The sequence below is a fragment of the Taurulus bubalis genome (assembly GCF_910589615.1).
Source record: "Taurulus bubalis genome assembly, chromosome: 2".
Lineage (NCBI taxonomy): Eukaryota > Metazoa > Chordata > Actinopteri > Perciformes > Cottidae > Taurulus > Taurulus bubalis.
In genome coordinates, this window is record NC_136590.1 from 36,212,788 (window position 1) to 36,284,649 (window position 71,862).

General features: G+C 41.8%; 5 protein-coding genes across 5 annotated transcripts; 2 read left to right on the forward strand and 3 right to left on the reverse strand.

The window, feature by feature from the left end:
• Window positions 1–6,474: 6,474 nt before the first annotated feature.
• On the reverse strand, window positions 6,475–30,462 carry phldb1a (pleckstrin homology-like domain, family B, member 1a). The gene is made up of 25 exons (XM_079233282.1): window positions 30,343–30,462; window positions 28,282–28,380; window positions 27,782–27,905; window positions 26,729–26,899; window positions 24,893–25,018; window positions 22,655–23,721; window positions 19,413–19,649; window positions 19,198–19,329; window positions 18,869–19,006; window positions 18,085–18,213; window positions 17,134–17,289; window positions 16,924–17,034; window positions 16,716–16,805; window positions 16,454–16,588; window positions 15,925–16,044; window positions 15,497–15,655; window positions 15,159–15,299; window positions 14,487–14,579; window positions 14,321–14,399; window positions 13,612–13,756; window positions 13,200–13,290; window positions 11,936–12,082; window positions 11,066–11,285; window positions 7,973–8,058; window positions 6,475–7,432 (listed from the first exon to the last, which is right to left on the reverse strand). The coding sequence occupies exons 1-25, from the start codon at window positions 30,343–30,345 to the stop codon at window positions 7,292–7,294; spliced, it is 4,140 nt and encodes a 1,379-aa protein (XP_079089408.1). The 5' UTR covers window positions 30,346–30,462; the 3' UTR covers window positions 6,475–7,291.
• Window positions 30,463–35,802: 5,340 nt separating this feature from the next.
• h2ax (H2A.X variant histone) lies at window positions 35,803–36,453 on the reverse strand. Its single transcript, XM_079214182.1, has one exon. It carries the CDS (start codon window positions 36,445–36,447, stop codon window positions 36,019–36,021), a length of 429 nt encoding a protein of 142 aa, XP_079070308.1. The 5' UTR covers window positions 36,448–36,453; the 3' UTR covers window positions 35,803–36,018.
• Window positions 36,454–38,809: 2,356 nt separating this feature from the next.
• Window positions 38,810–55,623, reverse strand: c2cd2l (c2cd2 like; the record flags this gene model as incomplete). Its single annotated transcript, XM_079214314.1, has 14 exons — window positions 38,810–39,054; window positions 39,604–39,817; window positions 41,809–41,942; window positions 42,367–42,465; window positions 42,578–42,749; window positions 43,231–43,352; window positions 43,553–43,617; window positions 44,115–44,247; window positions 44,335–44,434; window positions 44,578–44,691; window positions 45,217–45,327; window positions 46,391–46,510; window positions 46,690–46,785; window positions 55,258–55,623. 14 exons carry the CDS (start codon window positions 55,621–55,623, stop codon window positions 38,810–38,812), a joined length of 2,091 nt encoding a protein of 696 aa, XP_079070440.1.
• A 2,881-nt stretch (window positions 55,624–58,504) lies between these two features.
• Window positions 58,505–62,584, forward strand: dpagt1 (dolichyl-phosphate (UDP-N-acetylglucosamine) N-acetylglucosaminephosphotransferase 1 (GlcNAc-1-P transferase)). The gene is made up of 9 exons (XM_079238083.1): window positions 58,505–58,735; window positions 58,878–58,998; window positions 59,104–59,317; window positions 59,523–59,669; window positions 59,958–60,042; window positions 60,229–60,417; window positions 60,530–60,617; window positions 61,314–61,469; window positions 61,554–62,584. The coding sequence occupies exons 1-9, from the start codon at window positions 58,569–58,571 to the stop codon at window positions 61,617–61,619; spliced, it is 1,233 nt and encodes a 410-aa protein (XP_079094209.1). The 5' UTR covers window positions 58,505–58,568; the 3' UTR covers window positions 61,620–62,584.
• A 1,015-nt stretch (window positions 62,585–63,599) lies between these two features.
• Window positions 63,600–67,617, forward strand: hinfp (histone H4 transcription factor; the record flags this gene model as incomplete). Its single annotated transcript, XM_079237095.1, has 9 exons — window positions 63,600–63,759; window positions 63,875–64,101; window positions 64,505–64,616; window positions 64,699–64,851; window positions 64,996–65,073; window positions 66,225–66,345; window positions 66,453–66,591; window positions 66,680–66,804; window positions 66,903–67,617. The coding sequence occupies 9 exons, from the start codon at window positions 63,600–63,602 to the stop codon at window positions 67,246–67,248; spliced, it is 1,461 nt and encodes a 486-aa protein (XP_079093221.1). The 3' UTR covers window positions 67,249–67,617.
• Window positions 67,618–71,862: the final 4,245 nt, after the last annotated feature.

Genomic DNA, 71,862 nt, shown 5'->3' on the forward strand with positions numbered 1-71,862 from the left:
GACATCCGTGTCCTCTGAGCTTTGAACTCACTCAAAGCAAAATGCACTTGACGTCCTCAAAACACGTGGGACTCAGTAACGCTGTCAACGGCCCAACTGTTGTCATGGAGGCAGCACCGGATGAGAGTAACTCTCCAAAGTGAGAGACACCCTGAACATCTAATCGGATTGATGCAGATCAGCTGCTTCTAATTGCATGTTCTTTTTTAAATTAATCACTTCTGTTTGACGATTTAAGCAGTTTAGCGGGATAGGTGGTAATGTGGTACCTCAATGGAAACCTGGCAAGACATGCAACTGAAAGTGATGCTCACCTGTGTATGAGAACAGAGAAGCTGGAGGCTGTACATGTATAATACAACTGCCAGCAAAGCCACCCAAAACCCACTGAACGCCATGAAAGAAGCATCAAATATTTAGGCAAATAGTCTACAAGAAGATATTCAAATAGAAGAAACTGCTTAAAGCAGAGAAACCAGCCAAGGCAACTGTACTTGTGACACACGAGCAGACACAATAAACACAACCACGCAGAAACGAGCTGGACCCAAGTGTGTGCACAGCGAGGAGAGAGAGCTTGACTTACTCCATTCTTGCAGAGAAAAAGGTAGAGCACTGAGGGTGCGTTGCAAAAGCAAAGCACGGTTTCTTATCGGGTCCGACAACTTCACGAGTTTAGAGAGCCATATTTGAGCTCGGAATATCCGGGACGAGTTGTTGCTTTGTTGTGGTCGACCTGTAAACTGAGGGGCTGCTTAATTGTGAGGATGCATGAGTTCATTCACACCTAGCAACCGACTGCGTCACCGGGGCAAGCAGTGCCGCTGAGTGTAGATCCCTCCGCCCCCTCCGCCTCCCCTACGCGTCTCACAGACAGAAGGACGTCCCACTAACTCACCGCTGGGCTCTGCGATACAAAGTACACTACTCGGTGAAGTACTCGTTCCTTCATGCTTGTTTCAAAAGTAGCACCATTAAATATAGTATGAGCAGTTGTACTTTCTTACAATAAGCTTGCGGTTGTAATACAGCCACACAATGGCTTTAAAAAGAAGCATAACCGAGAAAAAAAAAAGTAAATAGAACGGTAACAAAAGAATAGCACGTGGGCTACATGGAACATCCAGCGGCTACAAAGTGTCAATTTAGTCAGCGGACAAACACTAAATCAGGCTCAATGATTCAATGGAAGGGGGATATCAAGTAGTTCCTATCTGGTTCAGACTTGTTGTATTGATGTCTCGGTAGTAATCGTAAAAGTACTCGCATTATGTAACGCGTTCCAACTTATCATTGTTTTTTATTTTACTATAACCCGTTGTTGCTCTATAGGCATGTAAAAGTTAGAAGGGAAGCACTGTAACTGATCCAGAACCATCTGGTAGACTTGATCTACGTGGACCCGGCTCTCAGATACACACCCGTACAGTTCACAGTCTGTACTTTACTATGCGGCATGGTCTTGTTTTGATGAGGGACTATTTGATTCACAGCGCACTTTGTTGTTCAGAAGTCTGTTGCATGGCCGTTGCATCAGTGGTCCACGTTCAGAGCGATTGGCTGCGCGTGCACAGGCTGCCGCTCTGCCATTGGTTGGATTTGGCTACATGTGAAATGTGATTGGTCGGTGGTAGGCAAGGCGAAGCGTCACCGTGTTGTTATCTTTTTTTTCTGCAGTGCAGACTGTGCACATGTTTCAGGTAAACAAACCGGGTGTGGATATCGGTGCTGCAGATGTTAAAGCTGAGAAAAGCTTTTTGTGTCACAGTTTTACACAAACAGCTTGTAGTAATCAAGTCAGACTGATTATGCAGCTGAGCAAACTAATTGAGAGTTTAAGGCATCCATTACCAGACTTAAAGATGCTTTATAATAGGAAGTCATGTTGTCATCATAGGCATGCAGTCTCTTTGTGTTACTATTGAACAGTTACTCTATTGTAAATATATCAAATCACGACTTAATTATCTCTCTTCTCTTTTGTTAATTTATGTAATAGCTGTCATCTTATATGGGTATCAACTACAACAGGACATTTATAAAACAACACTGGGTTAGTGAATAGTGGAAGATGTCTTATTCACGTATTGAAGGATATAGTAAGTGTCATTCTGCAGCACAGAATGAGTGTTATCATAATGTACTTTGAGGATCCGTATGTATTTCCCTGCCTAATTTATTAGAAGCAGCTGGCGGAACCAATTTAATTTACTTGTAATGACTGTCAATTATTATGTGAGAAATAAAGCTTTGTTTTTCTCATTTCAGCAAATCCTGAAGCTGAGTGAATGTGCTGCTCTCCTGTTGCTATAGTAATAGCGGACACTGCCCCCTATTTTAGACTTGTTTTCTGGTAGCTGTTGCCATGGGATTTGCATCTCTCTCTCTCTCTCTCTCTCTCTCTCTCTCTCTCTCTCTCTCTCTCTCTCTCTTTCTCCCCCTCCATACCTGCTGTTTTCCTTCCACCTCACCTCTGTTTCTGCACCCCTCCTTGTTCCACTGTTCCTCCATCTCATTTGCTGAGTTGCATCTCTATGCCATTAGGATTTTGTCAGAAACCAATAGGCAAATTTCCAGTTGTGCTGAATTAGCATATTGATGGGACACTGGCGTCTAGTCTCAGATATATTTGTCCACTGAGCATGTCTGTGTTTAGAGTGAACGTTGGGAAACATCTAACTCAAATTGATTGTACCCAGTCACATCCACACAAAGGGAAACGTGTCCTTTGAAGAGACTTACAGGAACTCTGTATCTGTCGATTATATTGAATTTGTGTCGGACTCTGATATACACTAGTCCATCTGTGTTAATCTGAGTCATTTAAAAGGACAGCCCTGTTACAGAGGAGCTATTCAGCAAAATGGTATCTATCATAGGAGTGGAGCTTGGGAGATTTGTAGAAGGGCAACCTGATGCAATCTCTATAAATGCGGTTGTAATGGAGACCAGATTGAGATAGCAGGAGCTGCTGAAGTCGGAGGGTCTCCCAGGAAATCGCTGACTGCTCTCTCTGTCTGTATTAATTGGTCCACCGAGGACCTTCTGTTTGTTCATCATGGGAGAAAAATACAAAGGGCAGCTCACGACAGCGCTGCTGCATTTACCTGTTCTACCGTTGTCATTGTTTAGGAAAAGACGCAAAATATATGAAATATGCAGTAAAATTACATTTTCACTCTTGCTTTTGATAATCCAATGTGCTCAGAGTCTCGGACTAAAATCTGGATTAATAAAATGATCCAAGTTAAACAACATGAATGAACATAACAATAAATGAGTCAAGGGAAAGCTGTTAAACTTTGGACCAAACTTGACTTCAGATATATTTGATATATATTAACATTTTCTACAGCGATACAAAGGTGTCCAATCAACTGATGCCCAAATTCATTGTCTGGATATTGTGTATGAGGCGAGAAGTCAGAAAAAAGTTGATTCCGCATGCCAAGTGCACGTATGGCACGTTCGTAAGGGTTACACCATCATTTCATCATCATCTCTCTCAGAATTTATTGTCCTCAACTTTTGCCCCTCTTTGAACATACGATGAAAACATGGAATTCACTTACGACTTGTGAATGGGAGCCTCTCAGGTGGGGATTTGTGGATGTTTTCATGTGTGTTCAGCCTACAAATCACTCCTATTTGTTTGGCACAAAAACAGTTAATCAAGTCTCAAAAAGGTGACAAGCGTGATATAATTTCCATTCATGTACGGTATCTAGACTGACTTGATTTGCATTCAGCTTTGACAGATGCAAACCAGTCCTTCACACGGTTATGTTTATTTACCATTCCTCAAGGACTTGATGGTAAATTAGAGGTGTTTGATACAGCGTCTGTTTTGTCCCCCTCTGGGATGTCACAGCTTTTAGACATTCCTAACTAGCTGTAACTCTTAAAGGCGCACAAAGCTCTGCCCATACTTGTAAAAGTTGACTTCAACATGAGCAGGTTGATAGATTGTGGCTGGAAATATTAAGTGTTGGGGAATAACCAAGACAAGCTGATTTTTTTTGTACTTAAACTTTGTGTTCGTGCGTCACTTGTGCTCTTCAACATTTCAGCTCTTTAAAGCAAACAAGTCCCAAATGGATCCTCAGTGTCATTCGCAGCACTCAGGCTGTCACGCTGCGCTGCAGAGCCTTTTCAACCCCCGAGGCTCAGCGTCTATCGCCTTTGAGCTTTACACAGCCGATACTCATCCTGGCCATATGCTCATTGCTCATAACACAACTTATACCATTCACTCCTCAGTCACTTAACTTTATTTTACAGTGAACTTTAAATATGTTTAAGTCTATTTAAAAACAAACGGCGATACTGTACAAAGTTCATCAGTTCATTTTTCAGTCATGTGGGTGATGCTTTTACATGAATTAAACTATAAAGCTCATTCCTACATCCACAAACTTACTTAGGGTATCGGTCAAGAACATGGCATCCCAACAATGTCCCCCAAACTGATGACGTTACAGACAGGAACATTTGAAACAGAACTAAGTTTAAGATATAACAATAACTAATCCTGCTTTGCTTTCTTTAATAATATTTCTTTGTATTTTTCGGTTTTGAAAACCTATTTATTATCTTAAAGTTGGTTGAATAGAAGTAGTATTCACAAAGCAATGATATTGGAAAGTGCTTCACTTTCATGGCTGCAAGTGAATGACGTAAAAAAAAGAATAATATCCCACTCTGGGGTGCAGTTGTGATATTCACGATCTATGTTTTTGTTGGCCTCATTAGGTCAGCGCTGGTGCTTCTGCATATTCTAGCCTCTGGATATTTTTCAGATATCATTGTTGTGCTCGCCATGAAATCCGAAAACATGTTTCTTTTATTGTAGTTTAATGATTTGTACATCGTGTACCCTATTTGGAATTCATGACTGTCATTTTACATTTCCTTCAAAGATAGTGAAGGTGATTTGTTCAAAGCGGTAAACATTAAGAGTGGAACTTTCATGCGTGTATCAGATGCGTTTAGTGAAAGCTTCTTTCATCTGCTGTGTGTGTGTGTGTGTGTGTGTGTGTGTGTGTGTGTGTGTGTGTGTGTGTGTGTGTGTGTGTGTGTGTGTGTGTGTGTGTGTGTGTGTGTGTGTGTGTGTGTCATGTTCAGGGTTGGGCAGGAGATTTTTCTCTTTAATCTCTTAAATTAGTCTGAACTCACATGTGGATATGAAAACTTCTAAATAACAAATGTCTCCGCTAAGATGTTGTGATGGATGTGTCGGTCTTTGACAGGTGATGCTATAAACTCACCCTCTTAGCCGAGAGACGTCTCCGTTTCATCAGAATCTTTGAGGCAGTTTTCAGACCAGGTTAATATCTACCATTAACATTGACAAAATCATGTGAGACCCGTTCTAATTCACAGCCTGACTCTCTTATTTGTGCGGCTAGTCTGCGCGTGTGAAAGTGAGGGGAGATCACCCATGGCTCATTAATATTTCACCGACAATAAGGCTGGGTGTCACTCAATCTCATCACCACGGTAATGAGCTCACACTGCCCTCTTAAGGATCTGTTCATTATTCAGCCGGGCGCGCCAGAGACTCAAAGACACTGAATGGCACGATGTGCGAATAATCTCTCCCAAGGTCAGAGAAGCGCACTTGGTGTGAACGCTGTCAATGAAGCTGAGGATGGATGCAGTCCTCTAGTTTCTGAGTTTTTGGAAAATGTACCTGTAGTGAAATGTTCATTTTAATGAATATCACTAAACATGATTTTCACTTAAAACCGGGGAGTTGGAAATCAACCTTTAAAGTGTTGAATCTAATTGGTACCTGTGAGGGGCAAGGTGTGTTTCTGTGATTACCGGCTTTTCTTTAAATATTCCAGAAATACATTCATCACACAGCCGCAGTCTTATATTATCATCTATATGCACATGCACATCTGTGTTACTGATTTGAACTGAGAGCACGACAAGATATACACAGTGTGTGGATCTATTTTCACAGAGGAACTTAGGGTGGACTTTTTTCTTCTCCATGAGATTCTTCTTTTTTTTTTTTTACATGATTTCAAATTTCTCGATGTTGAATCATGCATGTTAAGTTGCATGTAATTTCACTTCTTGTTTTTTTTATTTATATGTGGCCGACCTAGTGTAGGGCGGGCCAGATGATTAATTGCACTGTGCCAGAAATACATGAGTTATATTCATCATCTCTGGAGTTAACGAGCCACTTAACTAATTAAACCACCTGACTGTTCTTGTGTAAATAGACAAGCGGCAGTGTTTTAAATGGGACACCTATTGTGTGCTCCCATTTAGATGTGAACGCTAGCAGCTCATTAGGGCGTATGAGATTATTTAAAGAAAGCTGGTAATTAACGACTTGTTTGCGAGAAACACAAATTAAGGAAGCAAGAAGTGGTTTGTAGCGGATTGTCCTCAGTTTAACTAATGTGTCAGCAACAAACTAGTTCATTAGACACACAAACAGACAGATACATCATATATTTTTATTTATTACATGTACATGGTAGTTTTACAATATCATTACAGGACTATAATTTATGAAATTTGTTAAAATATTTATAGAAGGTTTTCTTTGACCTGAAATACAGACACATTAATGTTGTGTTACTTGCCTGAATAAACCAATATATAACACAATATATAGTGATATTATCATTTGCGTTGTAAAAATCTGACAAAAAATTACATAAAGGTTTTGGCTCCAAGTAAGGTTTAATTGAATAAGATATATGACTTTTAAAATATTTTTTGAATATTTGTGACTAAAATCTGTTAACCTTTTAGTGTTTTGAAATGTCAAGAGTTTATTTTTTCCTTTGAGAAAAGTTAAACTCAGTACAAATTTATCAAAAAGGGGTCGTGGGGGGAAGGCAACGATTAGAGTGAAAACACTGCATGCATAGATCGGCTTCAAGGTGGACACCGTTTGAGTTTATATGAAGTAAGAAGTGTTCCTCCTGAAACCTCCAAAATGATAGTAACAATACGTTTTGGTAACTTTGAGAGCTCCCTTCATAGATCCATTGGCACGTTTCCTTTCTTTTCCTTCTCTTAGTGCCTGAAAGATAAATACAACTCATTAATTCAGTAAAATGGTCATTACTAAACCCTCATTTGCTCGTCGGCATCAGGCCCCGGATTATTAATCTCTTCAAGCGTCCATCCGTGTGCACCTCAACGGGCCATGTATCTTGTATTTCAGCTTCGGCTCCGGCAGATAGCAGCACTGGTTGGCTCGCAGGTGTCCGTGTTGCTCGCTTAGTCCCCGTCACCCTCCAGATCCCCCAGTGGTCCTTCAGTTCATGAACTGTGTGTAGCCCTCGGCGCCCGTTACTATGACATCCATCCAGATCCTCATGGCCTCCGGGGATGGGGCCACCATGTAGTAGAGGCGGTCGTGGGTTTTCACACAGAAGGTCAAAGATGGGTTTGGGCTCTGGAGGATAACGGGGAGAAGGGGGAGACTTTTCAGACTACAAGCTGCACCTGTTGCATTTTTTTCCTCTGAGAACAAAACAAAATATATAACAGCATACATGAACAATGTAAAATGAATTTTGTTTGGATAGTCTGTTTTCAACCGTTTTCATTGCCTGTAACATAATGCACTTATGCAAATTAAGATGACGAACTAGTTCAATTTAAGAAGACAAAACCACATAATCCAGTCTAATAATACAATTTTAATAATGTTTTTAGTTACTGCTCAAAAACTTCTGACAATATTTTCTGAGTGAGTGACTGTAAACATGCAGCTTTATTCTAAAATGAGCATATCTGCCATCATAGTACAAAATAAAAGTTTATTATGGGGAAATGTTAGAGAATCTGTAGCATTTTGGAATCAAACCCTTCAGATTTTAATCCACTATATTTATTGTTACATTTAAAAAATAATAAACATCTATTGAAACATGATAAAATCGCGGATGAAGTTCTGAATAATAACAAATGTAAAAAAAAGAGTATTGATTACCTTGTTGGCACTGCGTAGGTGATCGTAATAAACCTCTTCAATCGCCTGAAAGTAAATGAGTCCTTTCAGCTTGGTCTCATGCTTGTCTGAGAGGAGAAAATGGGGAATAAAACATATTAAGTTACATTACATTACATTACGCCTTTTACTGATGCAAGACCTCTGTCAGCCCAAGCAGACAGAGCAATCAGCCGTGACGGGGATACATTTCATGTTTGTCTTTGGTCAAAAAATAAACGGCAGTCTTTTTTTTCTTTTTTGGGATCAAATATTTTTTACATCAATGGATGGTAAATAATATTTTATTTTACAATATTGTATCTCAAAACATGTGGCCTTTTCAATGACATGAAAGCCATTTTACTCTAAAACAAACAAAACATTTTGGGGGGGAAACAAGCAAATAAACTACATTTCCTTGTGCGCCTAAAATATCAATTTAGAAATTATTGTTTCAGAAAAAGAATTAAAAACCAAGCACAAAATTATTATTCTTTTTTCAAACAAGGCAGACAGAAAATGCAAACCCCTCCGAATGGATCAAGTGTAATGCCAATAATGGTGAGTAAAAGTTGTACATTTGGGTAATTTATCCAAGATCAGATTGTGATTAGCTATTTCTTTTTTTAATTTCCTACTTGAGCAAAACATCTTTATTTTTGGACAGAGTTCCTTCTGCCTCTTCAATCAGCGATGACTTGAATGAAAACAACTCAATAGTGAATTGCATTGATTGTTAAGTGTGACTTAACCATATTACTTTAAAGAGAACATTTGTATAATTTCATAAATATAATTTGTTTAAACTTCCACAAAAGATAAAATCATGCCATGAAATACGTTTGTAAGTAAGTAAGTAAAACAGAGGAACTCTGGAGGAACCAGACGCAATAACATTTAAAGCTGAAAGGTGTTAACTCGTTTTCCCAGCATCACATAACCCATGAATAGGTATGAGCCGCACTGTATCACAGTAAAAGTTAATTAAAAGTGTAAGTCTATTTCAAGCTATGCCTGAAGTCTTTACCATCCCATTAATTTGACTTGTTTTCTTCAGTCGTACTTTCTGGATTGTCTTTGTGGTTTTTTTCAGCCTTTTCCCTGCTGGCGAGGTTCACGACTTGAGATCTTTTGTAAATCTTAAAAAGAAATGCCTCTCTTTTGTATATCAGATCAGATCAACACTTTCTCTTCCTGCAGGTCAGACCTTGTGTCCAGTCCTACAGATTGCTGTTCTCTCTTCTCCCAGAATACCTTTGAGCAAGTTAAAGTCACTCCTCACAGAGGAGTTTGGGAAACTATGCGGATGAAGCTCAACAGACGCACTGATGGGTTTCTCTAGTTCGGGGCTAAACTGTAGGCATTTAAGTTTCCTCACATTAAAGATCAATTTTCATCAAATATAATTGGTTCAAAGAGTTTCTGGATTCCACTCTTCTTCAAATAAACAGCGGCCTTTTTGTCTCTTCCGTGCACACTGTAGCGCCCGGCTAAGAAACAAACATCCCGCAACAATTAAAAGCAATCTTTTGAAATACGTCTGACACTTTCTCCTGCTTTCCCGTTTCCATAAGTCAAATCTGCTTAGTAATGAGATAAATGTTTTTGAAATGTGAGCTTCGTTTTATTAGTCACGAACAAGCCAGGAGCTAGCCTCCTCCCCAAGAAAAACACATCTAGAGAAAGTATTGCATCTTATTTCATCACCATCATCACCATCATCTTCGTCAGGAGTAAGGGGGTGAAAAGGCTAGGCAAGTGAGTGGAGAGAGAGAGCGGAGCAAAGAGAACAGGGGCCACAGTAATGAAAATATACATGGGTTCTATTTTCAACTTGATTGTAAAATAATGCCTCAAAAACACGCTCAGGAATTATTCAGAAAACTAACTGTTCTCTTTTCAAATTCAGGAGACAGACTGATAGACGCAAACTACAAACTGACTTTTAACACACAAGAACGAGGCGGGAAATTCCACTTAGTGCAGCTTTAATTAGTGTTTGGTTCCAGATGAATAAACGCCGGTCGGGACAGAAGTCGGGTTTTATTGAAAAACACAGCAAAGGGAGCGAAGTGTACGTTTCTCAGAAGAGCCCCGGCACTGCTGCCGGGTGAACTGAATAAATCAGGTCCCGGCTTGATGCACAGCAACTCTTCAACATGAAGTTCTGAGTTCATGAATACGACATACGAGTGGACTCTTATGTGAGCAAACCGGTTTCACCGCTTTCATCTTCTGTCAACGAGGCCGGAGACTTGAATGGAACAAGTTAGCAGAAGCTGAACATATACGAGGATCCTGTTGGTGCAGAGGGCACGGTAGTATTTAACACAGGGTATAACCTTTAGGCCTCAAAGTTGCTCTTGAAGTGTTTTTTTCAATTTGCTGATTTTGAAATAGACTTTGAGAGACAGTGTCATTATGTTTTTTTAAATATATAATATATCTTTATTTCTGGTGCATTGTCTATCGAGAGTACCTACCTGGTGTAATTAGTCCGTTTTTACTATTTCCATTCTGATGAAGACCCTGTGCGCCTGAAACTGGTCAGAATTTTTGCCAATATGCCAAATATAATACAACTTTTCTCTCTTTAAGAGCTCCTTAATAGTTCCCTGCTGCCTTTGAAACTTTTGTGAGCTCTTGGCTTCTTCGTCTTTCTTAGTATTAGCAAATGTTGAACTTCACTATATGCTCGGTAATATTACCAGTGTGTACTTTTATAGTGACAGGTTCACTTTAAAAGTTCCCCGTACCAACTATAAACTAGAGAAGACTGGTTTCCAGAACTCCTCATAACTAGAATGAACTGCAACACACCTCATAGTTATAGACACTCATTCCTCTGTGGATACTTTTCATAACTGAATCAAGACTGTTTCAATTGTGTGACTGAATCACGTCAAATACATAGGATCTATCTTCAGGTTGTAACAGCCGTAGTTATGGTGTTACTGTCGTGCCTCCTTTTGTTGGGATGTGTTGAGAGTTGAGCACACAGGGCTGCCGCTAAAGTGAGCTCCTGCTGATGAGCCCAGGTGATATAATAATTCAACAAATAAGCCCCATGATGAAACATCATTGCATCCTCACCCCCGTAATAACAGAAGTTCCTCTTGATGCGGTCGAAAACGAACCAGCGCTTCTTCCACGATTTGATTTTGCCGCCCATCTTCACCAGGTGGCCCTTGCACATCTTCTCTGTGAGGATGACGAAGGGGCAGGTGTCTATGCTGTGGCCGGACGACTCCACGTGGGCTCGCAAGTCAAACTCCTCCTTACGGTTCGGCAGATAGCGCGTCATTGGACGGGCCTGTGAAGAAAAGGCTTCGTGAGGCTTTTAATGCTGATGACCAAGTGAGGAAGAGGAGACAACTCATGCATTCATCCGGAGTCCTGGTTCTGTCTATTGATGAATATGGGTCCAATATTCACTTTTTTTGGCCTCTACCAACTTCCAACTCTCTTTAGCTGCTAAATGCGGCCCGTGTTCACCAGCTAGTCACTAATTGAGTTTGTATGCTTTTGTGGCTGAGCAGGTGGTGTACAGTGGATTTTTAGAGCTTTATATGAGAAAACAGCTGTCTGCCTGAGCACTGAGAGTGAACCATAACAAAGAGCTTAACGACACTAAAATGCTCTCTTGAGCTGCAGAACTGGTTCGTACTTGATGATTTAAGGATATTTGTTTACATACTTATACCACAGACAACTGGTAGTTAAACACACTCTGGCAAGATTAAAGCTTTAATCATGTGTATATTATATTTTGTGCCCCCATCTATTTTTCTCTCTGTTCTTCCTCTCTCCCTCCCCTCCATTCTCTCCCTTCCTTGACAATCTTTGATCTTCCCATATTCCCAGCCTCTCTTTATTGTCTCGCATCTCATCCTCTTCCCCAAGTCTCCAGTTCCCTCCTCTCTTTTCTTCCCGCCGCCCATCTCCTCCCGCTGCTCCACTGACCTGGGAGAAGTGCTTCTCTCTCATCTTCACCTCCTCCTCCACCAGCCTCAGCCTGTGGGTCGTCTCGTCCTGAAGCCTCCGCTCGGCCTCCTCTCGCCTCCTGCGCTCCTCCTCCAGCATCTGCCGCCGAGCCTGCACCTCCCTCTCCTGGGAGCGTCAGGAGAGGAGAAAGAGTAACAGATGGGGAGAAGAGAGGAGAAAATAACAGGGGCAAAAGGGAGTCAGGGAGAATATGTAAATGGTAGGCAAATATTGCAATACAAAGTGAGTGACTGTCAGAGGAGGCACATGAGGATTCAAGTCCCAATCCAGGGTTTTGTCAAATAAATCCCTAAAGTCTGGGTAAGCTTTGCTGATGTAAAATGATCCTTTGCAGCTTTCAGATACTTACATACAGGTATACTTTGTTTCAACATGTAGAAATAATACAAAGGTAAACAAACTACTTACAACATCATTTCACCACCTGGAGCTGAGTGAATCACTTTGATACACTGTGTATTTTATCTGTTCAACAGGAGACTCCTGCGGTAATTCAAAGGTATTGCTCATCAACTTTCAGGGGAATTGATCAATTAAAATGAATTATTTCATACAAATTGTAAGTTTATTGCATTTTGCACTTTAATTATGTGATTTCCATACATTTGCTATATGGATATGTTGAAATGCTGTATGATTTTATCAATAAGGCCAGCAACAAAATGTGTTTCCATAAAATAATCTCATCTAATAATGTTTTTAATATTTGCCAGAAACATAAATATTACTTTTAAGTGTGAGTGTGGGTCCATTTCAAACCTCTCTCACCTCTGAAACCATCTTATATATGTTCTATACAGCATTCGTTACGCCAGAGGTGAGGCAATAACATACATGTTACCAGTTAACACCAGGGCATGCAACTAACGGCAATTTTCATTATTGAATAATCAGGAAATGGTTTTGTTTAGAAAATGTTTAGAAATAGTAAAAAATGGCCGTTATAATATTTCACAGCCCGTGAAGATTCATACATTTTATTGGACCAACAGTCCAAAACCTAGAGATATTTAGTTTACCATCATATGGGACACAGAGAAGTCTTCACACTGGAGCTATCTAATTTTGGGCTTTTTTGCTTGAAAAATGGCTAAAATAATTTTTGGATTATCAAAATAGTATAGGTACATTTTCGAGTAATTGATTAATCGTGTTGAAACATGAAAAGCGTGAGTGAAGTCATAACTGATCAAACTCTGCACCACGAGCATTCGCCACTCACTCGGTTCTCCATCAGTCTGGCTTTCTCCTGCTGCGCCTCCTTCAGCATCTTCTCCATCTCCTCGATCCTCTGGGCCTCCAACCCGGAGGCGCTGCAACACACAGAGGAAGGAGCGTCTGATGGCTACGACGAGACTCTGGGTGAAAAAAGTGAACCAAACACCGACAGCAGAGGGAAAGAGGAAGCTTTCCTCCGTGAGCCGTAAACATCTTTGAATTCTGAACTTCGCGAAACACGGAAAACTTGAGAAGGTTGGCATGGCAACAGCCACTGTGCCTTAGTCACTGGAGCACACGTGTAACAAAACATGTTGTCACGGGAACAAAGCGCAGTGACCCTTCTCCTGGGAGACGGGGCAGACTGGAGTGTTCCCATGGAAACAGAGCCCATTGCACATCTCCCAGTCTCTCACCTTTCTGGGGTACAGGCGGAGTTGCCGGTTGAGACGCTTGTCTCCATGCTGTCGGAGCTCTCCAGGCTCAGGGTGTCGTACGCCTGGCTGCCACTCGGTGGCGCCCGGTGATGCAGGATGGAGTGATGCACTGTGGGAGACAGGTCTGTGGGAGCAGAGACAGCCGTCACAGACTCACAGTGCCCTCTACTGACAGTGTCGACCCATTGCGACCAGTTGATTATAATCACAACTAAAGTAGCACTTAATGGCACTTACTCATGGTTGAATGCACTTATTGTAAATCGCTTTTGGTAAAAGCATCAGCTAATTGAAATGTAATGTAATGTTCAACTCAGTAAACTGGGAACATCCATTCCCACAGTTCCGTCCTGAAGGCCAGGTGAAAACCCTCCAGTGTGCTAAAGCAGTGGTTCTCAACCTTTTTTCAGTGATGTACCCCCTGTTAAATATGTTTTTCAGCCAAGTACCCTCTAAACAGCGCAAAGCATTTTTGGTTGAAAAAAAGATGTAATACACAGTGCCATCAGTGTCTGATTTAATATAAAATATATAAAATTCAGTTCATGAACTTACACCTATATTTCATTAAATAACTATTTTTAAAGGATTTTTTAATGCATGCTAATTTGAAATACTTCTTCTTTTTTTTGTACAAATCTCACATACCCCCATTTGAGAACCACTATGCTAAAGAGATGAGACGTACCTTTGCTCTGCAGAGCCAACCTTCTCCTGGAGTCCATGTCAAGTGTCTGTGACATCTCTCTCAGCATTAACTGTAACCCCTGAAAAATACATCGAACGTATCACATGTGTAACGACATAGAAGGTTTGTTTTACGATGTGCATGTTAATTGAACTGTTGTGTTCACCTTGGTGGATGCGTTCTTCTCATGAGCAGCAGGGTGCGGCAGGGTGCACGACCCCGCCTGTGCAACCTCACCATCTGATTTGGACTTCAATAGCTGAGAGAGGAATGAGATCTGCTCATTGTTTATTCACAATTAAAGAAGAAGTTGATGTGCTTTTGCTCCCAAAACAATGCATACCTCTTCTACTTTTTTGTCCTGATGTGGAAGATTTTAGATATTTAGATACTTTTTTTTTACTTTAGTTCATGGGTTCTGCATCTGGGCAGTATAAATATATTTACTCAAGTGCTGTACTTAATTTTGAGCTACTTAATGTTCTGCTATATCTCACATCTTCAGCTAAGCCCAACAATGAATTGAATGTCTACATGGAGCATTATTTATTTTTCTACAGCAAGTTATAACATGCTTTACTTAATGCTTGCAGGATAAGGAACTCAACTAAGATAAGACCAATATTAGCATCTGTCATTGTCAAATCAAAGCAAAGTTCCTGAAACTCAAGAAATACTGCCCTGTCTGGTTTCATCCACTAGAGGGCCTCCAAGTCATAATAATATGGATAGTCGAGTGGCTAGTGTGCAGATCGCCTGTATTCAGGGGCTCAAGACAGTGTGTTGGCAATGCAATGTGCTGGCCTGCTGTTAGTGCGAGACAGAGTGGATCATTTACCTGACTGTGTCTGCGTGTGGAAAAAGACTTTGCAGGCAGTGGTGGAGGACATGACTGAGGTTCTCCAGCAGCCATGATGTCCTGGTACCAGCGCTCGAGGTTAATAGGAGGCATTGCATTCCCGCTCAGCTCAGGCTGGCTCTGAGGTGATGAAAAACATCCAGCCAAAGAGAGGGGAGGGGAGCAGCGCCAGCATCAGTGACAGAAGCAACAAGCAGGTAGAAAGATACACGCAAAACAGTCCTCGCAGTAGTAATTGTTCAGTGGAAGGCTGCAATGTTGGAGAAACTGAATGGTGTCCTCAGTTTTTAAAAGCCAGTGAAGAGAGAATAACAAACCTGCGCAGAGAGAAAGGAGGAAGAACCACATGCAGCTGAGTGGCACGAGAAGGTGGATTCAGAAGAGGCAAGTTGGAATGATGGAATAGAGGAAGAAGAGGAGGAATCAACTCTCTGCATCCCGAAGATCTGGCTTAACTGACTGACTGTGATGTACTCCTTCACAGACACACACACACACACACACACACACACACACACACACACACACACACACACACACACACACACACACACAACCAGTCAATGCAGACACACACACATACATTTACAGATCAGGGAGAGAGTAGAAAGTGGAAACGAACATTAAGAAGACAAATCTTTAGAGAGGATGATTTGAGATATTGTAAATGTGCGTATAGGTGGGTTCAGTATTTAGCGGAGTCAGAAGAACAGAGAGTATGGCAGAAAGCAGAGGGGGTGTCTACCTCACATGGAGCCGGACCTACAGCGAAGGAGAGACAGTGGAGAGCAGCAGGAGAGGAAGAGTGAGGCTGCATAGAAGCATTTCCATACATCCTATAGACATCAGAGAGCCTGAGGTACTCCTGCAGCAACAGCCAAAACACAGGATGAGAAGGTTGCAGGCGGCAACAGTCGACGCTTAGAAAAGTCATGCAAAGCAAACACGTGGGCTTCACAACTCTTGGTCTCTATCTTTGAAATTAACATGGATGGCAGTCACGTTACAGTTTAATCGTCCCAAAGGTCATCTTCCAAGTTTCATTTGTTTCTTGTTGCATCCTCTATTGCTTTAATTCTAGAACGTGTAACCGTACAATATATAGAGAATGGCAGGAACTTGACCCAACAACAAACAAACTGCAAGCTTTGCTGTTGTTTGTGAGTATTTGCTAACACACCACATGCTGGTTTTTCTATCGTAGAAACGGCAGCACAGGCATTTATTAGCCTTTTGTTAGGTGTTGTTACAAAGATGATTTTGTCGAGGTTTACCTCTTGTAGCCTAACAGGATAAAGTTCAGGGGAGGGTATGTGAGAGGAGGAGGAGGAGGAGGCAGAGGAGGGACAGGGGCTATGAGGAGGACCGTCCACATAAACAAGGTCAGGTTCGCTGATGTGTAGAAATCCCTGTTTTAAAAAGTTAATTTAAGTTAAAACAAAATCCCCTCGGAAGGAAGTGTGTGTTGTTGTTGTACTCCTCCTCTAGCTTAGTAACAGCTGGTTGTGAGATCATGTCTCACATGTTCCCGCTCACCTCTTTCATGCTGCTGTTGGGCTTTGGGAAGTTTCTCCCTCCTGTCAAGATGTGGTACCTCTTTTCCAGGGCACTCAACCTGTCTTGCTCCTAAAATGCAAAACCAGCATGGACATAGAGACGCTTTCACAGCTTGCCATACATCACTCTTATGAATTAAATACATGCCTATACTCTCGGATAGGTTCATTAACGGTGAAAGGCTCACCTTGTGGAGCAGCTGCAGAGTCACCGTCCTGTCTTTAGCCATCCTCTCACAGTCATGAGCCGCCTGGAACCCCAGCTGCTTCACCTGTGCCTCCACAGCGGTCATCTTCTCCTGCAAATCAAACCATGATGTCACGCTGACATCTAATCTCAAGTTGCCGATCATATTTGACAAACATAATTGTATTTTCTGCTACAATTACATCCACACCTTCCTCTTGGCCACGCTGCAGTGATACTCTGCTCGCTCCTGGTGAAGCTGCGAGCTTTGAGTCTCTTTCTTCTCCTCCAGGCTGCTCTCCTCCTCCAGCTGGCAGAACTCCAGCTCCTCAAACTGCTTGGTCCCAGACTCCAGAGCTTCAGCTCCCTGCCCACGTACAGACATGCATGCAGGTTATTCACAGTTTGATGCCAGACAGAGGTATCAAATAATAAGACTTGCAATATCTGCTATGTTTCTTATTGTTAACAAAATCCCATAAAAGACCAAAACCATCAATGATTAAGTATTATCTGTGTATCCAAAGCCTGATAGATTGTATTACCTTTCCCTAGTTACATCTTCAGTAGCAACTGAGGGTTTCTTCAGGCTGGAGAGGTTGGAAAGTATTGAGGGATGGACTAATACATTCTTGGTTTTGGTGTTTTCATGGGATTTATTCACAATGAGAAATGTATACAAAATACCAGCCTTGTCCTTTAATGTCCACAATGAAGGAGCCAAAATGTTAGACCATTAAATCTGACATTAATCTGCCTGTAATCATTAAGTGTGCGAATGTGAATTGAATCATTAAAAGGCATGCAAACTTTCAGAGCAGAGCTGTTAATGAAATTATTGATTATTACTAATTGCATTTGACATTTCAAGCATCCAGAATGAGGGAACAGCCGAGATTAAGCAACAGTCTAAAAGTGCTGCTGGAGTAGCCAAAGCATTGCTTAGTGTTTACTTGCATGTATAACCTTATATGTTTAGATAATGAGAGGCAACAGCAGAAAAAGAGGAAATGCACAGTCTGCATACTTAGTGGCTCTGAGTGCTTCAAAACAGAGTCAGCGTTATGTCTGCGGCCGTTTCTGTGCAGATCATACACAACTGTGGTATTTGGTATATCATAACTCACTGTTGCCAGCCAGTGGGCTGCGTGAGAACACTGACCCTGCTGAGCTGCTCCTGTAACTGTTCCCTTAGAGACAAGGGGCACTTATCAAACTGCCTCTTCAGCTCATTGTACTCATTCCTCTGCTTTTCCAGGGCCGTCCGCTCAGCCGACACATTAGCCCTGCCCTAAAAACACATAGAAACACACACACACACACACACACACACACACACACACACACACACACACACAGACACACACACACACACGATTGGGTCCACACACACACACACACACGCACGCACGCGCACGCACAGACACACACCATCCCAGGAAGAAAGAAAAAAAATCACAGATAACTCAAATCCATGCAGCCAAGCTAACAGGCCGGAGCAGTTAAAGTATTAGAGGGTTGAAGCAGAGGTTAGGATGGCAGGTGTGCTGAGAGGTCGTAATGATCCACACAATGTTAAAATGGGAGAACCATGAAAAGTGACATGCACATCTGAATCAACATTTTAGTGTCGGCCCCATCCAGCTAAAAGATGTCCACTGAGGATGTTTTTGTCTCTTGAAAAAACTTTAAAAGCTGTTGGACACTTCAAAGAGAAGACAGTTTGTGCTTTGTGTTTTAGGACACACAGCTAATGGATAAGCAGCGCATGTCAGTTGAGATCTGAGAAAAAGATATAGACTGTTTGCAAATTCGGGAAGGATTGAGTTTTTATACAGTCAAACGCAGATGCTCAGGAACATTCACGTGCAAACTGTACTTAGAAGACCAGTGGCTGTAAGCAAACCGACAACATTTCCTGTATTGTTTTTTTCCTGGGTGCCCACCTTGTCCTTCTCTCTCTGGGTGGCATTGTCCAGCTGGCTGAGTTTGAGCTGCAGCTGAGAAATGATTTCATTTTCAGCCTCCACCTGCTCCTGCTCTGCCCGCCTCTCTGCCTGCAGCAGGGCCTGCTCCATCTCCACCTAGAGACCAGCATGGAGTCAGAATCGGCACACCACCTGTCAAGCTCACTAAATCCTTCAAGGGGAAACAGCTTCCCCTCGTCTCACTTTAAGGGTTGATCGAGAAGCAATACAAGCTTGTGTGTGTGTGTGTGTGTGTGTGTGTGTGTGTGTGTGTGTGTGTGTGTGTGTGTGTGTGTGTGTGTGTTGGCCTCCTGTTTGGTCTCTTGTAGCTGCAGCTCCAGTTCACTGACTCTGTGCTTTAAGTCATCAACCCTGGACAAGATCCTGCTCCTCTCCTCCTCCAGGTAGACCTGCTCCTGACCGGCTAGCAGCTCTTCACACTGAGGGAACATATATACAACTTTGTTTGAAGATTCCTAATCAGACGTAATGTAATGCATGCCCTCATGAATGTGTTTGTTACCTCTTGGTGTGTGCTCTCTGTGCTGCTAGACTCCTCTCTCTGGGTGTCCTCATCGTTCTCTCTCAGCCTCTGGGGTCTGTCTACTCCCTGAAGGGACACCCCCCCTGCTGTGTTCGAGCAGGTTCCTCTAGCGGCCCCCAACAGCCCACCCCTCATCACCTCAGCCAGCTCCGCAGCACTGTCGTCGTGATTATAGTCTGCACACAGATTGAGGATGGTCTCCAGCCTCTGTCGCTCCTACAGAAGAGATGCGAGACGTAAGTGGGCCTGTCCTACATTATAGATCGTATTGCAGATAAGCTGCAAGTGTCCTTGTGTGACATTGTCCCATTTAGGCAGCTGTCCCTCAGCCACTGGCGCGGGACAACTGTAACCTGATAGCAGGAGGGCCAAAGCTGACGTAGTTTGTCTCTCAGGAGGGAGCTTCTAGTAAAACCTGTCAGAGCCAAAGTTGTTGATGACAGAATCTGACAAGAAGCATCAATGTAAAACGCTGGCAAGTTTTGGTTTCACTACACCAGTTGTCGTTTGTTTTTGACTTCAATGAGAGATGCTTTCAACGTGGCTCTTTTTTGTCTCTTCGTCATGTTTTGTATTTGCTTGCTATGCCACATGGTTCTAGCTTGTGGCCAGTCTGCTGTCTCCCATCCCTTCAAACAATGAGAGGTTTGCTTTGATCGACCAGAATAAATGTGCAGACTGGTGAAGCAATAATTAGGAATCTTGTACGACTGGGAATTGTGGCTGGTGTGTGTGTTGGTGTGTGTGTTGGCAGGATGCTTTTGTCTGGTATTTAAATTATTCAGGCTGTTGAAATAACTACATGAACTCTGTCATAGACATTGACTTCAACAGCAAGATTTACAGCTTAGAAAGTAGTTTATGCTGTTTGCCTGGTTCATTTCCTGTCTTCAGACTTCAGAGGAGTAACATATAAAGCAACAATTAACCAAATCTTTTTGATTTGACAGTTGCATTAACCATTATTAATTAAAGCAATAGTTAAACATTTTGAGAAATATGCTAATTTACTTTCTTGCAGAGCGCTAGACGAGATGGTCCATACCACCCTCATATACTGTGTGTTCAATTTAAGTTACAGCCAGCTGCTAGTTAGCTTAGGTTAGCTCAGCTCAAAGACTGGAAACAGGGGGAACAGCTAGTCTGGCTCCATCTGAAGGTTAAATAAATCTGCCAACCAGCACCTCTAAAGCTATTAACTAACATTTTATATTGTTTTATGTTATGTTATCTATGGCTGATTTTGTTACAGACACAAGAAAAGAAACATTGTCCAAAATGCAGGTCATCTGTAGGGGCAAAATAGTGTAGCACTGAAATAAACTCCTTTGCCTCATTACTACTGCAATGTTGCTGTTTATTGCAATTTCAATGTTGTATTACCATAGAAATCTTCTCAATCAACCAGAACCACCTAACAAATAGAAATATGCTGTTGCAAACCCACATTTTGGCCTCCTCTCAGTGGAATTAATGCTAAAATTAACTTTTCAATCACATTGCTTCCTCTCTAGCTATGCCCTTTACTTTTGCTGAGGGATAACTGCCGCATGGGCTTCTTTTTAAAGTGCAGAAATATTTATGTATGTAGGTTGGGTTCAGTAAAGTGAGATAACAAAAAAAATCCTGCATGGCTGTGCCAACTGTGCCAAAGAGAGCAGTGTGCCAAATGTAGGGCATTCATTCCACTGTGAGGAAATCCTCTCTTTGTCTCTCTCATCTGTAGGTCTACAGATGATCTGTTTTGTGTGTTTCTTTCAAGGCTGCGATACGAAACAGACCACGAACATAGTCAGGGACCCAACACTTAGTTCACCACATCAGCTGGTTTGTCATTGAATGCATTTTATCTAGCAATACAAACTATTCACACACAACTGCAACAGAAATAGCAAGAAGCAAAGAGGTGATATGATGGAGCTTCTAGACTAATAATGCAGAGCCGCCTGAAAGTACTTTTTTTAAGTGACCTTTTAGGAAACAGACTTATTCGCTTTCTTTCAGAGGGTTAGATGAGAAGATCGATACCACTCTCATGTTTTTGTGCGCTAACTATGATGCTAACATCACATCTAGGAGAATTAGCATTGCACACAACATAGCCAAACATCACTTGAAACCTCAGCCAATAAATCTAAAATTGCAGCTCGATAATTGTATGATTTATGAATGTAGCATAATATCAAAGCTGGGAAGAAATTCCAAATAAGGATTACAAGCAAAATCACTAACACTTTCTTGGGCCAAGAAATATCAGCTCTTTATCTATTTATGTATTAGAAGGGATGTCTTAAATTATCTACCTATGCTGGATGACTCGACACAAACACGGACCATACTGTATCCACAGCAGTCCAACTCTAGCTATCAGTACAACTCTGATGCATGTTGTCGGTAACTATCTTATTTGTTACCAGAAACCTTTTCCTGAAATAGTCTGTGGACATGAAGGGGCGGGAACCCCCACCCCCTCCTCTCCCTATGGTCCCTTCAGCTGTCAGAAGTAGGCTGGGAGGGGGCTGAAGAATGGTGGGGTGGGGGCTGTTGGGTGTGGACTCAGGATGGATAACAAGTATGCAGTCTATGATCTAATGTGGGTACGAATAAGAAAGAGCCTTCAGTTGAGCACGACAGCTTTGAAAGTAAAAGCCACTCTTCCTTTTGATAAATATAGTTTTGAACCATATGCAGCCTCGCCCTCCGCTCTGGACCTGAAGACTGGTGGAGGAATGTTCACCCCGTCTTACTCGGGCCACATGGGCTGACGATGCCAGTAATGCTTTGGGGAGATGAGCTAATGGATGTATGCCAGGAGATTTAGAAAATATATCTGAATGCAGACATGGTGTCTGCCATGCCAGCGGTCCCAGCACCTTCACTTGACTGTTGCACGTGTTTGTTGCTCTGTGTCTGCTGGATGTTTTATATGTCTTTTTAAAAAGATGTTTTTTGCAAACAGTTTTCACACCCGGATACAGCTGTGGCTCTACTTGTCAGCTTGTTTTAAGGGATGTTCACCTAATAATAGCAGATTTTAAGTATATACAAATTCCGCTGGTCCACAGGATGTAGAATAAACAAGGACAGACCAGAGCAGCAAATGTTTTCTTTATGACTTCCTGAGCAAAGTGCACATCAGCATCGAGATTGGGGCTCAATTATTGTTAATATTATGATGTCATATCTGCTGTGAAGTCATATCCAAAGTGCTGATCACTTACCAGTTTCTCCATTTCTTGCTCTCGCAGCCTCTCCTCTCTCTGCCAGCGGTGGTATTCCAGCAACTCGTCCTCATTGTCACTGATCTCGGAGATGCTGTTTTTGCGTTCGCGGGTATAGGGTTTCACAAGACTCTGTTCTTTGCTGGAGGATCCTGTCTTGGAAGTCTTTCTTTTGCTACAAGGGCTAGCAAGAGGAGATGAACCAGACAGAGAACCCAGGCCTGACATGATGGCACTTCCCGGTCCAGACCTTAACTGCCTGCCTCCAGACTCCTTCTCCAGCCCAGAGCGTGGTGATGGACCCTGGGCATACATTGCCCTCAAGGCTTCTTCTTTTGAAGTAGTTGTGAGTTTGAGGTGGCCCTGGAGTCCCTCTGGGACGCCTTTAACAGTGAAGCCCTGTGAGGCGAGGGAGGAAGTCGAGTCCTGCGATCCTGGAGTCGCTCTGCGGGACATGTAAGGGCTGAGAGGAGGAAGCTCTCTCAGGCTGGTGGACCCGATCGGCTCTGGAGTCCTGAGCCTTTGAGGGACTTCACCATGAGAGAGGTGCTGATCTCGCATAGGACTTGGGGATCTCTTCTGTAGGGAAGAACCTCTTACTCGAGGGCTGGATGGAGCTGTTGTTGAAAATTTGACTGGGCCCTGTCCTGACCCCCTGTTTGGTGGTGTGGGGCTTGACGGGGCCTCTGCTCTTGTGCTTCGAAGAAGTTTTGGGCTCTCCTGGGCCCACTGAGCACCGCTCGTAGTGCTTGAGGCCACAGAGAGTGAGGTCCGTGGATGGGGGACCGGAGTGTGGTTGGTATGAGCAGACTGCGCTGGTACTGGAGAAGTTTTGTTCCCGAGGTTGTGGCCCAGAAAGCTGCTGCTGTTTTCATAAATGGAGTCCTCGGTCATGGAGCCGTTTTTCCCATTGAGCATACTTGGATGAGAGGGCTGAGGAAAGGGGTGTTTACCGGATCCAACCTTCAGCACCAAAGAGTCCTGGAGGTTCTTTGATATGTTGCTGATTTTGGAGTCACCGTTGCTCGAAAAAGACCGATGGTTCCCGTTCAGGACACTTTGAGACTCTGCACAGAGAGACAGAAACACTTGTGAATGAGCATTCCTGTTGAATCAAGGAAGAGGACACCCTAAAAGACAGTTGCAAAAACACACATAAACAAACACAGTTGGAGGGATCTGTCCTGTGTTGTCTTTGCCTACTGACCCCACAGTCAGTGCTGTTTAGGTCAAAAGGGGGTCACCCTTAAAAGGACAAATACACATGCCTGAACACACACACAGTGTCCTGGTTGCCCAATTTAAATAGTGATAAAAGTCTTGGAGCCCAAGTTCTCCTGTCTGAACCAAACCCGGCAGTCGGGATGCACTCCTCAGTTGTGTTGTAATCCTACAGGGATCTGAAGCTGCTAAATATAAAAGCTGCAGCGGTCTACCTCATTCAGAGCAGATGAAATCAGGGCCTGGTCAGGAAATAGTGGGCCATACACACAGGGAAGGGTGTGGTGGCTCTTACTGCACAGACAGCCCAACCACGCACTGACAGCCCAACCAATAAGGTCAGAAGAGAATGGATTCTAAATATCATCAACAGCTCGAGGAAACAGTCAAAGCAATTAACGGGACAGAACAATATAACGTCATCTGAATGTAACTGTAAAAAGAAAGGTTACAACAATCCTCAGTCACAATGGGGTCACACCTAGAGCGAAAAACCACAGATTTAAATGAACTAGATCACAATGTAGGCCAAAGATAATTAGCCCTGAACAAGCTATTTCTAATTCCAATGTTGCAGTCAGACTTCAAGACCAATTGTGCCGCAGATATGAAAAGAGCTGAAAAAAAGGTATTAAATCTGAGTAACAGAAAAACAAATACAATATTATAAAAAAAATTGTTTCCTTTTGACATGAGAATGTAAGTCAGTTCTGCGTTAACGTAAAAAAAAAAAAATGCTTATTAGATATCACCTCAGTAACCATTTGTGATTTGATTTGTACACAAAAGTGGTAAGAACATAACTATGACTGAATATTAGCCCAAAGCATTTCCTCAGCTCAGAATAACTACTGAAGAAACTGTACAACCGTCATGCATACCAGTGTTTTCTGGGTTCCTGATTAGTTATTTTTACTAACTGCATGCATGAGTATGAACACAACCTTGCGACTTACACACAGGAACTCTTCAATCTGATGCTAGGTGTTGTGTAATTATGAAAGCACGGTCTCCTACCTGTAGGATGAGTTCTTGTAGTGCTCAGTCCATGGCTTCCTCCAGGCAGCAAGCTCTTCATCCGCAGGGCCTCCTCTGGATGGTTGAAGCGGAAAAAGACCGACTGACCAAAGCACAGCATGCACCCTGCCAGGAAAGAGACCGTGTGGGTAGGAAGCTGTCAGTGATGAGTTAGTTCACATCTTCAAGGAGGAAAAGCTTTGACACCACCAATACACTGCTTTACAAATATTTAACTGACTGATTAACTTGTTTTTATTTCATATTTACTAACTATGAGTAACTTCAGCCTTCAATTTAAATGGCTAACTAATTCAATATGTCAAAGATGGCTGCAGTTTTTTTTTTTACAGGTATAGTACCTGAGTGTGTTGAAACAGTTTCACAATACTGTCTGGCTTAAAAGCGTCACATAATCAACACAATAGGAGGTGTGAGCTTATAGACAGATTTTTCTGTAAAATACTTTTAAACGTTAAATGTTCACAACGCTGCAGCTTGACATGAGATAAAGCAAGTGTTAATCCAGCATGAGAGAAGAAACAGTCTTTGTGGCACAGACTTTGCAAAGAGTTTAACATTTCTACTATTGTTGTTTATTTGTTTATTACCATACATCAATAAACGGACTATTTTTAACTCACGTGTAATTAACCAGTAAGTGAAATCAACTCCTTTCCCTGCATTTCCTCTCCAAAGGCTTTCAAGAATGCTTGATGTATTCCATGAGAGTCGCACGCTGAGGTTTTGTTTCAAATTCTGGATATTCCACGGGGAGTTTAATATTTATCTCATCCTTTAAAGTGAAGTCAAAGGTCCACATGGCTGCAATATTGTTCTGTGTGATAGAAATTAAGTAGTTTCCTCCATTCCTGGGTTGTTTTATTCAAAATGTCATGAGTCCTTTGCATAAAGCCTGAAGTATTCTTGTTCAGCAGCTGCTGCCTCCACACACACCAGCTGATTGCCCGGCTTCAAATGACATTCTGGTGTAGCTGCTGGCTCGGATCCCATGGACGGGGGACTGAGGGGGCGGGACTGTTGTGCCTTTTTAATGACATGCATGTTACTGGAAAGACATGGTGGGACTGTTATGTCTTTTTAATGGCAAGTATTTTTACTGGAAAGACATGGGACTGTTTTGTTTTTGTGAAGCTAGGCATTGTTATCGTCCACCTTGCTTGTAAAGCTCATCAGAACTCAATTTATGTATGAGTATGAATTACTGCAATGGATTTACTCTTTTAATCATCATTATTTCAGTCATCTGACTGAACATCAATGTGATTTCCTAGATAATTACAGAGCTATAGCCAATACTTTGAGCTAAATGGTAACATTGGCATGCTAACAGGCTCTCAATAACGATGCTGATTGGAAGCAGGTGTGATGTCTCCTATAATGACCATCTTAGCTCAGCATGAAGCATGCTAACACTTGCTAATTGCACAAATGACAGGATACAGCTCAGTCTGATAGGAATATCTCTCGTTTTACTATTATTTCGTCAGGAACTACAGCAGTGAACAAATTGCAACAATGCTAGATGAAAATGTGAAGGATTCACTAAAGTTATGACAATTCATCCAGAAGGGGACCACATTTTATTGCAACCCAGCCAATGGTTGTAAGGCATTTCACTAGAACCACACTGCTAGCATAACAAATAAAAACCTCTACTGAATCTCTGCCTATAGTAGACACAATATACACTGCTGTCCTACACAATCACTAGTAATCTGCTTGTTTGTTTTTTAAGCAACTGGATTGATATAAAATGCAAAAAGAAACAGCTTTAACACCAACAATCATCACTTCAGGCTGTGACAGAGCTACCTTGTGTCAGGCGAAAGGGTTTGGTGATGGGAAGGCCATCTACAGAGCACTGGTTTCCACATGGGTACAAGGTGATGCTGTCTGCTTGGTTTTCAATGTAGCAGTGCTGAGCCGCGATGCCGGGGCCCTGCAGAGGGATATCTGTCCCTCCACTGCCCAGCGTGGTTCTCCCTGCAACAAGAGAAAACGTTGATTTGCTCAGCGTCGGTTACAGGAGCTCCCATGTGGACCTGTGAAGACTTCTCTGAAGTATTCCTGGGTTTAGTTCGAAGTACGGGGGTCATTTCAGGGGTCACGGTCACAAATGGAGTCACCCGGGATTGAATGTTGGAAAACAGGTGTTAGTTTCAAGAGGTGTGCTGAGCCCGGCAGATGAAAGGAATCTTGTTAAAGGAAAGTAATACACCCATCAACTATTTTATGTGTAGCAGTTTGACCATCAGTTGTATTTATATTGCTGTCTGAGTGCAGGAGATTTAACTGTCACACTATTTATTTTTATGTGATAGCTGATGGACACAAATACATTATATCTCAAGTGTTATGAAGTCAATAACTCTTCTCTCTCTCTTCCTCTGTGGTGTCAAAGCTCAGTACTGCAAGAAAATCCCAGACAAGGGTGTAATTGCAACTTTGGCGACGTAACAAGATGGCCAGAAGGTAAGGTGGCATCAGTTTTTGTCAATTCATCACTCATGACGTGCTGCCTACTTACAGACTTATTTTGAATAGCATGCTTGTGGAAGTGTCTACATTTGCAAACAATAACATAAGGAGCCTGGCAGTCTGGGCTTTACAGACTGGAGATTACCATGGAGGTTAAAATGATGTTCCCTGATACGATTAGCTTCTCCTAGTTAGCCACGTTAACAAGGTAGTGGTGCTGCATGATTAGGCAGTTTAACAAGCTCTCAATTATTATGGAAATTCTTAATCAGGAACAACTCCTTGAGATGTGCCAACTCGTACACACACACACACACACACACACACACACACACACACACACACACACACACACACACACACACACACACACACACACGTGTTTACCTTCCAGCAGAGGTAGCAAGGTGATGGCTGTGCTCAAGCGTCCACTCCCCAAACTAACCAGGTGGGGGCGCTCTGCCTGAACTTTCAGGGACTTGCCTGTCTCAAACAGGTCTAAAGGAGTGCTCTGTCAAAACAAAACCAAGAGGAAAAAAACATCATTATATGATCCTATATATGTATCATTGTAATCAAAGATTGTTTCATTAAAAAGTCAGACTTACTTGTTAGAAATAAAGAGGATTACAACAGCAAGGCCCATATCAGAGAGACAGAGCATAGAAATAACCACGTCTTTACATTTGATATGTAGATATTTGTAATGTAATGTAATGGTAGATATGTCCATTTTTACTGCGAGCACTGATTGGTAGAATTATTACATGAATCATTTACTCCTCAGCTTTTTGCTGACTCACAGCATATATAATTATTAATAAAGTCAGTCTCTCAGGATTTAGCACACCAGTTGTATCGCCTGTAAATCCTGATAAATGACTCACCTGTAAGACCTGATGCGTCTGTCTCCCATGTTCGACTTTGTTCCTGCTCGCACGTTCCATCTCATCTGGACTGTCAGACTGATCTGACACATGAAGATCCTGAAGCGAACACACATGCAAAGAGAGAGAGAGAGAGAGAGTGAGAGAGAGAGTGAGAGAGTGAGAGAGTGAGAGAGAGAGAAAGAGAGAGAGAGAGAGAGAGAAAGAGAGAGAGAGAGAAAGAGAGAGAGAGAGAGAGAGAGAGAGGGAGGGAGAGAGGGGCATGAATGGGAGCTCTGGGAATACTGCTACTACAGTTGTACCACAATGGGAACAGTACTTTCCTTAGCAACCTCCTGCCCCACTTATAAGCCCATGTGACTAAACCATTATCCTGGGTAATTGTTTCACCAGACAAAATGATCCATCAAGAAGAGTTATGCCTCAATCTGAGAGAGATTGCTGGTTTTCCACATTTGACAACAGCCTGGAAGTAAGATCACAATTGTACTTTTGAGATGGAGCACAAGGTATGAATGAGCTGTGCAGTTCCCTCACACATCAGGGGTCCGATCATCGCCCACGATGAGTCACTGTGACTCACATACACATCTTACAAACACAAACACAAACACAAACACACACACACACACACACACACACACACACACACAAACACACAAGCTCCATGTTTGCAGACAGACGCTGCAGATTAGATCCAGCTGTCTGCTCATCGCGGCTCACATCAGAAGAGAGGGAAACAGGACCAGACGGACCTCAAACAATCACACACAGACGCATACGCAGCCCAGATGACTCACCATGTTTTTCTACTAAAAGCTGGAATCTGTGTCTCTCTCTATCACCCACATGGGTTGCTTGCCCTGGCAACAATTTAGTATCAGCTCAGCATTCCAAGACAAACTGAGTGAGACACAACTACCTGCTGTCTAGCGTCTGTTGTGTCTACCATTTCTTTACTTTAATGATCTGTCTGAAGCTGAAGTTTCTGAAACTCTTCTGGAGGAACAAACACCATCTTTCCAAAAGATATTCCTGCATTTGGTGCAAGACGTCTGACTGTGTTGAAAATATCTTGGCATATAGTGACTACGAAGGTAATAGCATATGATTCACATCATGTTCATACTCATGAAACCATTCAATAATTTGTGTTTCTCATTTATTCATCTTTTTCCTTTAATTTCACACGTGTCTGTAGGTCAGGAAGTGACCACATCAGCCCGTTCGCACACCAACATCAAAGACAAATGCTTGGGCTCTTTGTCGCTCCATGCTGACATCACCGTTTAAGTCAAATTATTGGGAGAAAAATAAATAAATAAATAGCCAAAAACCATCCACAGCTGCTGTGCTCCCACTTTAGCCCCGGTTGAGACAACAGGGCGTTCTATCATTGTCTGATGTCACTGCAGACAAAGCCGCCGCATGAAACCACACATATCTGACAATCACGTCCAGTGTGCGGGTCTCAGAGGACCCAGTGGCACGGAGAACAGAGCGTCCCCTCTGTTCACCACTGACACTGGAGCCCTCACGCCCCTGCTGTCAGCCCACTGGCTGTCGACACTAGCCCTCTTTGAGCCACGCAGTCAGACACAGGACAGGACAGTGGGCAGGGTAATGTCTCTCTGGCTGTCTGACTCTCTCACACACACACACACACACATGTGCACACGTGTGCTCCCGCTCCCACAAGCCTCAGTGATTGAACGTACACACCCAGGCCAGAGAATAATTTTAGTGCTTGCAAATGCAGGGCCTTCCACTGTAACCTGTGATTATGGGGGCAGTTATGCCCTTCAGAGTTGCCATGAGCTTCTGAAAATAGACACCGCCAGCCACACGGTCTGGGCTGCTACTTTTAAAGAGAAATGATTTCTGCTGAGAGCGAACGCTGACAAAATCGACATTAAACATGATGAATGAAATAAATAGATTGTTATTTTATGAAGGATGAGATGATTTAAAAAATAGGCAGAACAGAATCACAACAGTGTTGCAAACACAGTCAACAGTTTACTAACTTCAATGCTTACTTTCAAGGCATGCAGCTCTTACCATTACTCTACTCTACAGAGTCCAGGCAACAGCTAGGTCCATAAATTTGTCTGAGGTGTATTTATCCGTAGAGCAGTGTCCACATTATTGTTTATGTCTTGCTCCTAGCTTTCTTCATTCCCTCACTGAGTTCCTCTGCTATTTCCCTCCTCCCAACCCCTTCTCCTCCCTGAGAGCAGAGTTACAGAAGGGGAACCCGGCATCGGCACTGCCCTCTAAAATGTGCTATTACGTCTCACTGAAGTACTTTTTTTTTTAACTTTCTTTCTCTTTTCTTTTTTTGGCAGACAAACCCTATGAGTAGAGAAAATAAACTCTATATTAAGAGAGGCATTGGTGTCAAAGTTCAGAACCGCTTCAGAGAGTCCCTGAGATGTATTCACTCCTACAGGATTTCCATTGATTGAAAGAGCTGGCTGGACCGCAGCTGGACCGCACCAGATGATCAGAGGAGGAAGCTGCAGACCAAACCCCTTCGATGCAGTGAGTCTCCTGAGCTGTGTCTACTCGTAAAGCAGGTGTTAAGAGTCTAAACCAGGGAGGAAATACAATGTGGTGTAGGAGGAGGAGATTTAAAAGACCTTGTGTCCTCCGGCTTCCTGCTCTGTACCACTGGTGCACAAACAGTGTGTATTTCCACTATTCAAAACTGTTGAATAACTTAGGTTACTTAAGTTTCTGATAATATGACTAAGCACGGTGGATTATAATGATAGGATAGAGACATACTATGTTCCACAGGAAGTGAGCAAACCCATGCGAGCCATTTCTTCAGGCGTCCCACAGGAACAATTTGGCCCACGCAGACACACAGAGAGAGAGAGAGAGTGGGAGAAAGACTCCACTATTGATCTCTCAAGGCTTTTCCCATGTTCAGGGGCCAGAGAGGAGCTGGAGGAAATGAAGCAGATGCTGAGTCACTGAAGAAAATAAAAACAAACAAATAGAGGCAACTAAGTAACCAGATGGACTTGAATGTTCTCAGTGATGTTGTGGAAGTTACAGCAGAGGGGGTGAAAAGTTGCTCAATGAATGTCCTTTTAAATAGCGATTTTTAGATTACATTCTAATAACCATAGAAAATACGATAATACAATAGAGGAAATGGATACTTAACAGTGTCAACCCTAATTAACTAAAACAATATGATATGACAATAAGTGCTCACTCCAATATCTAGTCTTCAAAGGCGTATAAATCATTTAAATTGATGATCATTCTGTTGTGTCTTATTAATTGGAACACATGCATTAACGTAACTTTAAAGTTAAAAAAAAGGTGGTTGAAAAGAGTAAATGTATTATTGGAGTGGAATTTTTGCGGTGGACTTTAACCACATTGGTCTGGACTGTTGAACTGATATCCGGATGGACTAATAATTCATATTCTGTGATTCCTATAGCCAATACTATGACTTATGCAACTCTATTTCCACAACATGGTTGTAAGCCTGAATCGACTAGAGATGTCTCAGCATTCTAACAGGTTATGAGTAAAGTGGAGGCTTGGTGCTAAATGTTTGACCAGGATGCAGTCAAAGAGGTAGAAGCAGCTCACAATCCATGAAGCTGAAGAATGTGTGGAAGTCTGATGAGACACACCTTTCACTTTCCTTCTCGCATTAATTTAAATAACAGGGACTTCTTTGCCCTGAACCCAGGCAGCACTTCCTCTAAGCAGTGCACAAAAGATTGACAGGCCAAAACAGGAGCTTTGCCCTAACCTTAAGATGGAGTTAACCATTTGAATGGTGGAGCTTGTTGTGGCTGGGAGGAATGCTGCATGTGAGACTCACCATGTTTCATGTAATAAAAGACTGATGGGTTGTTGTTATACAGATTAACCTCACCTACAGCAGAGACCCAGATATAGTAGCAGGACATCAGGACATCGTTGAAAAAACAATCTGTTTTGCAGCCAAATATGTGTATCCACATGAATGCCATTTGAATCTCCTGATCACATTCAAATATCATACAATCTCAACAAAACACAAAAAGTACCAACTCACATCATGTGCCAAGTGCTACTATAATAAGGCAAGACCCCAGAATACCCCAAAGAAACAACAGGAAGTTGCTGATATTCCCAAAACCTTTCCTTAGAGTCTCCTATCAAACTGATATATACTCTTTGCAACAACTGTCCACTTGTCCCTCATAATTTATCAGCACACCAAGACAATGCGCATAAGAATAGTTAAGAGTACATATTATCTACATGCAAACAAGTTGTAATCAGAAAGTAAATGCAGAAATGTGTCTCATTAGAAGGTTTTGGGCACTTTAAAGTTAAGAATATACTCACTCAAGCACATCTGCACCTCACACTCCTGTAGGGGAAATACTTCATCGGCCTGTAATTCCACCAAAGTACATTACTGGATGCCTGAGCCCTAAAGACAGCCGGATCTCACACACACGCAGAAAAAAAGTGTCCATTCACACCGAAGGCTGGGTTGGGACCTAAAACCTGCTCTCTTTGTGAAATCAGATAACTTCCACCTGCTCTGACTGCTCTGTACTGTTATAAAAGATAACAAAGATGATAATGAAAGTATGTAAACTCGGTCACGCACAGTGTACAATGACTGAGAGATAACTGGGTCATATTAGGCTGAAAACCCGGAGTGTAAACTGCCACAATAGCCCCATTATCTCTTACTCTCTCCCACTTACTCTGTCTCTCATTGCAGCACGCACACACACGCACACGCAAAAATGTTTGTTTCTCATTACCAGAGTGGGCCGGAAACATCATCTTGTATGTGGGCTGATTCAATCCAAGTTTAAAAACTCCCTCCATGAGGAAAAAGTCCTAGTTCTCTGCTGGAGGATTAAAATACGCTGCCAGTACTTCATTGCTATTGGGAAAGTTTCAAAGAGAAACATTCAGTGCATCCACATACATTTTTCCACCGGGTCCTCCCCTCTTTCCGGCCCTTTTTCTCTTCCCACTTATCATTCCTTTTCACCATTCATTTCAATCTAACATTGCTCTGTGGTTCCCACAGATTTGATCTCTAGACTTTCTCAGTTATACAGGCTCGGTGAACACCTCGTGAAAACTTCCCCTTCAATATCCCTTATTTGGCTTTAAGTAATACTTTTTTTTTTGTTCCATTTGTCATCCCACCAAGCTGAAATTAACCAAGCATAGTAAAAGTCTCAGGGTGAGATCACTTGAAACTCCTGCAGGATTTGATTGCCTTTGTTTGCTCTTTGAGAGAGTGACATTTCACAGTCAACAGTTTCTGTGACTTTAAATGCATACAATTACATAAATACTCTCCAACCACAGAAAAAGAAGAGGTAAACCGAGAAAAACTGAGTATCACTGTGTTTGCTTTGCTTTGTCACAAACAGCTGAGAAGAGCTGGTAAATTTAGAGCCTTTGACCGAGTGCCAGTCAGGAAATTATAGTTTGTGACAGCCAATGGACATTCAAGTTTTTTCCTTTCAGGCTGGAATTTTTAGCTCGGCTGCCGGTGTTGGACACGTCGTCAAGGCCCGAGTAATTGGTTCAGCCTGTCCTGGGCTCAGTTCAACCTTGGTGCGTCATGCAGTTTTTGCCACTAATAAAACAGCCGAAGCAGACAGAAATATCTGCAGGCTCTCCCTGTGGAAAGGTTGAGTGATTGTAGCTGCATATGTCAAAGATGTAATGAGAAAACAAGTAATCCTTTATCGAAGATGCCATTAAAATAACTGTCTCTCTTATGAATCCCACACATATAATTATTAAGTATGACTGTTGGAAGAACTGATGGATTCTCAAGATAGTTTTTCAGATATTTTACTATTTTAACGTCACTGGTGAAGAGTTTGCATCTTTCATTCCCAGCAGGAAAATGTCCATTATTCTATTAATATGGTGAGGGTTCGTGTGTTGAATATCTGTTGGGACCATACGTGCAGTGAGCCGTCTTCAATTGTTATTAAATGGAAACACACGTCACACATAATCCAGATTTTTAGGCATGAAACAATTGACCCCTGGTGGCAAAATCAGGGAAGTGCACCATGATTGTTCTGACATGTCTGATTAAGCTAACTGTACCAGTTACATTTGCAACTCCTGGATATGTTTGTAGTCAGACTTCTGGCAAGGTGTCCAAAGTCATGACTTTTCTTAATGCAACATAGTGTGCATTGTTGACAGGGAGCTTTAAGGGTGGAGTTTTCGGGCAGTGATGGTTATATTTGGCCAAGTGAGGTTTTGGGCCCTGCACTGATCCTTGTGTCGTTAGACCACATCCCTTACTAGACACAATGTGTTAAACTAAATTTCTAAACAATAATTCTTCACTAACACAGAGTTAATGTTGTTTAAATAAAGCGGTAACAAATGGTAATGTATCTTACTCATGACAAGAATGATATAGTGGGACTTTATATGAATGCTTCTATATGACCCTTGTTTAATGTAAATACAAACTTTACCACCTAAAAATCATATACAACCGATCTGGATGGTGGAGTTCAAAATGCAGAGTGTGTTGAGGATTACATTGATTCACAACAGTATGTATGCCTGCTCCATTAGATCCATGTCACTGTGCTCATGTTTGTAAAGTAGACCAGCTGCAGTTTGTTTCTTCATGTGCAACACGGAAACACCTGGAGCTCGATCAGGAAGAACCGTTACTGTTATGCAGGCTTTAACCACACTGATGCACAAACAGTCAGGACATGTTTACCTTAAGACAACCATTTTAACAAATACAATACCAGTGTTTCAAACCAACTTGTCCTACATCTGAAATGGGTTTATACATCGCATACATGCAGTCAGTTGCTTATTAATGTAATTCAAGACAACTGTGCTGCAAGGATTTAAGATATGTTCTTGTTTAAATATTTGTATGTGTCATTTTAGCATTATGGTACTTCTGGAGACTAGTTTAGCGTTTACCAGGTTTAGTTCAGTTGGGAGGGGCAAATTACTGGACCACAGCCTCAGAAAGGACCATCAACAGTTTAAAGATGAAATCTTTCTAAAAGTGTATATTTGTTGGACTGTGCTGGGTTACTTTTAGCGAGGTGCATTTAATAAGATGGCCAGTTCAAGAATCAGAGATTGTTAGACCAGCAGGTCACATCGGGTTCTGCAGTGTAAATCAATCATGCCACGTTTTTCCTAGACCTGCAACGGCCTGCTGAATGATCAACACTAGTGCTGACTAAGTCAACCTACGACACTCAGATGCTCACATTAAAACGGGAAGCGCTCGTGTCCTATTGAGATCTGGTTTCTGCGGAAAAGGTTGACAGGATTCATTTACCGGATACTGACGACTACAACTTTCTCAAGACTAGCATGTAGCTACAGTTAGCCCAACTGATCAACAAATGGCGCGGACCACTTTTGAAAAACAAGCATGTATTAAGCACAACGTTCTTACGACTAGCATGTAGCTACATTTAGCCCAACTGAACAAATGGCGCGGACCACTTTTGAAAAACAACCGTTTATTAAGCACAACTTTCTCAAGACTAGCATGTAGCTACAGTTAGCCCAACTGATCAACAACTGGTGCGGACCACTTTTGTAAGACAAGCGTGTATTAAATAAAAAATAAAGCGAGTGACAAACAAGACAGGGAAGGTTGCTCTTTCGGTGAAGATTGGGTGGCCCTTAAAAGGGCCGTTGGTTTTAAAGTCAAGAGGTAGCAAGCTAATACTCTTGCGACTGAGAGGAGGCCTTCTTTCCCGTCTTGCTGGCGCTCGGGGCGGACTGGCCGGTCTTCTTGGGCAGCAGGACGGCCTGGATGTTGGGCAGCACGCCACCCTGGGCGATGGTCACACCGCCGAGCAGTTTGTTCAGCTCCTCGTCGTTGCGTACGGCCAGCTGCAGGTGACGAGGGATGATGCGGCTCTTCTTGTTGTCTCTGGCGGCGTTTCCTGCCAACTCCAGGATCTCGGCGGTGAGATACTCCAGGACGGCGGCCAGGTACACGGGGGCTCCGGCGCCGACTCTCTGGGCGTAGTTACCCTTGCGGAGGTGACGGTGGACACGGCCCACGGGGAACTGCAGACCGGCGCGTGTGCTGCGGGTCTTGGCCTTAGCGCGGGTCTTACCCCCAGTTTTGCCTCTTCCAGACATATTCTGTTGTCGGGTTTATCTTGCAAAACAAAACGCTGCAATTGAAGAAACAGATAAAAGACTCACAGTCGCACAACCTGGATATAAACCCTCAGATTTGTCCCGCCCTAAGACGTGATTGGCTCTTGGCGTGAACCTAGTTAGAAGTGATTGGCTGTGTTAGATCAGAAGGACAGGAAGTCAATGACTATTGGTGTATCTGGTCTGGTCCTAAACCAATCACGATGGGCCCAAAGGGACGAATGCGATTGGCTGTTGTCCCTGCTTGTTGCGAGCGGTCATCTGTAAAGGGGCGGACATTAAAGACCAATGGAGTATCTTCCCTCCTGCTTGAAGTGTTTTGGCGCCTTATACAGTATGCAGTATGCAGTAAAGCAAATCTAATACAGAAAATTTAAACATTGGTTGTAACTTGTAAATAATCAGATAATTTAAACATGTGGGGATAGGTTGCTTGTGAGAATAAGGAAACCATTTAAAGAGACATTGAAACTCATACACTCATGAGCAGATATAACAACAGGCCAGTTGTGTGAGGTTATTTGTCTCGCTTTTAGGAAAGTGTACAGAAGTAACATCCTCTATATAGGAACAGAGTCTTGAGATTTAAAAAAATATATATGTTACCTCTGGGAAAAAATAATAAGATAGCCAGAAGTAATCTAGGGATGCTCCAAAAATAATTTATTTGCAATAAATTAAACATTTCAAATACAACAACGGAAGATTCAAGATATTTTTTTCATACATATCTTAATTGTGCAGGATCCACCTCTGTGATGTCTTCTAATAGCTGTTTTCATTTTATTAATGCAAATAACACGGGAAACTCTATCAAAATCCTTTAATTTTTATTGTTTTTAAATCCCATAATCAATGCAGTCGGTTAAAATATTTGTAGATTTTCTCTGACAAAGCTCAAACGGACAAAAACGTATGTACATTTGTACCTACTGGTTCTGTTCGCTTTTGGTACAGTGGGTTTCCTCATATCTCTAGTTGCAGTTTCATTTCTAGCCCTGAGTATATCAACTCCAACGAGCACCTTGTCGTAAACGTTGACAATTGTTGCTCACAATGCCTCAGCAGCTGAGCATCTCTGAAACCTTCCCAGAGACCGCAAAGTTCCATTTTTACAATTTAAACTGCAGAGCGGTTGCAATATTGTCACTCATGTGAGACCTACATTTATTCTAAAAGAAATGCCTTGTTATATACAATCTATGAGAAATGCATTATGATAATTCTCCTGAATATTTATACAGAATAGGTTTTGTTATATCAGCATTACCTGCAAACGATTTTGCCTGCTACCCATGCAAGGCATTTTGCACTATATCATATGGTCCTGCTGCACAATAATGATAGTTATTGCAATATTGAAATGTCCACATGAGCATCAACTGAAGTCTCCATAATGTGCGTGGATAATGTGATGCACTTTATTAGAGTCAACAGGGGCCACAAGGAGAGCAAGACCTGTTTTTGTGTGTTTTTTTGTATAAAAAAAGTTTAAACTTATTGCCTGGCTTGAAGAGCCTGCGAGAGATCCTGGCTGGTTGTAGTTTCAAAAGCAAACTGAAATGCATTATGATATTCCACAGAAAGTACCTTTATAAAATAAAAAGTACGATAAATATATAAACTTTTCTTTTTCTTATATAAGATACAACAGTGAACAACATTTGAAAACCAATACATTAGCAATTATGAATGGACTGCTAGATTGTTGTCAACTTACTTAACTATGTGTTTAAAATGACATTTGTATGGAAAAACACACAGCAATGTCTCTATATTACAGTGTAATGCAATTATGATGACTTGTTTTTTGGGTGTAAAATAAATAGCACTTGTTTCATGAGAACCACATAATAATAAATTACCGTTATACAACCAAGGAATTTTACATGTGCTGTTTTAAAAACAGTCCAAAGTGTACCAATAGTATCATACTGGCATCTTATAACAGTTAATAGTTTAAGAGCAATTCCACCATCTGTCACAATCAAACACTCCCACTATAGTTTGTGTTCAAACCGGGCACAAGACATTTCATTGTGATTATTACCTTCTCTTCGAGCAGCAGATTTCTCCTAGAAAGAAATAGATCTCATAATCACATTTTAGTGATGTGATTAAACATGACTTCTCTCCTGAAGGTGCAGTCATTTCTCTCCAGAGTAAAGCCCTCCTAGAGGTATCCTCCTTTCAAAATGTAGAGGTGAAACCCCGCCTGCGGTGTTCAGCCTATCAAAGACTGGACTCTTGTAAGGTTTAGCTGTTCTTCTCACAGTAATAACAGAGGCCTTTAAACAACACTTAAGTCAGGATGACCCATGTTCGACCCGAACAAGAATAATCAGTTATCCAGGGAGCTCGGTCCTCCATTGGTAGCTTTGTCTTTCGATTTGCCTGATGATCGGAAAGAGAAGCGCTTGATGAGACGCCGGGAGAAGCTGCCGGACTTTTTACGGCTGATGTTAGTGGCAGCAGCAAAGTTATTGCCCATGTTGGAGATGTCTTCATGGGATTGGCTGAGGCAGGACTCCTTCTCTCGATGTCTTCTGCGGAACAACAGCTTCGTCCCACTCTGTAGGAAGCCCACTAGAGAAAGCACAGGGAATACGTCACTGTCAATCCATAACTACAGTATTGGGGCCTTGTTGAATAACACTAACCAATCACTACTACTTTTAGGAATGGATTCACTGATTTCATGAGATAGCTCTCTTATCAAGTTGATATTCAAATAGAATTCGGCACTGATCCATTTAAAACCACTTTGCTCTGGTTGCATGCATGCTGCAGCATGACCTCTAGAGGGCAGTAGAGTCTCTCATGTTATATAACCCAAAAATTAATTAATGCATTATGCTCATTTTAAGTTTTGATGTGATGTAAGGCTATAAAAGATTTGCATGTGAAATAAACTGTTCATTTTCATATAATAACAGTGAGCTTTGACAATAAACACTTATTTTACATGGACAAAGGGAATCAAAGTCCATTCCTCAAGCGAAGTGGTAACATGCAATTAAACAATCTGCAAAAACAATATTTGAATGGCTGAATATTGTGTTTGCACTTACCATAAAACACTACTGATCCATGTTAGTGGAAACTGAACCTCTGAAACTATGACGAATGTGTTACCTTTATGGTCCTTGAGGCTGCGGGTTTCCAAGGCGCCAGTGGAACCGGTATCTGATTCCACATCGTCCACCGAGGGACGCTCCGACACGTCGGAGGGTGTTGTTTCATCTGGGTCCTGATGTTGCCCCACCCCGTAATGGTTGCCATGCATGGCTGCGTCCATGGCTGCAGCGTAGCCGCTCGATAACGCACAGTTATCTTCTGAGAGTGGAACCTGCTGAGTGTTAGGATATTGAATCAAATTATTTCCTTCAAGAAATGGGAGTGTGTACTTATTGGAAATGTACCCTGAAAAGACAAACACTTATAACATGCCACATTCTTACAACTTTCATGGCACTGGCACGTTCCAGTGGATTTTGTGAAAGTTTCAGTGGAGCTTCTTGCACTGTATACATTTCTAGAGTCTTTAATTCTCCTATAATGTGGAACAATGAGGGGCTGTGACTGTGGATTCAATTGAGAACAAACTAATTCTGCCCGGCTCCATGTCATTATATTTTACATTCCTGAAAGGTGGTATTCAGAGCATTAATATAGCAGCAAGCAACTATTTTCAATGTAAAGATATAGTGCTGTAATGTCTACCTGAGCAGGGAATGAAGTTGTTGTCCCCCTATGTGTAGTGTTTTCCCAGCTTCTCTGTGCTTTGATTACAAAGGCAGGCCAGCCCATGGGTATTTGAGTGCATGTGAGTCTCTCTGTTGTGATCCCCGTAGCTCATGCAGGGCTCCCAATCTTTTCTAGAGATCTTTTCAGCAGACATTTTCAGCTCGTATGACAGACAGGATCATGCCATTCACTATTATTTTCCTATTTTCATTTGTCATTTAATTTATTTGAACAGGGACCATACACATCAATCAACCCAGGTGTAAATGTGTCGGTCTTAGCTAAGGCTAAATTCCAACCGTAGTCCCTGTGGCCAGATATAACAAGCCATCACTAAAGGAAATAAATGGTCATAACAAAAACATCATAAAAAGCAATACACATACAGGTTACGATCAGATATATAAATAGGCCTCATCATAAAATCATAAAAACATCATGAAGATCAATAAACATACACACATTTTGTACACACAATCATTGAGGAGGGAGTCACGATTCATGCTCACACACCTGCTTGCTAATAAGCCGGTTCTTCAGGCTGTGTTTAAAAGAGGGATATGTTCTGCTAGTGCGGATATGCAGAGGCAGGGCATTCCAGAGGTGTCCTGCTTGCTTTTACTGAGAATGCAGACTGGCTAATGGAACTTTTCCTAAAGGGGATGATACAGTCACCTCTCTCCACATATCTAGTTTGTCTACCACTCTGCGTGTTTCGTTTGATAAATTCACCAAGTGGGGGAGGAGCCATATCATGAAGGACTTTAAAAACAAGACACATATAGGAGAATTTAGGGATGTTACCCCAGCTCAGGAGACTGTGTTTACTTGGAATTGCACAGTGGTGATAACTCCTGGGCTTTTTATCAAGTATTTTAAGAGCCTGCTTATGAAGGAATTTAATTGATTTTAGAGTTGTGCTGGTGGCTTGAGCCCAGCTGGTTAGGCAATAAGTCAAATATGGGATGATCATTGCATTAAAGTACAGCTTTGCAGTATCTTGACCATTGTATCGGTGAGTTTAAGTGCAGCCTGTTCTTTGCTTTTTGCATGGACATAAATCACTGTGTCATCAGCGTACATTTGAATATCACATCCCTTACAAACACTGGGGAGGTCATTTATATACAAGCTGAATAATAATGGTCCCAAAATCGAATCCTGAGGGACACCCACTTCGTATCCTAGCGTAGGCGATACAGCCTCACCCACTCTAACACACTGGGTTCTTCCCTCAAGGTAGGACTTCATCAGTGCTAGCGATTCAGCTGAGAAGTTGAAATGTGACATTTTCTTAATCAGGATATTGTGGTTAACAGTGTCGAAAGCCTTCCTGAGGTCAGGAAACACTGCTCCAACTATCAGTTGAAGTCTGGTTTAAAAGATGTGCTGTCTATGACTGTAACTAATCTATAAAACTATCTTTAGGTGCTTGCTGTTTGGTAAATCATCAAAAAACTAAACAAAGTTGAAATATTGTTTTCATTTACAAAAATAGCTGTGCAGGTAACTAACATGCACAATCTCACTAAAATCAGTTACTCTATAAAATTCAACAATCCACTACATTTGACACAGTTTCAATTCCCTGACCTTTGACACGCCCGAGATGATCAGCGTGCTCCTCTTTGTTGGCGTCTTCCGTGCTACTTTGGAGGCGGACTCCGTCAGCTGCCGAATGGCCGTCTCTGCAACAGGATCCAGGCCATTAGAGAGGCGGATGCTCTCTGAGCAATAAAAACATGTAAATCAGCACTATATTAGTAAACTGCATAAAAGTGTATAAAAAGGTGAACATTATTGAACATATTTTTTATTGCAGTGCAAGTATATTTGAAAATGTACGGTTTATATACACAAAAAGTTCATCATTGTACAATAAAATCCTATATGTAGTTAGATCTATCAAACATTATCTATCGTGTTTATAATACTTTTTTGCTCTTTGCTTTGTACAAGCAAGTGGTTTTTCTGTGTAAATCTGTTGTAAAACTAAATTAAGGTTTTTGAACAAGAGCTCCTACACCGAGAGTGCATGATGTGTACTGCAAATTGCATTCCTCTCATCTTGTGTTACAACGCAGCTTGCTGCTTATCCTACTTTGCATTTGTTATGTAAAACAACATCTGGCCTTTCAGTCTACAACTCACTGCTGAGGTTGGGGCTGGTGCTGCTTCTGCCATCTGACAGGATGGTGGGTTTCTTCTCAGTCACCTCCACTTTGGACGGCGAGCACAAAGGGGATTCACCTAAAAGGCATCACAAATATGTTATGTTATTGTTAGTATCATCAAAACATTCTTCCATATCTTATTGTACACCTTCCCTGGCACAATGTAATACTTCATTCTGTGCATATACCTGGACTGTGGTCCAGTTTCAGTCGAGACTGGACGGTCGTGACAGTGGTGACGATGGTTCCATCTGGCATGATGGTTCGGTCCACGTCGACTTTCTTGGTGGGGGTGAGTGAGGAACGAAGTGGTAAAGCATGGTGGACGCTGCGGGGCTCCTCTGTTTCCACATACAGCAGCTGGAGGATTAAGAATAATCTTCAATTAGCTAATACAGCGTGAAGTGGGGGTGGGCACTCTATTAATGAGGTGGGCATTTAAACTGACATCTGGACTCGCAGGGTACATTTCAGATGACTTATCAGTGTAGGCACAACAGGTTGCATGAGAGGTACAGGAAAACAGGAAGTGTACCAATATGAAATGTTAGCCTGCAGAGATAAAGCAATATGAAGAACGCAAGAAGGGAAAAAAAGGCAACAAGTTGGCAGGTGAAAAGGTCCGAAGAGATCTGAGAAAGCAATCAAAGGCATGACAATGGACTATGTATCAGCTGTTACACAACAGCCCCTCTCCTTTTGTGGTGAAGCTTTGTTTCAGTCCAGCTTGCTTGACGTTAGATAATAACATGTGATGTAACTGTACACTTCAAAGCATGAGAATGGCTTTGAAAGAGCTTTTCATAATTTTCACAGAAATGAGCTGCATCTTGTTTCTCACCTCTGCTGTGACGGTAGCGTTGGGTGCCAGGCCGTGCCCGGGGCTTACTGACAGTGTATGGTGTCCAGTGGGAACTTTGCACCGGAGGTCCAACGCAATGCAGGCGTGGCCGGGCAGGAATTCTATCCAGATTTAAAACAAAAGGAAAGCCGTTCCTTCTCTGTAGTTCTGAGGCCATAATGGGAGCATCTCCTGACATTAAAGTGAGCCTGCCAGCAGGGCATTTTAGTCATGGAGATCTTGCTTAAGCAGTCTAAACATTCCTGCTGATCATGTTCCTGAGACGCAGCCAATACTAAATTGCTATCGTGCAATGCCTTACGTTCCCTTTTGCCGTTGCGCTCCAGAAGTCTGACTCTCAGCTCTTTGGTTTCTAGGCCCAGCTCCCTTCAACACAAAGGAAACAACTGTGTTAGAATCCAAGTAGAGCCCCACTATGCAAACAGGGGGACTTCTTCCTCAAGCTGATTTTTCCTGAAAACTTCAAATCTTAAATAATGTTCTATAACATTAATATTTCTGCCTATATAAGCAACAGTCAAATGATGTAATAAATGTATTAATAAAGTGAATCTGCTTCATCATTGGTGGGTGTGGTTTGATCAGATTTGATTGGCAGTGACAGTAACAACCCACCAACTGTCATTAGATTCTGATTAAAATGTTGCTAAATCCTGATTGGTGCAAATAATGAGACATCACCCACTTCAAATCAGCAAAAACAGCAGAGAAATAAAGAAACAAAAACAGAAAACTCTCATGTGACATAACTAAAACTGTTCTAGCTGATTGAGAGAATACATTTTCAGAGCCTTTAACGTTGCTATGGATGTACACACTCATGACTCATTAAATGCAGTTAGGCGTCATGGCTGCCATCTTACAGAGTGATTTCTTCACTCCATTCCAGTGGGATGTTGGGGTTGCTGGGCACAGACAGGAAGCATGTTGACCTCTCTGTGGAGGGTTGGTCCAGGCTCAGGACACAGCACAGCTCCCCTGATCTAGACCACTGACCTGCATACAGAAAGACAGACAGTGAGACCTCGGCTATCTGCAGGAAGCCGGGCGGAAATGATCTGACGCTGGAGGAAAATGTCTGACCTTTACTTAAGGTCGTCCTGAGCTGCCGGAGCAGTAGTCGTTTCACCAGGACACTCTGGGATACAGAGTTTAATCTCACTGATAGATGGTCCATGGGAGCCTGGGAAAAAGTGGGAAAAGAGTGCAGAGTACAGGTTCTATCCTTCAGTATCCAGTCATAGCAATGTATTTATTAAAGAAGAAAAAAGATCCTTGTTATTTTCTCTTATTGCTACGAAGGTAGCACAAAACATGTTTTTTCACCAGAGGACTGGGTGCACAAGTCTTGAGGTTGAGGACCATGGCCGGCTGAGTGCTGAACAGAGTATCCTCTATCAGTCCCTCAATCATGTCCAGGTCTGCCGACCCCTCAGTGCCCTGAGATGAAAAGGAAGCAGCGGATTATTCTCTGATGATACACCAAAGCATGACAGGTCAACAAACTCAACTAAAGACAAAACTGGGGCTTTTAATACATTTGAATGCCTGATATTATCTTACTTAATAATATATAATAACATGCAAGGCTATTAATGATAATAAACAAAAAATATCCAAGTGCTTTAATATTAAAGCCATTTAGTTTGTTCTAGAAGCAGCTTTGAGGGATTGAACCGTTCCCAATTTGTCATGCTTACATTCGGCTTGACTACAAGGACAATTGTCCGGCATACCTAATGGTTATTATATATATAATAATCAGTGGGTGTCCCTAACAACTGCCTTTGGTAGTAGTGACCTTCCTGCTTAATATATGTTTTTAATGTTACTTTACTGGTGGAAAAGCATTTTGAATGTATGCAACCTAGTTTGTAAACCGTAAACCGGTTGAGAAACGAGGCCTCTGCTGACTACATGAGACAGATATATCATATTAATAGTATCAGTATCTGAAATTCTCACTTGTCTCTGCAGCTTGCAAGGAGACACGCTCAAAGTAAATGATGGCTGCTTAGAAAGAGTCCAGGACATTAGCAGACCCTCGTCCTCCACCTCCTCCAGGCACACCACCACCTGACGGAGACAGACAGCAGGTTAACCGGCATGCTTACGTTAAAGAGTAATATATTAAATGATGTAGCATTTTCTCATTAATATATAATTAACACACTATTTAATTTAGATGATTTAGTAAAACAGGATTGGCAGTCTCTGCCAGCATATAATAAAACAATAGGTAACATTTGTAAGCAGCGAACAAGCAGAAAACGTTTTATTCCCACAAATAAAGGTTTCTCATAATGATAGATGGTGAAAGGAGTCACGCACATTTGGAAAATCACATGAGTCTACTCTGCAAGTAAAATTTGTTTTTTTGCTTTAACTTTTCATTATTAAGTGAACATTGATTGGACAATATAATGGCTAGAGAATAATGACATAAGCTTTGCTTTCACTGTCCTTTTCTGTCTCCTACCGTGACCTGGGAAAATTAAGGTTCCATTTACAGTCGTGGAAAACAAAATGCAGTGTGTCCTGTGCAGTATTGCCAACTCTTTTCCAAAAGAGCTAAAATTCAGCAGATGACGTCTTACTTCAATTTGCATAATGCCAACGTCACGGTGAATTCATTTGCATAAAGATTAGCGGTTGTGTCGGCTGCAGCGACAGTGCAAGAGGAGAGGGAGAGACCCTGTGATGTTGGCAGAATAACTAGACACTGTTTACTCTGAGCAGCATTGGGAATGAATTACAATGTCATATATTTTAATACATTTCATGGCTTTTCCCTGATGGTCTGAATTTTTTTTTAAATGTGTTGCTTGTAGTAGCCTCTGAAGAAAAAAGTAAAGCAATCTAGTTGCTCTCAAAGACAGAAAGCAACAGGACTAATGAGAAATGGGTACTTAGTTGTGTTAAATACTCGCACTACTGAAATAAGCGAGGCTATTGATGGTCAGAAACAGTAAAATATACGAAGACTCTTTATTTAATGACAATGACAGTGATGGCGGGATTACACGTGATCCTTCACATTTGAATAATGATGCAAATGATGTTCTGAGATTTTCATTTGTTTGGGAGGCCAGCCCTCAAATGTACAAATTGCAAACATCTATGTGGTATGCTTTGGTACCTCTGCCACCATTGGTGCTATAGTGATCTGATAGGTCTCCATAGAAATGGCAGCTGGTGACTGTTGAGTGACCGTCACAGGAAACGTCACTGTGTCCACCCAGCATTTACAGTGTAAAACCTGTAAAACAAGAATAGGCTGTAAAAGGAAAATACAGAAATGGTGGAAAAACAGTCATGTTTTGACACTGACATGTCAATTTTTGTCATGTATGGCCCCAAATAGAATACATTGGGTGACTGGCTAAATAAGTTAATTAATTACAACTGTAATTAACAGAAACTACTAAGATTACGTACCATCCGATGTGCCGATTGGTCAGTGCAGGTCACACTATCTATTGTAGAGGCAGCAGTTAACTGGAGACTGCTGTCAAAAGTGATCTGGATGGAGCTCTGGGAAAGACAGAGGAAGAGAACAAATGTCCTAAATATTACATAAGAGAAAGAGGAGCGACACTCAGAAAGGACTCTGTGCTGCACTGGCAAGGCCTTTATTGTAGCTGGTAAGCAGTTTGTCACCATCCTTATGGATCTTTACATAATTAGTATGCAAATAAATTAACTGCTGCATTTCATGAATTTTAAGCACGTTTGGAATCAGTAGAACTCTGTAGTTCATTGATCTTTGCTCAGAGTGATTGAACTCACATATGGTACTGATCACCTCGTCCACATGCTGATCACACAATGCTTCCGTTTCCCTCCCACAGGAACCTCATAAGCTTGGCATGACACTGTGATTATTTCCTCGTGCCAGTGGTTCAGAGTGTGTGACAATGTGAAGTCTCGTACGTAATATGTACATTAATGAATAAACAGACTCTTGTAAGGTGCTATAATGTGTACATGCCAACAGACACGAGGCTATTGTATCGACCATGCATGGCAAAACATAACTGTGGTTAAAGCCTAGGAAGCTCTGTGGATCTGTGCACTCAGATGAACAGTGCCTGAAGATACTGGCAAAACAAATGACAACATATGTTTGACCAAAGGGTGTTCAAGTTAATATGAGCTTCTGTCATCACGCAGAACTTGTAGATTGCCCCTATTGATCAGCCTGCCTTAGCCTCTCAACAGTATCCATTATGAAGACTGCATCAGTCAATGCTTAGTCATGCTTACAGCAAGGCAGCTTTCACTGTTGGACTTGGTAGACACCCCCGAACAAAAGGTATTAGTATCTCAGTTGTAAGAAAAGAGTCACCAGAACGGCGGCAACACCAGTGGCCTACTATCACTGTGTGTGTGTGTGTGTGTGTGTGTGTGTGTGTGTGTGTGTGTGTGTGTGTGTGTGTGTGTGTGTGTGTGTGTGTGTGTGTGTGTGTGTGAGCCAGAGAATCTGTTCCATTAGATGGCTTTCACTGGCTTGAGAGATGCAAGTGAGAGAAAACAAATCCTCTATTGTCAGGGCATATGTTCCTCTAGGTCCAAGTCCAATCTCCATCAAACACAGCAGTAGAGGCGGGGTAGAAGTGGGAGTATGATGTAACAAAGTTTGTGGTGTGTGTGTGCGTGTCTGTGTGTGTGTGTGTGTGCGGGCGTGTTTGTGTATGTGTCTGTGTCAGTGTTTCAGCAAGAAGGGCAGGAAGGGCAGGAAGCCAAATGCGATGCTGCAAGCTTACGTAGGTTCCCTGCACCAGCACTGCAGCCACATGACCAGAGCGTACAACCGGCTGTGTTTACTTCGGTTGGCTGGAGCTTCTAAAACTGCTCAGTCACCCAACCGTTCATTACATCCAAAGTGCAGAACGAATATGATGTGGTAAACCCATTAATCACATGATCCTGATTGTGTGTGGCTCACAGATCGACATTACTAAAAGGTTTGTGCCACTGGCATCTTTTCAATGAAGCAAATTGGAGTCAGTACAATGTTGTGAGCAAATACTCCTAAATGTCAGGGTGTTTTTGGGACACTCACATTCCGCAGTAATGAGCATGATGAGAACAAAATAGTGTTACATTTTGAGATTTGCATTTTTGCCTTTATTAGTTATCCGATAGTGTAGACATAAACATGACATATGGGGGGAGAGTGTGTGGGGTATGACCCTAAATGATGTATTCAATGTATGTGATTATAAATATGTATACATACTTTTTATATACAGTTTATGACATGCACGAATGTCTGCTACCCTTATTTGGTACACATCCCCACTAGACCACCAGATGCTCCCCTGTGTTGCCCTGTTTTTGCAATTTTCAAGCTTAAATCCAAATCACAATTCATGACAAGCCACTGCGTATTTACAGCACAGATTTGTGTTTTTCTTTATGTAAAACAAAAGGGCAACTTTATTTTATTTTTTCAAATTACTCCAGGACACACAGCAGCAGAGGCTTGCAAATATGTGTCAGTCAGAATATTGCGTGCCTGAGAGAAGGTTGGGTCAGTTGTTGTTTCTACTGATATACTTTTAAAATCCCTTTCTATAATCCAAGCATCTTACATTTGGGTGTTTATCAAAGTGGCAGTTTAACATTATTAAGCATACATGCTTGGGAATTAGAATGGCAGCCATCACCCAGTTTTAAGGTCTGTTCAGGAGCCTGAAATTAAATATGGTTGGACATTTTTCAATATGATCTACTCATTTGGTAAAGCCTTGCATACTAAACCGGTTTATGTTATTGTGAGTTCACTCAGATATTTAGCATCCATTGGCTTTTTAAGTAGCCATCTGGTGCTCTCTGGTGTTGTGCATCCTCCTGGCAGAGGCTACAGAGCTAATTTTGTAATGGAAAGGGTAGAGCTAGCAGCATAACCTCTGATTTGTCCTTGTGAAACACCACTGTTCAAGTGTGTGTGTGTGTGTGTGTGTGTGTGTGTGTGTGTGTGTGTGTGTGTGTGTGTGTGTGTATGTGTATGTGTGTGTGTGTGTGTGAGGTGTTTCTGGAAAGAGACCGTTCCTGAGGACATCCATGGTGTCACTTCAGGTTTGTCAGAGTCACCCCCTCTCGGTTCGCCTGGCTGAACGCCTCTGAAAAGCATGTGGGTCAACCAGAAATACACCCCTTATACCCCGTAGCTTTTGTTGACCCTCATCTTCCTTTCCTGCCTAGTATTTCAGTACCGTGTATCACAGGTTCAGACTCCAAAGGGGTACAAACTTCGTGGTCTCCGAAATAGCTATTTACAGTAAATCAGCTTACATTCATGTTCTGCAATGTTAGCATGCTAACGTTCTAAACTGATTTGGTGACGTGGTAAACATCACCTGCTCCTCAATATCAGCATGTTTGCAGTCTCGTTGTGAGCATGCTAACATTAGCATGTGAATTTCCAATTTACAAAATAATATTACTGCAGAATAATGCATAAAGTATGTCACCACTTTAAATGGTGCATCAAAGGAGCCACCTTCAATGTAGAGCAATGTCTGCAACAGAAAGATTGTAAAAATTTAAGGAAATGTTGTGTTGTTAAAATAGAACTTTCTGTGAGTGACGTTAGTTTCTTAAACTGTCATTTGCAAATGAGTGCTTAACGTTCCCTGTTGTACTTGAGCATAATCACACAGCATTAATCATCTACCGGCAGCTTACAGACAGAGAGGGAAGAAGTGAACTGTGGCCTCGAGATAATCACCAGGCTCTTCATAATTGCAGATCTTGAATGGACAGGGAGCTTCCTTCCCTGCAGATGCACACTCGTAGGCTCTATTAGTCCTCCTCTACCGCCCACTGAACCCGGTGACAATGGCTTGACATCCTCTGTCAGCTGCAGAAGCACAAACTGATCTGCTGGTCTGAAGAGGCCAACCAGTTCAGTCCTTCAAGCCTCCTCCACGAAAATAATCGGGCCGGAGACATCTGAATAGCTCCATATCAAGTCTGTTTGCCAAGGCAAGATTATATCCAGAGGCTTCCACAGTAATACTTCAGTAGAGAAACATTTTCTCTGAAACAACTGAGCCGTGAAACAAGCTGCATCATGGGTTTACTATCCAAAAAGTGCAGGAGCTGCTTTTTATGCTGCTGAACAGATTTAGGTGTCTATAATCTCTCTGTTTAAATGGCTCATGTTTGAGTGGAACCACGGTGTGCAAACCAAGCTTGTTAACCTTTGAACGCATACAGCTAAAGCAGAAATATGCTGAATTTGACTTTAAAACGTTTTTACGGGTATACAAGTAAATCTAGTGAACTATCGTGACTCCATGGAAAATCATGTGTTTTTTTGTTAATGAAGCATGTAGGCATCCTTCTATTAACATTGGGGGGAGGGGACTTGACATGTGTGCCAAATTGCGACGAACCCATCTCCCCCAAGCAATTGTCTCCGCTCGTCTATATCTTTAAAAAAGCATTTACCGGCTCCTCAGTCTGTACAAATTCATAATATTTCCTCTCAGAATTGAAATCGCGGCGATGAAAACACAAATATCTTGGCTAAATTTCTCCAAAGCAGAAGCTGAATGTGGCACTGCCACGAACACCATGTCTTAAACCAAATTATGCTTTGACTCATTTGCTGCTGTTTTCTATATTTATGTAACAACCCCCCAACCGTCCTGTCAGGATTTAGCCCCCCAAAGCATTTTTTTGTCTTGTCCTGCTGTTTTGAATACTGGAATTTGGGAGTCAGGGTCAGCTCTCCCGTCAGGACGGAGTGTCGTCATACAGCATTCTGATGACGCTCAACATCAGTGTCACAACACGTTTTGAGAGTTCTTGGCGTATGCCGCTCTCTGCTGTAGTGAGCAGAACATAGACGGGGACAGCCAAACCAGGCATTTGAAATTACAGTTATTCAAAACTACAGACAGCGACCCACTGACACTTGAAATCTTTATAATAAGATTGATAGAAGAGAGGTAAAGCTTCATGAATACCAAACACCCACAGAAGCATTAACAATGAAAGCAAGAAACCTTCCTTTCCTGACTGCTTCTATAATATCCATCCTGTTGATCCCTATTACTGTGAACAGCTACACTCAGAGTGACTAGAAAGTCATTCGGGCAGAAAACCCAGATCCTGAAATTATTATAATTTTTCACAATGATCCCAAGAGATTGAAAACATGATGTGTATAACTCTACAGATAATGGTGATATAACAAAATAAGATCCAGGAAGTCATTCATTGCCTATTCTTTGAGCCAGTCAGAAGTCTTAGCATTGCCTAACCTATGGAAAGCCAGAGAGGCCAAAAACACGGCCTTATACTTAAAAAGATTTGAAATGCATAACTATGATGGTATAAACAATATCACTCACTAATTGTCAGCAAGAAAGTATTACCCAGCATGCTCAACCTTTCATCACTTAATCCATTTGTCAGAACAGTTGCTGATTAATTTCCTGTCAATCAATTCAGCTCTACATGTTATGGAAGGCACAGATGGATATTTGTATCATGGAAAGTTTTGGAATGTAATTTTTCTGCTGCAGTGTTTCAAGTCTTTATTATTTTTCGTCTCACAAGGTGTTGACTAAAAGCAGAAGGAGAACAAATTCGTATCAGAAAAATAAATCCACTCTAATGCTTGACCAAGTCAGGTCTGCAGGGGAAAGGTTTTCGCTGAAAGTTGTTTGATGCGCCAACTTTCCAGGCGGGCTGATTCAACTTGCCTTTATTTGGATGAATTTCAACATAATTATTTAAAGGCCTCTGTCAGCATCAATCTTAAATGCTGCAGAAGTACTTAGGTTAATGCTATAAAGGATTTGCGTGCTAATCCCTACATGATGATACTGAAGCCGTATCTTGGTGCTGTGTTCCTGCGGAGAAGCTCATGTTTTGCCGGATGTAGAAACATAATCAGGAAATGCAAGTTGGAGGAGAACGTGAGTCTTCAGGATTATATTTTGGGCCGGCTGCTCTCGTATCTTTTTTCAAGGTGGCATGGCAACATGCCTGGCAGGTGCTTATTGTGTGTGAGAGGTGAAGAATGTGATGTGACTAGCTTGTGACCACTTAATACTTGCAATATCTCCACCCCCCAGCAGGTTTTTCTAGGCCGTCTTCTTAGTGAGAAGGTGAAACACCAGAACAACAAACCAAGTTACAACGGTGTGTGTAAAAAGCACAGACCAAAGGACATTATAAGGTTAATGTATAATGTTACAACTTAATAATGAACGCTATGGAGGCCCAACATGTGACCTTTAAGTTACAAGAAAAGGATAGTGACTTTAATCACGAGGCCACACTGGCTCTTAGACAGACTCCTGCAGGGATATCTATTCAACATGTTTGTGATTTGTTATCTTCATATCAAGTTCAAGGTTTCATTAACATCCTCATAAATGATTTTCATATGGCCCAGACACATTTAGAATAACAGATTGCTGCACGCAGACACAATGATGAGCAGATATTTTATTGTGATGAGTGGAAGCTATCGGGAAGCTTTCGCTCACACTCTTGATTCACAAACCAAACACCACATGGACAGACAGACATCCAGTGCTTGTCTCTGTCTCCTTCATCCACCACTGACGCATTTACTCAGTCTGGAGAATGATCTTAGTATAAACATGATATACTTCATCACTGCCGGGCAAAAGCCTTGTATCTACTGGGTTTGTTAAGCATTCCAAAAGCCTGAAGGTCATACAGTCATCATAGATTAATCCCATGGAGGAGCATGAAGGCATGGTGGCTCTTACGTACAAAAATATCCATAGCATCCTTCCTTTTTGATAATACATCCCCTTCAAATTTCTTTACTAAGCCTTTCTTGTGTGCTTAGTTCTGCCAAACGGCTATTCAATTACTAATTATATCCCAAACAGAGGAGCAGTGCTATGAGCAACTAGCAACTAGGTTGTGTTGTAATTTATTTCTCACCTGGAAACCTCATTATTCTAACTCTCATTAAACACTTCAAAGTTCACCCAAGGTTCACTCCAGTAATGTGGAGCTTCTCGGTAATGGAGAGCACAGAAGGTCACAATGGATCAACTAATTAGGCCGTTGTAATATAACTTAGCTGGCACGCTCCAATTTATCGCCACATATCAAAGGGAAGCAGTTCCAAAGAATCCCACTGTTCTCCCCACTGACCTCATATTACCAGCACAGGAACACATACTAACACTTTGATGAAAACAGGGACAGCTGGATTAATGTTGCATACCACGACATATGTGGTATGCAGAGAAAATGCATGCAGAACCTCAAACTATGAAGGATTCACATGAAGAAGTGCTCTAGCTTTAGCAGCTTTTACAGTATATTAGAGCTGTGTATCCTCCCCATAGGTGACAGTGTGCCCTTCAAACAAACAAATAAAGGCAGAGTTTGGCATTTTGTGAAATTTGCTTTTACTCTCTTATGTTCAATTTTAGGCTAGAGCCAGCAGGCGGTTAGCTTAGCTTAGCATAAAGACTGGAAAAGAAGGGAAACAGCTAGCCCGGCTACTTCCAAAGGTTAAAAGAAATACGCCACCAGCACCTCTAAAGCAATTTCCCAAAATGCCGAAGTATTTCTCAAAGATTTACATGTGTTACTGAGCTGAGTGATTTTCATTGAAATCATAATCATAATGACTATATTTCCAATATACATATACATCACAATATGCCAAATGTACGAAAAATCACATGTCTAGTTATTACATTTTAGTGTTATGTACTAAATCAGATAAAACACAACACATATTATTCAAATCTGAATTAACAAGTTGCTCTAAATCCTTAATTGATGGCCACATCATGGTCACATCATTACGATACACTACTAATGAATGTTTGTTAAATTATATTATGGCCCAAACATAATAACTAGTATTCTGATGTGAGCTACAATGTCATCGTTTTGTTTTGTTTTACTCCTGTCTGTTGTATATTCGTTAGCAGAGTAAAAAAGACTGATTTGAGCAAGATGGACTTACTTCAAATCTGAGTGCTAAAACAAGCGTAGAGAGTATCTTTCTAAACAAGCAGTGGCCTATTAATTGCATTGTTAGGCTCAGCACCAAGTATAATTTTTTCCCAAACCAACGTACAACACTTGCACTGTCACTGAATGAGCCTTTCTCCAAAGTGTTCACTTGAACATTTGAGGGAGGCTTTCAATCAGCCATGTTGAGGTGACCCATATGAATCAGAATCGAGTGCTGTTTGTTGTGCACGTTCGCTCTGTGGATTGATCTGACCCCTTTTTAGCTCCCCGCCAACTCAAATTCAAAACACACAGAATTTCTAAGTGGGGGGGTGTAGAGGATCCATCTCCTCTCTTGGTGCTTCACAGCAAACATCTGACTGTGTCAGACTTTGAGTCACGCAGATCAAAGAACTATTTGAAAGGAGAAAGACCTTTAGAAACGTGCTATAAGCCTCTAATATGTGCCAGACTAACAACTGTCTGTAGTACTCACCACACTGAATCCAATATGTATGTGTGAAGCAGATACCAACTGCAGTTTTAACACAATTTGAGTAACTTTAGGTTGTGAGTTGCAGGAAAGGCCGGCCAAATAATTCTTCTGTCTTGAGCAGCAACCTAGATTTTGAATCTTCCCACTATGATCGAACGCATCAATTTCCCCCGACAGGACGAGGTATCCGACTATTTTTATGAAGAGTGGGTGTTCACTCCGTGGCTACGCTGACTGGTCTTGCCTCTCAGCTCTTATGTGCATTGATTCAGAGCTGTTACGCAACGCTCAGCCCCCCATCCTCTTACCGATTAGACACTCCGACACCTCCACCTCCCTGCCCACACACACTTCCAGCTCACATGGGCACACCAACTGCATAGCCCTTGCTTAACTATTTATGCCCCTGCTTAGTGGAGTAACCTCAGGCCTGCTCCTTTACACACTGCCATTATGTTTATTCAGCTCTCATTTGCAATATGATTTGTGCTACATCTCCCCCTATTCATGGTTTAAAAATAACAACTTACCCCATGCCTGCAGGCTTGCTCATTCAGAGCTTTGACCCAGGTCCTCTGCCAGTGCTCCCTGAAGGACTTGAAGGAGAACAGGGAGGTCAACACGCCTTTAACCCCGGCCTCGGGCATGGGTCCTCCATCCCGACCCGAGCGGAGCTTCAGCAGGAATCCCCACACACCTTCAGCCAGGATCTTGTGAGGCTGTGTGAGGGGAAGCAGCTGCCAGGCTGGTCCTCTGCTGTCCTGCTTGGGTGTCTTCCTGGATCTCCACAGACGCAGTACAGACAGCAAGTACGGAAACAGCCATCCCAGCACAATGAGCAAGGATGTGAAAAAGAGACCCACCAGACACAGCCAGCCCAACTCCTGCAGTTCCATCACCGCCTCCTGGAGCCTCTCATATTACCAGTTCCAGATGGAAATATCAGTACTGTCAGTCAGAGCAGATCAGCTCCCTGTAGCCTGCGAGTGGCAGCAAAAGATAGTCAGGCATCTTGATTCAAAGGGTAACGTTATAATAAACCAAAATAAGAGGCTGCACCGACATTGTGGCTATGACCGCTTTATTTTGAATTTGCTTGTTTTTAGATCACGTAAAAAAAAAAAGATCACGTGTGTGTATATGAAGCAGAAACCCGTGTACTAAAACGTTACGTTGCGTATCTTAGATATCAGAGAATAAATCGTGCATTATCAAAGAGGACGATGCAGCGCTCGTTAGCGGACAAAACTCGGATAACAAACCGTGGCTCCTCAACAACCTACCGTTTAACTCAAACAGTCCGAGCTGCAGGCTGCAGGGAATCGAACGCAATGCATTGGTAACATGAGGCTGGCTTCAAGGCGATATGCATCCAAATGGGTTTGTCCCATCTCCGAGTCATAAGCGAACTGGTACCTCTCTGCTGTCATGCATCGATTCAAAATGAAGCCCTCTGATCTCTATTGGTGCATTACAGATATCAGTGGGTTTCAATTCTCCGCCGGTTGTACTCTCCTGCCTCTGTCACCTCTCTTCAATGATGATATGACAAAGAGCAGCAGTGGCCCACAGGTGGCGCTGCAGGAGAGGATCGCAAAGGCAAAAAGGATGTGAAAGGCAGAGCCTTCAGAATAAAAGCAGAAAACGTTCAACTTAATTTTCAAATGTTTCTCTTTTTTCCACCCATCCCACAAGTATTGGTTACCTACAATATACAATATCAACTGGCTTCTGTATTATCACACAATGTATCATCACAATCAAATAATCACGTGGTCAATAATCCAAAATATGTTTTTACAAAATAAAACTGGGGCCAGGTGGTTAGACTATTTCGGACCCCCAAAAAAGTAGGCTCGTTCGAGATGAGCCAGTTCTGCGCAGAATCGATCGGCGGCGATCGGCGCGCAATGCATGCCGGTTAGATTTGTGTCCGACTTGGTCCCGACTTGCTCTGACGTCATGCACACGTGGTCAACGATACTCTCACGAGACCAAGCCGGCTGTCGATTTCAGAGTCAGTCGCCCGCAGTTGCTCTCAAACGACTGCTTGGCCCAGTGCATGATGGGAAACGCCTGGCTCTTGCCACATCAGAGAGCTGATTGGCTCTTAGATCTGACAGCAAACACCACTTGTTGTAGAAAATCCTTATTTTATGTGTAGTTGTAATACTTAACCCTTGATTATTGACTATTCGTCTCATGTTTAATCTAAAAACACATCTTGTGTGGTTGATAATACAAAATCGTATTTTCATAACACATATCTAAACCAGTAGTAATGTATTTCACAGGCAGACATAAAAATACCAAAGAATGCAGCTACACAGTCATTTCTACATATATATATATATATATATATATATATATATATATATATATATATATATATATTTATAAACACATATAATAAATCCAAACGCGATCTGTAAACTACAAGTAAACAAAAGTTCGGAACTAACAGGAAGTATTTTTTTCCGTGACTTCCTGTGTATACTTTGAAGGCAGCTGACAACTGTCCGACTTGATTGCAGTTTTTTGTCAACGCCTCCTGCTGCGGCTCGCCTGGATTCCAGGCGAGGCGCAGCTCTAACGAACGAGCCTATTAGACAAAAAACTGCAATCAAGTCGGACAGTTGTCAGCTGTCAGCTGTGTATACGCAGGAAGTCACAGAAAAAAGTACTTCCTGTTAGTTCCGAACTTTTGTTTACTTGTAGTTTACAGATCACGTTTGGATTTATTATATGTGTTTATAAATATATATTTATGTAAAAATGTGTGTATAGCTGCATCCTTTGATCTTTTGATGTCTGCCTGTGAAATACATTACTCGTAGTTTTGATGTGTGTTGTATAAATACAATTTTGTATTATCAACCACACAAGATGTGTTTTTAGATCAAACATGAGACTAATAGTCAAGAATCCATTGTTAAGTATTCCAACTACACATAAAATACGAATTTTCTACAACACGTGGTGTTTGCTGTCAGATCTAAGAGCCAATCAGCTCTCTGATGTGGCGACAGCCAGGCGTTTCCCATCATGCACTGGGCCAAGCAGTCGGGGGAGAGCCACTGCAGCGCCTGCCTCTGAAATCGACGGTCGGCTTAGTCTCGTGAGAGTATCGTTGACCACGTGTGCATGACGTCAGAGCAAGTCGGGAGCAAGTCGGACACAAATCTAACCGGCATGCATTGCGCGCCGATCGCCGCCGATCGACTCTGCGCAGAACTGGCTCATCTCGAACGAGCCTAGTAATCTGTATTGGTCTGTACAGACCACAAACCACCGACCACCGACGGCAGAAGATGTCACTTCCGTGTCAATACGGCAGTGACCGGAAGCTGATAAAACTAAAGATTTGTTTACATGTATGTCAAGTGAAAAATAACGTATTGCGTCCTAAAAACAGCTCAAATACAATGGTATGTTGTTAATAAAGCAGTAAACAAAGTCTATGTATTTATAAAAAAATGGAATTTAATGGAACAACTCTGACGTTTTAAATTATGTTTTATTTTGAAGAGATTCGCCGGAAGTTCTACCTCCCTGTGTCACAAGGGATATGGTTACACAGACGTGGAGTTCAGACAAGCAGGCAGAGCAGATATTAGCAGCAATAACACTTAATGCAAGATGGTAATGGATTACCATTGCAAATCGTGGACATATTTCTTTTTGACACCGGAAGCACGGAGATGTAGTACGTTTTAGAATTCCGATATGACGTGTTGTTACCTTAGTGAAGACAGCCGAAGCTCGTTCATCGATCGCCTGAAGGGGCAACGTCAGATTAGCTAGAAACTTGATTTGATCTCTCAGAAACAGACCCACCGAAATGCCTGAAAACATGTCACCTGTACCCGTCCTACCGTTGGTGATCAACCTTTTCTTGTCGGTACTCGGCTGTATGGCCACATTAAAACTCATTCCTGCTTTCAAAGACCATTTTATCTCAGCCAGATTGTACGGAATGGACCTAAACAAAACATCTAAAAAGGAAGTGTGAGTAACTTTATTATCTACCATGTGATGTGTTAGCCGTAGTCATATTTTAGGTCAAATGTGTCTTGTTTGGCAGTCCAATGTGCTCATTCCCTGCTCTCATTCTCGCTTTGTTTCTCTTCCTGGTCAATCATTTTCGCAGCCCAGAGTCCCAAGGAGTCATCAGTGGGACAGTCTTCCTCATCATCCTCTTCTGCTTCATCCCGGTGCCTTTCCTTAGCTGCTTTGTAGGAGATAAGTGCACAGGCTTCCCACACGATGAGGTGGGTCAATAGATGCATAGTAAACCGGTTTGTTTCTATCAAATCTGAAACTCAACTCTGTTCTATGTTCTTTGTGTTGGTGTCTTCTTTTTGCGGGGGCTTCAGTTTGTACAGCTGATTGGTGCACTTCTGGCCATCTGTTGCATGATCTTCCTGGGCTTCGCTGATGACGTGCTGAACCTGCGGTGGAGACACAAGCTCCTGCTTCCCACCATGGCTTCCCTGCCGCTGCTCATGGTGTATTTTACCAACTTCGGCAACACGGTCATCGTGGTGCCCAAGCCCTTCAGAGCCCTGCTTGGGCTGAATTTGGATTTGGGTGAGTTGTGCTGGTGTCTGCTGCATTGTCTGGGTTGTCTTTACCTGTTAGATTGTTTGCCCATTATTCTGATGGACATAAATAACGTTTTGTGGGAAACAAATGATGTTTGTTTTCTCGATACTGTGTGTTTTGTTTCTGTTGATGTTGGAAATAAAACTGCTGCGGTCACTCTGTGAATTATATCATTGATGATCTTCTGCAGGTATCCTCTACTACGTTTACATGGGAATGCTTGCCGTTTTCTGCACAAATGCCATCAATATCCTAGCAGGCATCAATGGCATCGAGTCAGGTCAAGCCCTGTTTATTTCCGGCTCCATCATCGTCTTCAACCTGCTGGAGCTCAGTGGTGTGTGGCTGTTTCCTCTCTCATCACCAGCATTACAGATCACACCCTTGACTTTGCAAGTCATGAGTGTATTGGATATGGAGAACTTGATTGTACTTGAAAATTCCTGAAACAAGTGAAGATAGTTTGGATATAAGTGTGGAATTATCGTATCACACTGGTGGAATGTATCACCCTTTTCAGACGGAATGTGATGCTGCATGATTTATAAATGTGGATATTTCACGGTGTACAATTTTCCTGTTTCATGACGTGCAAAAAGGCTGAACAATGTTTCATCTTTATCAGGAGATTACCGTGATGACCATACGTTCTCACTCTACTTCATGATACCATTCTTCTTCACCACATTAGCACTTTTTTACCACAACTGGTAAGTTAAATCTATTACCTGAGGCCGTTTTATTGAAAATGTTTGAAAATGCAGAGGCATTTATGAGATATATATATATACATATATATATATATATATATATATATATATATATATATATATATATATATATATATATATATATATACATATACATATACATACTTGCAACCTATTTTGTCACAGGTACCCTTCATCTGTGTTTGTGGGAGATACTTTCTGCTACTTTGCTGGTATGACCTTCGCTGTCGTCGGCATTCTGGGGCACTTCAGCAAAACAATGCTGCTTTTCTTCATTCCTCAAGTGGTTAACTTCGTCTACTCCTTGCCTCAACTTTTCCACGTCATCCCCTGTCCCAGACACCGGCTCCCCAGGTATACAACCTTTACATTATTTATTTTTTTACATCTTTTCATTCATCATTTATGCTGATTTATACACTCTCAATGTCGTCCATTCATGTTCTTGACTTTCTCCCAATGAAAGGCTGAATCCAGACACAGGCAAGCTGGGGATGAGCTACTCAAAATTCAAAAGAAAGAACCTCTCGAAATTAGGAAACCTCATTCTAAAGGTAAAGTTCTTGCACTTGTTTATTCTCTAATTATAGAACAATTACATTTTCCCAGAGCCCAAGTTATTGTGCTCAAATTGCTTGTTTTGTCCAACTAACAGTAAACAGTAAAAAAAAAAAAATATTTTGAATTAAAAACGATATAAAACAGAAAAGCAAATAATACTCACAATCGCGAAGCTCAAAGTAGTACTCTCTAATTTACTGAAACAAGCAAACGTCTGGCAAAATTAATCTAATCATTTAATATAATAGGCTATTTGTTTCTGATTTATTTGCCATTGTGCAGCATCAGAATGCATTGGCATTATTTGGGGTGCTCATGCACTTTATGCACAGAGCTTGCACATCATACCCACAGTCCAGTACACACTAGAAGTGCCCACAGGAGGCGTAGCATGTACCCTTAGTGAATGAAAGCTAGTGGGGAGCAGCGGGCCCTAAACAGTGAAGACCTTAAACAATAACACTAGCAGACCAGTTAGTATCACAGACCAGAGTCTGACCTGATTAAACTTGAATATCATTAGTCAGAGAATCACACAGAACTGCCATTTTGTTTGACTTCATTACCTTACTTTATGAACTGCTGAAACAATTGAAGATGGAGGCAGTGATTCAGAGGTCTTGTAGAGTGGCAGGTGGACTGCTGTGCTTATTGGGTTATAACAATAATGTCTCAATGATCCTCAACAGGTGGCCGAGTTATTAAAGCTGCTGGAGGTACGAAGAGGCCAGGAGGGAGATGATGATTTTATTGAGTGCAACAACATGACCTTAATAAATTTGGTCCTGAAAATACTCGGCCCCACCCATGAGAGAAACCTCACAGTCATCATGCTCATCATACAGGTAGAACAAATACTCTGGAATAGTGTTGGCCATTGGGAAGTATGTGAATGTTTCACTGGATGCTCATTTCTGTGTCTCTCCCAGGTGATCGGCAGTGTACTGGCTTTTGGGATCCGTTATCATCTGGTGCGTCTCTTCTACGACGTCTAGACGGCACTTTCGGACAGAGGAGAGAGAGCATTGACTGAGAAGATATTATGTTGTTTTATGGAACTCTTATACAGGCTCGTGGTCCATCTGCCTTTTGATAGACTCCATTACCTCACTGTTACTTTTCTGTGTCAGACTCTACTTGCAGTATAAATCCAGTGCAAGGTTCAAAGCTATATTTTACTTAGTCCAACATTCTCGCACACAGTGTTCGAACATAAACTGCTAGGGGTCTGACATAAACAGCAGTGCAGTGTGTTTTTCTCCTGAAAATCAGTAATTGCAAACAGGAAAAAGTAACCAGGTCTTAAAGATCGCATGTGTCTGAACGAAAAGTATATTTTTGTACTGTTTTTTTTTTTTTTTTTTTTTTTTAAAAGGAAAGTACAGTAAGTGGGGATGACTTTCGTTTTGCAGGTCAGCCAACATCAATGGTTGATGCCATTAAATTGATTCGATTTGATAACAGCTTAATGGATGTAGAAGTGCTCTCAGAAAATATAAAATGTTCACACTGCGGTCCATTACATGAATCTGCTGTTCAAGCAAACATGACTGAGGGAAAATGTGCCCACTCACACTTAATTTACCATAACTATCAGTCCATGCAACATGAGTAATATTCATTATTAAGTTAATATATAATTATTATTGTTTTGTTACCTCTGAGCAAACGCACACACAATGGTCATTGTGAAGAAAAGCTGTGATGAGGCTATAATCAGTCTAAAGACCAAGAATTAGGTGGAGACAGAGTTGATGACAAAGTTACTTAGGGCTATGGAAGGTGAAGGGTGTCCGGATGAGAACATGTTTATACCTTTCTTGGTATTATAGCTGTATTTTTATGACTGATATGCATTTTCACCCTTGAGGGTTCAACAGACATCAATGTGAAGTAAACTGGCACTGGAGTATTTTGTTCAGGAATGTAACGACAAGTGAGAAACGGTTTACTGTTGAGATGGAACCCTGAGAAATTAAAGGTGAGAAAATGAAAATATAAGATTTTGCCAACATTATTATTGCTGATTTAAAAAGTATTCAGTTTCTTAAGAGAAGGAGCAAGATGAAAATGTATACATGCTTAACTACAAGTAAAAGTCCTGCATTCAGATAAATGTTTCAAGTATCAACGTGAAAAGCTGATTTTAGGGTTGTCACAGATGTATTGTTATCAGTGTGTATATCGGCCTAACACATAAGAAATTACACTGCAGAAATGCCAAAGATTAATAGTCAACATCTTGTTCACAATTATTTAAAAATGATTGCTATTAACAATGGTTGTTTATGTTATGCTTTGTGTTAATAACAAGATAGATGCTAGTCAGTCAGTACCTCAAAAGAATCATCAAGCAGCTCTATTACTTGTTATAGTGTTAAGTGTTTTAACCCATAACACTGCATACACTGTTTGTGTTGTATATAAAACATCTTAATTGTAAATATAACTGCCAAATAAATGTAGCGGTGTCAAATATGCTATATTTGCCTCTGTAAACGAGCAGAATAGAAGTATAAAGTAGCATAGAGTGGAAGTGGAAGTACTTTGGCACAAGTAGGCAACAGCGTCTGGGTAAAGCGGAACGTGTTCCACCCGGACCTAACGAAGTACACTTTGTTTCTGGGGAGACATCTGCACAGCACACAGCCCGCGTTTCTTGTGGTTGGCCAAAACAACCCATGTTTACATCATGTCCGTGCTTTTGAACAGCATATTGTTATGTTGAAGCTCCTATTCAAGTAAGAATGTAACGCGCTATTTGCTTTTCCGTTCGTTAGAGTGCTCCAGGAGGATGTTTCTGAAGCTGTAACTAGATAACTGGTCCCTGCTTCAGAAACAGTCTCTGGTCAGTGGTGACAGTTCCCAACCAGCAGTGTTAGCTAGCACTGGGTTATGGTCGAGCCTGAAACTTGTGTATAGCGTCAGTCTTGGGGTGAAACGCACGACATTTAGGCCGTTTACGATTCAAAGAAATGCCTCCGAACAAACGGATCCATAAGAAAACCCTGAACTTGGTTTGCGAATGGAGTTCGTGCCAGGAGTCGTTCAGTCGGATGGATCACTTCTGCGACCATGCGGAGGCTCACTTCAAAGCTCTAAACATGGAGGAGGAGGTCGTAGAAGAAGCGGAAGGTGAGGAGTGTGTGCCGAATAGTTATTGCTATTGTGCTATAGTTTATTAAATGAGAGATGATAAGCAAGAGATGTTGGTGCCTACTAATGCAAACTCTTTGTTTTTTGTGCCAAGGGGAGAGAAACTGTCTTTGGAGAGACTGTGGTTTCTGCTCTGTGGAGGGTCCTGAGGAGTTGCGCAGACATCTGTTCTTCCACTGTTACCATAATAAGCTGAAGCAGTTGGGTCAGCAGGTGCTTAACGCCCAGCCAGGAATTGGTACCTGCTCCATCTGCTACCAGAACTGCAACCTCATCCCTGATATCCCAGACAATTTCATCTGCCTTTGGGAGGACTGTGAGGTAAGCTTAACAAAGGCCAGTGCTGTAAAGCTTACGAATTTATTGACTTATACCTGAAGAGTGTTTAACCACCTGCTCAAGTGCAGGCTTCAGTTTAATACACAAGGTACAGTAATCTGTATGGTTCAGCTAATGCAAGTCCACAATGTATGGAAAGCAAAACATCTACATCTGTGACACGTTTCACACACAACAAATGGCAGCATTACTTGCCTTGATATATTAACTTGATATAACAAATACATTTTGTGCAAATTACGTCAGAAGCTAAGCAGTGACAATGTGAGATCATTTGGGAGGATTTCTGCCTTTCAAGTGTGTGAAGTAGAGTTTAAACATTTTGTTCTCGGACTCTAAATATTTCGGGATATGTGTTTCTTTTTTCCGTGCACATTTGTTAAAGCAACCACCGTATGAAAACCCAGAGTATTTCTATCGCCATGTGGAGATGCATAGCCTGTGCGTTGACGTGCCAGCGGGAGACTATGAATTCACAATACGCTGTGGATGGAAAGGTACGTAATTTAACATGATTTATGTCAAGATTATAGATCAGAAATGACAATGTCTCTGAATATTACACGCATCACTCTGCAGATTGTGAAGCCACCGCTAAAGGACGTCCTAAACTTCGGGAGCACCTACGTAGCCACACCCAAGAGAAGGTGGTGGCATGTCCAGGCTGTGGGGGCATGTACGCAAACAACACCAAGTTCTTTGACCACATCATACGGCAGAGCGCCATGGAAGGTAACGTTCATGTCAGAACTATGACCGGAAACTTAAGGACAAGGTTCGCAACAGGTTACAATTTTACCATCTAAGAATTCTTGCTATGTGTGCGTGCGTGTGTGCGTGCGTGTGTGCGTGTGCGTGTGCGTGTGTGTGTTGTAGGTCAGAGGTTCCAGTGTTCCCACTGCTCCAAACGTTTTGCAACAGAGAGACTACTGAGAGACCACATGAGAACCCACGGTCAGTCCCTCCGTCAGTGTCAACAGTTGTTATTCACATGTGCTGGGGAGGACTAAAAACAACAACACACTGCTCTTTTTGCATGTTTAAGCCAAATAACTTAACATCACACACAGTTGTTTCTCTTACAACCATTTTCCACACCATTCCTTACATTTGTACATGTACTTATACCGGCCAGGTAGACACTGGTGAAGGAGCATTTCATTGTATCCATGTATTTGTCAGTTTATAGTTGTGTCAGCCATCAGTCGTCATATCAGCACACAGGGTTTTGTTTGTTTTTTGTTTTTCTTTTTGTTTCTTTTCTTCTCATCAACAAAGCCCAGGACCCTCACTGACTTGGACTCTTACATCCCCTGAAAAATTACATACATGTACACTTCTCTGCTCAACTCTTTACTTAAATATATACTTGGCACTTTAATAACAGACTTGTTTAAACATCATCTTAATTTTTTAGTTTTTCTATTATGTTTTATTGTAAATTGTGCTATTCTTAAATTATATTTTATACTATACTTATTGTCACCGACAATCACCAAACTAAATTCTGTATATGGGCAAATGTACTTGGCAATAAACCATTTGTTATTCTGATTAAATAGAAAAGTCATTTTGCTGCTAACCCAGGATGCGTAGACATCCTACTCATAGAAGCGGGTCAAACACAGGTCTTCTGTTGGGCCCAGCCGAGGTTTCAGTTTATGCCTGTGCTAAGTGAAACAGGAGAACTGATAGAGAGGTATAATCACTGTATGTTCTTTCTTTTCACTGTCATTGCAATAGATTGATCTTTGCCCATTCCCCACACAAACATTGGCAATTTAGTTTCTGTGCAGGTAAACATTAGTACAGCCTCAACTCTCTGGACCCCTGCGTTCTATAAGCAACTCGCATTGCTAAGAAATCTCTGATAGACAGTTGTTTTGTTATCGCAAGCGTCAAATTTAAAAATACATTATTTCATCGTGATTTCCTAGCCTCACACACGCATAGCTACAAATAGGCCTTTATAATCTCTATTTTTGACCATGTGATGCACGTTGGTGCCCATGTGAGTGAGGGATTCCTGTTGGCATCAAACAGCTCTGCAGTATTATTAGCTGACACAATCTCATCCCTGGTTTGTCTTTTTCTCGTTGGTACAGTGAGCCACTACAAATGCCCGCTGTGTGACATGACCTGTCCATCCCCCTCTTCACTTCGCAACCATATTAAGTTCCGCCACAGTAACGAGAAGCCGTACAGCTGTGAATACTGCGAATACAGGTCTCTATCCTTGGAGGTTGCAGCAGTGCAAAACAAGATTGAGCTGTTAAACACACCCTTTCATTGTTGTTTTCTTCATACTCCTACACTTTATTTTGTATTTGCAGCTGTAAGAATCTGACAGACTTGCGCAAACACCTGGATACCCACAGCAGCGAGCCGGCCTTTCACTGTGATGTTCTCGGCTGTGGCTTCACCTCTCGTACCCTCAGCACCATGAACATTCACCACAAAAGAGAACATCAGGTGAAATTATTAAGTTATATTTAATTTACCCTCGGATGGGGAGTTTAAATGTCATTTATAGTTCTCCAATGTTATCTTTCTGAATCAGGGTAATTTTGTAGCTCGCTACAAATGCCATGTTTGCGATCAGTGCTTCACCCGGGGCAACAACCTAACTGTCCACCTGCACAAAAAGCACCAATTCAAATGGCCCGCTGGACACCCCAGGTTCAGGTAAGTCTTGCATTGACAAAAATAAATCAACCCGGTAATGCTGAATTTGAGCTGTGTGGGCTGTTGCATCACTGATGGCCTCCTCATCGCTATGTCAGGTACAAGGAGCACGAGGACGGCTTCTTGCGGCTGCAACTGATTCGCTATGAGAGTGTGGAACTGACGGAGCAGCTGATGAGGGAAAGGCAAAGCAGTCAAACGGAGCAGGAGGACGAGGATGATGACAATGGCCATGCTGAGGAGGAATGCTCGGGGGCAGCCTCCTCAGAGTTGCAGGTAGAACTAAGAGGGGTGCTGCTGGAGGAGCAGAGGACTGAGGAGCCCAACGCCAGTGTTGAGGAGGGCGGTCAGGAAGAGGGCATGTTGTACGTTCTCACTGGAGTTTTGTCACAAACAGGGGAGGACTCAGAAACTGCTCTTCAGCATGGAATGCAGGTGGATTGATTGCTACAGTCCTGCATATACGTCCTATACATGACTGGCATTCTGTTATCAGATGTGCAGTTTCCTAGATCCTGGCACATCATGAGCCTTAAATGGGTCCTGATGCATACTCCATGATGACCCATTTTCACTATAAGCCTATGTTAGGTAAACCTGTTGTTATGTGTTTAATGATGTTGAGCCGGTGCTGATTTCCAGTATTTATTATGATTTTCAAGTTATTCATTATATCTTATGCTGTAACACATGTAAACAGTTAGATACTAATGGTGTACTGCCTAGTGGGTTGCCATTCTCTTTTAGATGGGAATGCTGTCCCAGATATTCAGAAATGCAGGGAATCCAGCGAAGAGGGCATACCTCATTAGCTCAGTGTGTATTTTGTTATGCTTCGTCTACAACTTCAATAAAGCTGACACAAAATGTTTGCAGAAAACACATTTGAAATTATTTTTGTTTTTCATAGAAAGAAAATGTGTCTTTTGTGGCACACACCATTGTATTTAGTCATTTTTAACAAGTCAATAAGAGAGGAAAATGCATAATTTGTACATTTACAGTAGCTGCATTGATAGTATTACTATCTGTGCTTCACTCTGGCGCCCCCTGCTGAATCTAACTACTCTACTGCAGCTACATTTTATGATTATATCGGGCTCTGCTAGACCGGTCATTTTATTGATCTGAAATGTAGACAACGGCTATAAGGTGACTGAAATGTTGTCACTCTAGTATTATTTACGCAAACAACTTTAAGGTACACTTCTACTTTCACTTCTACTTTAATCCTTTTGATAAAATCAAATATTAAGCCTGAAAATGGGCACATACTGTTTATGTTTTTATTCTACTACTCAAAGGTATAAGTACTTACAATATCAGTGATTTGATATTCAAACGTCAAAATGACTGTTTTCTATAAACAACCTGATAATGTGATCTCATCAGAAAAGCTTGGGTGATCAGGTGACCTCAGTCATGACTTGTGTCTTTGTCGCAGCATGACATAGAGTACGTAGTGGCATTAGCAGTGTGTAGAAGATTAGGCGACGCACAGAGCTTAGTTGAAGTGTTACTTACTGCCCTTGGCTTCTTCTCTCTGCAGTCGGTGAACTCGGCTCTACATGGACAGCTTCTAATGGCTTCATGTCTGTTGACTTTGCAAGAATGATGATGATGTATAGAAGGTTGCTGGATAGTAATATAACTTAGACTCGGGTCCATCTGCAGTTTTTTTCACAGAAACTGATTGCATCTGAAGATGGACGCCATGAGGTCAAATCCACTACTGTTGCTGCTGTTTGGGTCCTTCCAAATAGCCAATTTTCAGTTTCCTGGATGGATTGGTGAGGTGGAAGGTAGTGGTAAGACCTCCTGTAATGGCAGTATGATGTTATGTTTCAATCATGTTTTTGCAGGCTCATGTGCTCCACCATAACAACAATAACATGTTTCTTAATCTTGGCCATGAAGCCTAGAAATATTTCCAAATTGAGGTTTGCACATACAAATATTGAATACATCATATGCATGTTTGTGATTTGTCTAGTTGTGATGTATGCACACGCTAATAAACACGTTTGACTGCAGGTGAGACAGAATGGATTCTCCAACCAGATTTTATAGAAGACATATACTGGTCCGGGTCAGCGCCCCTCTGTTTCGGCGGCTGTAAGGCGCGACACAAGGAGCTGAGGAGAGATCGCTGTGGGGACTCGAGCTGCTGCTGGCTCGGCCAGAAGTCCCTGTGCAAAGGTAAGACCTCCACAACAATGTCTGACATTAGATAGAAGTCGCTTTGTCTGATCAACCGGTTATGAAGCTTCGTGGCATGCTTTGGCAATGCATTTCCTTTGCATGTATGGCAGTGAACTGTGGGAGGCCAGATGTGGACTATAATGGAGTGGTTTCTGGTAACGACTGGTGGGTGGGCTCTGTGGTGAGGTACACCTGTCGCCCGGGCTTCATGCTGCTGGGAAACCCGACCAGATTCTGCCAGCCTAATGGCCTCTGGACCCCCAAACCTACCTGCCTCCGTGAGTAAACACTGACCACAAAGATCACATGATCCCTTATGATCCTTCTAGCTCAGTGGTTCTGAACCTTTTTTCAGTGATGTACCCCCTGTGAAATATTATTTTTCAGCCGAGTACCCCCTAACCAGCGCAAAGCATTTTTGGTTGAAAAAAAGCTGTAATACACAGCGCTTTGCCATCAGTGTCTGATAGATATAGAATATATACAATTCCGTTTATGAACTTACACTTATATTTTCTACTGCTCATTTTAAATATATATATATTTGTTTTAAAGAACCTCACGTACCCCTAGGGGTACCCTCATTTGAGAACCACTGTTCTGTCATATGATCTCCCCACATGTCTTTTTAGGAATGTGTCAGCGGGGACGCATTGAAATCAGTGAGGGGGAACTAAATGGGACATGCAACTCCACCTGTGCCTATAAGAGCTACTTCGGCCCACCAAAGCAAGGCTGCTCTCGGATAGACAACTGTATGAAGAAGGAGACTGGCTGGAAGCGGTTCTTTGCACAGTGTGTTCCTTGCATTTGCGACTGCGCTTTGTCATGTGGTGAGTAGCTTCCTCGTCACACTGGCTGGCTTAAATTATGAACTGATGCAATGTTGACTCAGTGCAAATACACTTCATTTATTTATTATTGGTTTAAACCTCTGCATAGCTGTCTCTCTTTGAGACATTTCGACGCAAAGAACACTTTTGTCTCTTTTGTAGCATCTACAGGCTAAAATATGGCGAAAACACTATGTTGACTGTACAGTGAGACATCAGATGAAGAAGAAATACACAGACAGCTTGCACACAACTGAGCCACGCTATGTTTTTGCTGCTTCATCCACTTGTGTGGATAAATCAGTGGACCAAAATCTGGATGTTTTAAGAAATTGACTTAATCTGTTTTGCACACTGATGCCTACAATTTCTCCTTGGTTTCTAAAGATAGGATTTTACAATATGACAATGCATGAGGTTCAAATCCCTTAGTGGTGAATTATCAATCTGTGTAATGTAAAGTGGCAAAAGGGTCAGAAAAGAAAAATGAATTTTAATACAGTCTTAGAAAATGGGTCAGGCTTGGGTCAAATAATTATTTTAAATACTTAAAATAAAAAGTTTGACCTGAAGTGCCAAGTTGTGGTCTGTGTTTGATAAAAGCTCATTTGGGTTCGGCAAATGATCGCTCACAGGATCCACATTTGGTAACTTTAATTTATCGTTTGAATTTACTTGGTACTATACTGTTATGTCACAAATTATACCCATCAGGAATATCTCTCATGCTTTCTTTTTCGTGTCTGTGTTTGTTTTTCTAGATAAAGGAAGGACTAAAGAGAAGAAGAAAGGGAAGTGAAACCACGGAGATTAGTCTCACTGCTCGTTGCTCCTCCTCTCAGTCCATCTGTCTTGGAAGGAGATGAAACCTTAATCTTGTTACAAAGGGAGGAGCTTTGGTTGGGGAGCTCAGGAGTTCATTAACACGAAGAGTGTTGATTTTTTTTTAGGTAGACCATGTTCACTTTTTTATATGTAAATCATCCACTGTGGAAAAAACCTCAAAAATACCTTATTTTTTTGCAAAATCAAATCTTTATTTCTATAGAGATGGATTATATCAAGGTGAAATGATGCATCTGAAAGGAAGAAAAAGATTCTGCTCCCCTATCTGTCAAAGCATCCACACCTCCTCTGCAAATTTCATTTAAAGTTTTTCCAGTTTCACAGACTTTATTCACTGGATTATTGTGCTGGATAATTTTTTTTAAATCCAGCACCTTTTTGGTTTAAAACCAAAATGCATATCTTAGATCTGCAGGATAGTTTCCATTAAACAGACTTTATGTTGTAATCAGCTAAAGAATCATGCCACTCACAACAATCTCACTTCACGGTGATATTCAACCATTTGATGGACAGTAGACTTTCTGGCATGTGACGTGTTTCTTCTTATATTGTCTCTGTGGTCTAAATTTGACTTTCTGTGCATTTGATAAATAAAATTACAAGTAACTGCCACTAGGTGCTGCTGTTTTGTTTATTCTCACATATCAGGTCACAACATTTACCTCCCTTTGCATTTATAGGAACTTGATACAGACATAAATGCCCAAAATGAAATAAATATAAAAATCAAGTTGGATTCTCTTCCACATCTGATCCTGAAGAGCTCCTTCTGAACAGCTGGTTCATCACTGTTGGCGCCAGGTGCTGAACCTCAGGATGATGTGCTCATTGGCTTTGGGTTTGTAGCAGCCAATTCCTGTGAAAAGGGACAAGTTTGAATCAGCAGCGTTAATATTAAGGTTCATAAATGGATTCTGAGAGGGCCAGTGCTCAGTTGGCATTGTGCTCTTGCATTAATATCTTTTCTACCATAATAATGAGGAACTAGTAATGCATCATTTTAATCCAAATGCCGAAGAGGCACGTTCAAATAACAGAAAATCATGTTGTTGCACCACCTGCTCATGAACAGCAAAAATCACATATCAGACTCGCATGAGGGTCCATGGCATAAATAAAAAGAAATATTAAAGATAGAGGAAGTTCTAGCGTCACCAAAACAATATTTTAGAAT

Coding starts and splice junctions, on each gene's coding strand:
- phldb1a (XM_079233282.1), bottom strand. Junction 16,045..16,453: donor ATCCTGTTAGGCTACAAGAG/GTAAACCTCGAC, acceptor CTGTTGCTGCAG/GAGTACCTCAGGCTCTCTGA. Junction 11,286..11,935: donor GAGAGAAGCACTTCTCCCAG/GTCAGTGGAGCA, acceptor TTTTCTTCACAG/GCCCGTCCAATGACGCGCTA.
- h2ax (XM_079214182.1), bottom strand. CDS start 36,447: ATGTCTGGAAGAGGCAAAACTGGGGGTAAGACCCGCGCTAAGGCCAAG.
- dpagt1 (XM_079238083.1), top strand. CDS start 58,569: ATGCCTGAAAACATGTCACCTGTACCCGTCCTACCGTTGGTGATCAAC. Junction 59,670..59,957: donor CAACCTGCTGGAGCTCAGTG/GTGTGTGGCTGT, acceptor CATCTTTATCAG/GAGATTACCGTGATGACCAT. Junction 60,043..60,228: donor GCACTTTTTTACCACAACTG/GTAAGTTAAATC, acceptor ATTTTGTCACAG/GTACCCTTCATCTGTGTTTG.